Source organism: Mesocricetus auratus, unplaced genomic scaffold, assembly GCF_017639785.1.
Source record: "Mesocricetus auratus isolate SY011 unplaced genomic scaffold, BCM_Maur_2.0 Super-Scaffold_100015, whole genome shotgun sequence".
In the NCBI taxonomy this organism is placed as follows: Eukaryota; Metazoa; Chordata; class Mammalia; order Rodentia; family Cricetidae; genus Mesocricetus; species Mesocricetus auratus.
The window spans coordinates 25,905,937-25,978,025 of record NW_024429198.1 but is presented as its reverse complement, the minus strand read 5'-3'; the positions used below and the strand labels follow the sequence as shown (position 1 = coordinate 25,978,025).

Below are 72,089 nucleotides of genomic sequence, written 5' to 3'. Positions count from 1 at the left end.
ATTAGGCTGCTTCCCATCATTGTGGGGAAAAATTGAGAGCACGAATTTAAAAGAAGGAAAAAGTTATTTTAACTTTTGCTCTCAGAGGTCTCAGTCCTTTTGTGTTTCGCTGTATTGTTTCAGTGTCTGTGCAAAGTGTCATTGTGTAGAGTGCATGAAGGAGAGTAAGAGAGAGACATGCAGGAGAGAGGGGGGAGGGGAAGAGGGGGGGAGATGGAGGGAGATATGTTGGGGAAGTCCTGTTATTTGCCTGTGCATTTGTCAATAAAGTACTGTCTGGCCAATAGAAAACCTAGATAGGAGGGACTAGGAGTCGAGGAGGATTCTGGGAAGGGGAAACACAAGAGAGTCGACATGTAACGCCAGGTAGGAGCCCGGAAACTTCTCCGGTAAGAGACATACTTAGATTAACAATTATGAGGTAACTACTTAAGTCAGAGCTAGCCAGTAAGAAATAAGCAAGGCCAACAGCTTCATAATTAATATAGGCTCCTGTGTGTTTATTTGGGACTGATGCGGCTCTAGAACCAGGCTGGCGCAGCAGAGCCCAGGCGACTGGCGGGGGATAAACCAAAGCGGCTAGCAAAGAAAAAGATTCTCTTAACAGAGATAGATATAGAGACAGAGACAGGAGACAGAGAACTTTTAAAGACATGTTCTTGAGGATCTATTTTCTTCAACTACTTCATCTAGTCCTTGCCTCCTATGACTCTACCTTCTCCTAGTAGCCAATTGAGTTAAAACTTCATCAGGAGATTAACCCATTGATGAGGCTGAAGCCTTATGATTAGATCACTGTCTTTGTGAATCCTAATGCATTGGACACCAAGCTTTCAACATGCAAATTTAGGGAATAGTTTTTCAGATCCAACCATAAACTGAACAGTGATTTTTTCTTCTGACAGAGACTATGCTAGAATGTCTGTGTACATGGCAGGCTTTGGAGAAAGCCTGGACTATGGAGTCTGATGAGCCTCAGTGGTAGATGGAGGTCTTCACACATCACCCAGCTCATCACTGGACATATCCTATTAACAGTGTTAACTTGGGACCTTGAAAGCTTGAGCCGTTTCCCTTTGTTGATTTTTCAGATCCTGCTAGTAATTACAACTAGTTCCATGCTGAGCTCTGGGAATTTCCTGAGAGGTAATGAGTTGGGTGTGGTCTAAGAGACCACATACACACTCACCTTGACATTTTGTCCTACTTGTTCCTGCTATTTCTATCTACTATCTTTATTTTACCCCCTACATTGGAACCAAAGCCCCAGAAAGTATCCCCATGATTAGATTTCTAGAGTCAAAACAGCTCTGTGGATTTTTTTCTGATTCTCATGTATAGTTAACTTGTTTCTCCATTATTTCCTTTTCTTTGTCTCAGCTTGTCTTTAATTTTCTCACTGGGATCATTATAGGAATATTTACCTTATTTACCTGCTACCACCTGGCTCTAATCATGTATCCAGTTGGTACTTCACAGTGTTTGCTTTGTAGCTGTTTAATTAATTGTGTTAAAAATTTTGACTAGTATACATGATGTTAGTTTCATTATGGGTCTCCAAACAAAATTTTTGTTTGTTGATTCATAATCTTTTCTAATTTCATCCTTGTAGGATACAAATATGAACAGGGTTTCCACAACATAGAATCAAATATTTCTCTGGATGATGATTCCTGATATGTCACAAGAGGATCTCTCCCTCCAGCCTTATTTCTTACTGACATGGAAGTAATTTTTATGATACACTTAGGATGTCATCTTTATACTTGTATAAACCAGCCATATACAGCTATTAATTATTCCCTCTTTGCACACCCAAAGTTTAGTGTTTCTGTCATTGGGAACCATAGACCCTATTACATGAGTAGATTTGTCATATGGCTGTAATAGACTTTTCAACACTGAACTCAAGGGTTTCATCATCCTCTTTCTTGCTCATTATCCTCAGGGACAATGGACTGTCATTTATGTCTTGTACATCCACCATATGGCACTGAATTCTGCTGTTATAAAGCAAGGGTGTATATGTGTCTTCTGTTTCATGTATTTGTGTGTGGAAATAGTTATCCCTTTCTGAGGATATCATATTCCCCACAAGTTGTGTTCACTGATGGCCTCTCAAGCTTGCCTAGATGCTGATGCCTGACTGGCCATGCATGTTCTGCTCCTTCTACAGATTTATTAGTACCTATGAAAGGGACCAAAGTTATCAATCTCCAGTATAAATTCAAAGTCAAATTAACCTGTGAAATGAAATATGTGCATTGTAGCTTAGACAGTTTTTGTTTTCGTTTCTGTTTGATGCATGCACACACACACACACACACACACACACACACACACACACACACATACACACAGAGTGGGGTAACTGGGGGAGTCAAAGCCTATACTTTTCAGAGGCCAAATAAATAGGAAAGGTAAGTGATTCATATTCTTTTATCTGCTTTTGCTTGGGATAGTTTTTTAATATCACCTTTCATTGTTCAGAACCAGATGTCAAATCTCTGAAATAATACATTTCTGCATTTGAATTGGAAAAACTACACTATATTACTCCTGAGAGCCAAAAAACCAGGGGCCCAAGTAATTCTGACGTTTACAATGTGCATTCTCATACACATTTCATAAAGCAAAATAACATTTTTAAAATTTAAAAAGCATCCAAGTATAATTTTTGGCTAGTGCATAAACTATACAAGAAATGAAAAAAGGGATATTTTAGCTATGCAGATATGAAGAATGGAGTAATAACCGAATTATACAAATTTGAATTTTGTAAAGTAAACTTAATAAAAGGCTGAAACTTGTTCTGCAATCTTTCAGCAAAACAAAACTGGGTGAGTGGATGCTGAAGATTGGATTTAATCTATGTGATTAATACTGTACCAGACCAAAGAACATTCTGCCCATCCCATAGATAGACTAATGTAGCTGTTAAAGCATTAGGATGGAGTGTGAGAATTTTAAGAAGCTTTTGTAATATTATTTTCTGTCTGTACTCAGAGCCAATGTTTTTTGAGGAAAACAATCTATTCAAGAAGTGTTAACAACTTTCTCTACCCCACATCCATAAATGTATGGTGACCACAACAGTGTTTCTGCTGACAGTAATTTTACTCCTGAGTCTGTTCCCTAGTTACTTATACAGGATTTTTAAAATAAAATATGTAATACATGTGAAATGTGTGGTAATAGTGCTATGTGCTTTTTATTTAATAAAATAAAATACTTTCTCAATTAAGAATTTCCATTCAGATCTTATATCTCTGGAAATATCTGAATGTAATTACATCAATTTTCTTTTTTTCCTTAATATATGTTTTTATTTAAATTAGAAACATGAATGCTTCACATGTCAGTCCCAGCTCCCTCTCCCACCCCTCCTCCCTTGTCCCTCCACCAGCCCTCTCAGCCCCCCACCAAATCCCCACATCATTCCCCAGGGAGAGTGAGGCCCTATTTGGGGGGGATCTCCAAAGTCTGTCATTTCATCCAGGGCAGGACCTAGGCCCATCCCCATGTGTCCAGGCTGGGAGAGCATCCCTCTATTTGGAATGGGCTCCTAAAGATCATTCATACACCTTGGTAAACACTGATCTACTACACAAGGCCCCAGTGATTTCTGTTGCCTCCTCACTGGTACTACATTCATGGAGTCTGGATGAGTCTCCTGTTGGCCTCTCAGCCATCAGTCTGGGATTCAAGAGCTCCCCCTTATCCGGTCAGCTGTCATTGTGGTTTTCACCATCATGGTCTTGACCCCTTTGCTCATCACTCCTCCATCTCTGTCACTAGGTTCCAGGAGTTCGGTTCAGTCCCTGGATGAAGGTTCTAGGATGGCATATAGGGTAGTCATCAACCCTATCATCAAGCAGGGCCTATTAATGTAGTCTCTTCACTATTGCTTAGTTTGCCAGTTGGTGTTATCCTTGTAGATCTCTGGAGTTCTCACTAGTGTCAGCTCTCTCCTCAAGCCTATAATGACTCAAAACATATATTTTCAAAAATATGTTCAGTAATGTAAAACAAATATTGCTCAGATTACTATATAATAATGCAGGACTTGGATTTTCCTATTCAAATATGAGTAACAAGAGAAAGAGCATGTAATCGTCGTATATTAGGGATTGTAACAGCAAACGTGAACCCAAAGCAATAAATGGATGCCTGGGCGGAACCAGTCCTCCATTTCCTGTCAGCTCTGTTGCTCAGGGTGTCATAGCTTACAGTGCTTGTCAATGAGCTGTATGAGATTTACTTTGAATACTAATTCCTCAACTGATACACAATTTTGAAATATTTTCTCCTGCCATAGCTCCTCCTTTGTTTCATTTTTTGAATTAGAATATAATTATATAATTTCTCCCTATTTCTTTTCTCCCTCCAGACTTTCAAGTCTCTCCCACTTTGTTTCTTCTCAAACCATGACTTCTCTTTCTACTGTTATTGGTATACATACACATAAGTATATGAATGTGGTTCATTTAGTTCATTTAGATGTTAATTGTATGTGCATGATTTCAGGGATGATCAGTTGCCATTAGGTAACCAATTAGGGGTCTTCTTGCTGGGGAAGACTGTGTTTCAGTATCTCAGCCTTTCTTAGTTGCCTGTAGTTCTTTATCTAGAGGGGAAACTGTGAGATTTCCCCCTTCTGTGTTAGTATGTCTATTTGGGTTTTGCTTTGGCAGTCATATTGTTGAGGTTTTAAGTATGTTGAGTGCAGTTAGGGATTAGATTATGCTGGTTTAGTAAGCTCCTCCAAGATCTCTGATGTCTCCAGCCCTAGGAAGTTGAGTATGTTTCCAGCACCAGGCATGATTTACCACCTGCTGAGCTGGCCATAAGACTAATCAGACAACTGTTGGTTATCTTTAGGACATGAGTGTTACATCTGTAGAGAAACCTTGCAATGCTGGCCAATCATTGTTGGGGATCACAGGCTTCACAGCTGGGTAGTAGTATTGGTTTCTTTCCCCCCTTGGAAGTTTGCACAACACCTTCTGGAATTATGACAGCTATTCCTCAGGAAGGAGGCTTTCAGGTCAGATCTAGCCCAGGCCCTCCACGTCACAGACTCTACTTCCCTTTGCTATTTTCTTTTGGTGAGTTGGCAAAAGCCTTCAGGATGACACAGTCTCACTTGTCTCTTTTATCTCTATGGACTGTGTTTGTTGTAAATAAATTTAAAGTAGTTCCTTTTTGGATACCTTTTCTGCAAACACTTGAAAACAGAGCATATTCTTCATGCTGCCATCTGTTGCACTACGGTAATCTATCACAAGGTGGGTCAATACAGGGTTTAGTTTGATTGACAGTCATCTTATAACAAACCATATAAATGATGGCTCAAACCTAAAAATGGAGCTTATTTTCATTAATTAAGGGGAGCTGTTATGTTTGCCACAAATCACTGCTTTCACATTTGCCTTTCTCTATTACCTCATTGATACTTTCTCTATTTTAGAGAATTGCTTTTATACCAGGAGTGCCAATTCTTTGTATAAATTGTATTTTTCTCAATTTGATTTCTCATGCTTATTTGCTCATAAAATATTTTCCTAATAGCCATGCATAATAATTTTAATTACATTTAAAATTTAAGCCTCAAACAATAAGAAGAATTCTAATTCTTGAGCTTAACATTGTGCCTATGCTTTAAGAGCCTTTACATTTGTGTTCTTGAAAATTGATCAATAACATTACAATATTATTAATCAAGTCATGTTATAATATGGCAAAGGGATTGGTATTTGAAGAAGCCATAGTCAAACTCCCTTCCTAAATAGAAGATTTGGTTTGTCCTTTCCTGAATTAAGTTTGATGAGGGAATCGATATACAGTTTGTGGACAAGGTATAATTTTCTTATACCTTGGCTATTAGTAGTCATTTGGAATTCAGAATAAAACAACTAAAGCCAATATCTAAAATTGTGTTTAATATTTGTTATGACTAGATGTTTCTTGTAGCAAATAGTACACCCACTGATTTCATTATTTTATTCTCTCTCACAATAAGCTGAACACATGAAATAAAAATAGATTCTGTTTTATAAATGTAGTGTCCTGACAATTTTCATGTAAAAAGACACTGATATAAATGAAAGTTAAGACAAACTGTGTGCAATCCTGCTAGTGCTGACGCTGGCGGAGGAATAATACCCTTGCTGTGAGAGCCTGGTCACTGACCACTTGTGTAGCTTCTCATGTCCCCTTTCCATAGGACGCCTCTCTGCCTCCTGCTTGCCCATTGCACCCTCCTTAGACTTCTTATTACTGTGTTGTACTGTAGCTTTTATTTTGCTTTCCTGCTTCAAGCTTTTAAATATTTCATTACAATTAGACCATTTTCACATTCCCAGAATTGAAAATCACAATGTTATTAGCCAACGGCATTGCCACGTTTCTCTTTCATGATAGAGGTCAAGACTCTGCTTTTTTCCATGTTGACCTTGCTTTCTCTGTCCTGGATGTCCAGGCTGAATGTCCACCCGGACTGCAGGCTGGAAAGGAACTGTATTTAATGCATTGTTTTCTAGGGTGCACATTGTTTTATAAATGACCTCTCTTTCTAAAATCTGGGCCTGAGGTGCTTTTCTCCCTTCACTGACTGGAGGGATTTGCTTTGTACAAACTCTCAGAATAAAAAAAAATAACAGGGCATCAAGTGTCAAGCTTGGGCAATGAGTTTAGTTTAATTTCCCTACTTTCAAATGCACAGGAATATACCTGCAGAATCTTAGAGTTGAAGATCAGTTACTAGTCAATCAATTATAAATACAACCTTCTTTCCTGTGAGAAGAATGGGTTTGGACATCTGTCCTTGTGGCATTCAGTCTGTGGGCTTCTATAATAGATCCATACTCTTGTATTTCAGGGTGTGAATTTTGAGGGCCATTTCCTGAAGCATCATAGAAGGAATAATAAGGGTCTGTCTAACACAAGTCTTAAAAAGATTGACCAGCTAATTAGGAATTTCTGTATATTGTACTGGCTAGTGGCATTTTCCTGTCACATGAAACAGGCATTTACTGAATCCATTTAGGTGATAACATGATGGCCTCATTTGTCAGAGTGGGAATTTCAGGAAGTAAACCAAAGGGTTTTTTCACTTTCTTAAAGTGCATCTCTGACAATGCTGTGGCTTGTGACACCTTTTACATTTCATCCACTTTTCTAAATATCAAATAGTTTGCACGGGAAGTAAGTGAGAGTCTCATAATTAGGTTTTTAGTATCTGTGGACACAGTTCTATGAATGAAGGAAAAAATACATTTTTTCTGACATTTGACATTTTCCTATGCCTTGCTTTCCATTAGAGCAAAATATCTTGCTGCATAAAAAGTCATTTGGAGATTATTCAGGAAACAAGTATATGGTTGGCATACATTAATTGCATCTGAAAAATTCTATCATGAATTGAAGCATCTGTTTTCAGTCATAGAAAAACATCTGGACAGAAGTGCCCTGTATGGGGTGACAATGCCGCTCACAGAGTACTTGGGTTATTAAATGAAAATCTCAGTACCAGGAATGGATAGTTGCTGTGAGTTACCCTGTTCGGATACCCCTTGAGGGAGGGAGGGAGAAGATGCAGCACCAATGAGTCAGGTACTGGGAGTCAGTGAGTAGCAGAACATGCTGCAGACTCGTTTATTCAGGAAGCTAGACCTCCCTTTATACTCCCCTCCCAAGGTCCCATTGGCTCAGGCGGCTGACTATGCTGCATTGTCCTTTCCTCATTGGTGTCTCTGGGTCAGGTGTCTCTTTGTCAGAAGTCTCTAGGCAATGAGACAGCCTTAGCATCTTGGCTCAGGGAGGAAGTGCCTACTGCCCATGTGCATGCTGGCTGGCCTGGGTACCATGGCAGGGTGACTGTGGTTTGGGTAGACTAGCCACAGTTTATTCTACAGATAGTTCCCTACAAGTTGTTGGTTCGGGAGACCCCAGAGGCATGGAAAACAACACAGGTATTGACATTGCTCTTGGTTGCCCACCACAATTAGATGCTAAAGACTTGATGCTGAGAATAGCTACTCACGTTGAATGTAGAACACAGAGAAATGATTCATGAACGGACCTGTTTACTTTCCCTGCCGGCTAGCATTCACAGTGCCTGGGAGGGAAAAGCATCAGCAGTGTAACCCACTGCTGGCTCCTGTATGTTCCAATACTGACCTGCTGGCGAGATGTGCAACAGGGGTATGGTGGCTATGGGAGTAGCCAGTCGCTGTCTGTGATTAGTTATGAGGTCTTCACAGAATCCTCCTTTCACGACTGGTGCTTTAAACCTACTCAAAAATCCAAGACTACAGAGATCATAAGCCCCAATGGGGACCCTACTATTGTTCTGCTCAAAAACTACATTCTAAACCTTTATGTTTGTACCCATACGTTTGTGCCGCTCACAACTTTGATCAGAAACGTTTGCTTTTGAAGTGGGTTGTGGATAAATTGAAGACTCACAACTTCTCAAAATGGTTGACCACTTGTGATGCAACACTGGATATTCAGTTGTTGAGTCAAATCTCATATATGCCATTCTCTATCAACACAGTACTCAGGGAACATTGAAGAAGAGGGGTGGGAAGAATGTGTGAGCTGGTGGATGACAAGGAGATCTGTGAAATGCTGGCATGATATGACTGCTGCACACATCAGTTATTGGTAGCTATGTTTATTGGAGCAGGATCAAGCCAGTCAAAAGGCCAACATGGATGGAGCAGGGGTCCCCAAAGTCATCTTATATTTATATTTTTGCTTAATATGTGTTACTTAATTTCCAGATATTTAGGTCATGTTTTAGAGATGTCTTTCTATTACTGTTTTCAAGTTAACCTTTTTGAATGATAAATCTCAGTTTCCATATTGAAATCCTTAAAAATTTTACTGAGACTTAATAAAGAGTTTGTAGCATACCCTATACTGCTAAAGACTTTTATGTTTACTGGGTCCTTGTAACATGTTATTTGTGGACTGTTCTGAAAATGTCAAATAGATCAAAACCCTGATAGATTTGGTTCTTTTAGGATTTCTCTTTCTTTACTAACTTTCTGTCTAGCCTCCTCTATCAATTTTTGGGCAATGACCATTGAGGTCCCTAACTATAGTTGTAGATTTTCCTACCCCCTTATATTAAGACACTGCTTAATTCCACTCTTAGGCATATACCCAAAAAATACACATTCGTAAACAAAGATGTCTGTTCCACTATGTTTTTAGCAGCACTATTTGTAATAGCCAGAACCTGGAAGCAACCTAGATGCCCCTCAACTGAAGAGTGGATAGAGAAAATGTGGTACATTTATACAATGAAGTACTACTCAGCAGAAAAAACAATGGAGTCTTGAAATTTGCAGGCAAATGGATGGCACTAGAAGAAACCATCATGAATGAGGTAACCCAGTCACAAAAAGACAAGCATGGTATGTACTTACTCATATATGGATTTTAGACATGAATCATGGGAGTGCCAGCCTACAATCACACTGTTAGAGAGTCTGGGAAACAGGAAGGACCCTAAGAGAGACATGCATGGTACCCCAGAGAAGGTGGAATTAGGCAAGATCTCCTGAACAGATTGGGAGCATAGGGGTGAGGGGTTAAGAAACCAGGAAAAAGAGAGGGGAAGAAGAGGAGGGGAGAGGAGGACATCGGAGACTAGGAAGGTTGAGTTGGGAGAAGAATAGAGGAGAGCAGGATGAGAGATACCATAATAAAGGGAGTCATTCTGGTTTGAGGGGACATCTGACATTAGTGAGATTTCCAGAGATCTACAAGGATGACACCAACTGGAAACCTAAGCAATAGTGAAGAGACTACTTTAAATGTCCCTTCCTGATAATGATTTTGATGACTATCTTATATACCACCCTCGAACCTCCATCCAGTGACATACAGAAGCAGAGGCAGACACCCATAGCTAAATACTGAACTGGAACCCAGTGACAGAGAGGGAGGAGTGATGAGCAAAGGGGTCAAGACTGGGTTGGTGAAGCCCAGAGAAACAGCTGATCTGAACCAGGGGGAGATCTTGAACCTCAGACTGATGGCTGAGAGGCCAGCATCGGACTGACCCAGACACCCTGAATGTGGGCATCAGTTAGGAGACCTAGGCAATCTATGGGGCTGTCACGTCTGCTGCTCGGCCTGTGTCCGAGAACGTGCGGAGGGTGTCGGGGATTGACAACACAGAGACTCATTCAACAATATAAAGAAAACTTTAAACAGGCTCCAAAAAGGTTCAAGAAAACTTCCTAAGAAAGGCTCCCTCCAGAGAAGCTTCTGCTCTCTCCTCTACCCTGGCTGGTTCTGCTCTCACACCAGAGGTGGATGTGTGTGGGTTTGAAGGTGCGGTTAGTCTTTGGACAAGGTCGAGGTCAGGGCGGTTTCCATGGGAAGGCCTTTTCCAGGAACTTATTGCCCCGGGCATTGTATCGTTTTTTAGTAAACATGTTTTTAGTAAACATTGTCTTACAGCTGCCTACTCCCAGGCAGAAGGGGAAGTGGGTCTCTGCTCAAGGTCTGGTGTTCCCACATGGGGCTTTGGGTAGAAGATCAGCATTTATCTCTGGCACACAAATGGACTTTGGATGCCCATCCCACAATGAGGGATGCTCTCTCAATCTGGACTCTTGCAGGAGGGCCTGGGCCCTCCCTGGAATTTAATGATAGACTCTGCAGATCCCCCATGGAGGGCCTTACTCTCTCTGGGGAATAGAGTGGGGATGGGTTGGGGGTTGGAGGGGCTGGTGGGGGGAGGGGGCATGGAGGGGAGGTAGAGGGAGCTAGAATTGACATGGGAAGCAAGATTGTTTCTAATTTAAATATATAATAAAAAGTGTTTAAAAAATAAAAAAAATAGAAAGAAGAGACAGACAGCTTCTTAGAGCTCATGCTGGCATTCACTGAGCTGCATGGTTCCAGAGCTGTCCATCAGTTCTGGGAGTGGGCAAGTGGAAAGCTGTGGCGATTGTATGGAGCAACCTCAGTGTATCAGAGGAAAGCAAATGACATGGTTAGTTAGCTCTTCTATGGAACCCTTTGGATGCTGAATCCCATGTCCTCTTCAAGCTGCAAATTGGGGGCTTTGGAGTGTGAGCTTCTAATAGTTATAATGAATTTGAAAAGCAGGCCAGACCATCGCAAAGACAGGTTGTTTCAAATGGTACTGATGCAGCCTCACTCGGCTGCATTGCTCCATGTCTCTGAGCATTGATTCATCATCTGGAAGATACAGTAGCGTGTGGTGAGAAGCGAATGACATGATGCACACGTAAAAATGCCCAAAGCTACTGCACGCAGTGATGTGCACGAACATTTCCATGTGTTGTGAGAATAGTTCCTTAATGAAGAGATTTATATCTTTGTCACACTGACTGTGTCATATGCAATGTATTATCACTCTTACTTTAATGATTTACATAAATAAGTTTATGCATCATAAAATATAGTAATAGCAATTCATTGATTTCCGAGCTCACTGAGAGCAAATAAAATACATGAGCATCCAGAAGAGAGCTTTGTGTCACCATTAAATATCAGCTATAGAACCTGGTTTGTAATTCTAAGGGAAAGATGTGGTTTATAACAGTAACTTACACTGTAGCTTAGTTTTAAATGCATTTTATGAACATGAATGTTTTGTATGATGTGTGCCTGTTCATCACTTGTGTTCCTGGTACCAGAGAGGTCCAAAGAGGGTATCAGATCCCCTGAAACTGGAGTTACAGATGGTTGTAAGCTACTATTTGGGTACTAGGAACCAAATATGGGCACTATACAAGAACAATAAGTATTCTAAACCACAAAGCTGTTTCTCCATCCCTGAATAAATGCCTTCTCAGAAAGTATTCATTAAGAAGAAAAGTCAGGAATGCTCAGCCTACTCATAGCCACTAATCACATTAAGATGAATAAATTAGCATCATTCTTAATAAACCTATGAAGAATATTCTAGTTTGTAAGATGGTATCCTCATAATAGATATCAAAAAAGGAAACAGTAAGCTTTTAATAAAATAAAATTCTGCCTTTAATAACAAGTAAAGACCACAATGTTCAATTGTATGGAATTCAGATAGCATTCTGTGCGAGTGAGTAATGGGAAGCAAATTTGTTTGCATAAGTTTTCTTGGAAAGTGCAAAACCCGGTGAGGCCTGATGCATGAAGACCAAATAAACTGAATCAAACTGTAGTACAAAAACAATCCAAAGAACCAGGCCATGCTGGATTCTCTGTCCTTCACCTGGATTTTGGTTTTGGTTCCTGTAGTGCTGAGATGTGAACTGAGGGCATCATCAAAGGGCTGACTATTTTTATCATCAAATGTTGCTTTTTGGAGCAGCTGCCCACTGTTCAAAAGTGTGGGTCTGCCTTGCCAGCAGCAAGCCTGAAAAGGGAAACATGTTCAGCACAAAATAGAAATTGTAGTGAAGCATGGATTTCTGCACAAGAAGAACTTTATTTGGATTTCAAATGTTTCCAAATCTTTGGCTCCATGAGGATGGGGGGCTTCCCTGAATACAGCTTTTCTGTATCTTTGTCACTCTTTGTAGTTTATTTTCTTCTTACCTCTAATAATAATGATGTTGTATGGGAAAAATGTGCCATGGTGTCTCATTGCAGATATAATGTGTATTTCCTAATTACTCATATGTTTTCTTTGGCTCACAGTTATTCCCATATCTATAGTGAAATGTTTTAAGTCTTTTAACCCACTTTTAACACTTTCTTTTTCATTATCGAATCACCACTCTACTTTACATTTGATGGCTATGAGTTCTTTACCAGATATGTGATTAAGAAATGCTTTCTCCAAGTTTGATGAAGTTCAATTAATCAGTACTCTTCATGGACCATTCTTTGCATCACCTTTGAGAAAGCCTTGATAATCCTGAGATGCAGTTGGGGCCCTGAAACCTCTACAAATGCTGTGGTTTTAGGCAGTGATGCCTTTGCAGTGTGATCAGCTGCCTTTCTGCATTTTCCTCTTTTCCAATTATTTATTCAAGAAGCGTCATCACAAATTTTAGGAGACAGTAGGTGCTACCTGACTTTCCAGTCTTTTTTAAAATTGTATCTATGTTTGTGAGAAATTCCTTGATGGTAGCCTCTAAGGATAACATCTCCGGTCGATGGGGTGGGAGGGTCTCTGATTAAGTGAAGCTGCATGGAATTCATGGTGTACTTACAGAGTTCTGAACAAGAAACCAGAAAAGGAAGTGTAAGCAAGAGAAGATACAGTGTACAGAGTGGGTGCAGCTTTGTCGGCCCGAAAGATCCATCCTGTCAGGTGTAGGGGTGAGCTAGCAAAGCAAAAAGCCAAAATGAGAGAAACAGAGCTCCTCAACGTTCCTCTATGAGCAAAGCCAGATTATAAATCAGGAAGATGTCCCCCATTTTCCATTTTCCCTCAAAGTCAGGTACATTACTGCAGAGATGGTAAGGTAGGTGTGTCAGTGCAGACATTAGATTCACTACACACTTGAGAGACACAAACCGAATACTACAGTTTTATAGACCCCCCACCACCAAGTAGAAGAGGTCAAGGAGGGCAAAGGGTCTGAGGTAGAAAAAGTCTCAGCTGACTCAGGAAGTCAGAAGCAGCCTCAGAGTTCTCATAGTCACCTCAGAGGATGACTCAGAAGGCCCAGAAGAGGTGACTTAAGACTACTCTTTCACATCCTCAGACGAGGACACTTAGGAGGACAGTGTTGGCACAGGGGATCCATGCATATGACAGGATGATGACAGCCCTACCTGAAGCTTTGTCTAGAGGAGGCAACTCCTGGGTTGCATATCATCTGGGGTTCCCTGGCAAGGCTTCCAGGTGGAGCGCTTCTAGCTGCCATCCATGGGCAAGACTCAAGAGGTACACATGCGTTCATAGCCAGTCTCCACTCACATCAGAACGGCCATGTTGCTGGAATCCTGTGTTTTCAGTGTTGCATTTAGAACAGCTTCCTCATCCTCATACCCCCTCTCCTGCTAATTGAGTGACAGCGGAAGGAAGGTACCTGCAATCCACACTCTGTTGCACTGCCATGAATACACTATCAGGAAAAAAATGGGGCTCACCAAAATGCAGCTGGGCAGCCACAGCTTGAGGTACTAGACACGTGGAGACTGGTAGTGGCTAATTTAAAAATGAGTGGCTTTCAGACTAGAGGTAGCAAGACCAGTGCCCTGGAAAGAACATTGGCCCATTCACTCTTTCCTTTTGAAGTACAGTTCAGATCTGTCACATTCCACAAGCAACTGCTGCTGTTCTTGCAGCAGAATCGAACTTTCCATCACTTCAGCATTTTGGACCTATCACTATTGCTTTAGAATATGAACAGCTCTCAGCGGGTTTTGGTGAATTTCTTTGACATGATTCTAGGGAGTACTTGGAAGTAAACTGACTCTTATTAACATTATCTGTTTAAGTGTGTTTTAAGACAGAAGACATATGAGTAGACACCTGTCTATGTACATAACTCAAAAGGGTGGGGATATTTTTAGAAATGAAATGGAAAGTTTTAAATTGCCAGTGTCCCTTCTATCCAGAAACTTTGCTTTGTTAAGGTAAAATAAGACAAATATGTTATTTCACCTGGGTAAAGAGAAAATTTAGTGGTATGGAATGCAACAGAGAAAGAAATCTTTAGGGTTATACTAACCACAGGGTAGTATCTTTGGAAAGGCTATCCTCATTTCAGGCATTTAGATGTAGAAAAAGCTAACAAATAAATGTAAGACGTGAACAAGTGATTTGAGTCTGTGTTTACTTGACCTTTCCTTCCACTTGAGAATTAAGACAGCTTCACACTTTTCAAGTGATCAAAAGTGATTTTCCCCAATAATTCCTTGTATTGTGTTGAGAATACAGATAATGAATTACTTTACTTTACTTCTTCAAGTACAATACATGGGAATTACAGTGAAATAAATTGCAGTGGTCATTGAGTAAAATGATAAGTTGCTTAGAACCAATGAGAGATCGAAAACTTAACCATAAAACAATGACTGGGTGAAAGATAGATAAACTGTGCAGAGATATAGGTGAAGAACTTACCTTCTGTGATTATATATAATATGTATATGCATATGTATACATATATATATATACACACATGCATACACTCACACTGTGTGAGACATACAGGGAGAGAGAGAGGGACAGGGAGGGAGAGAGGGTATCCTCAGAGGCCAAAAGAGGGTGTCAGATTTCTTGGATCTAGGCTTACAGGTAGTTGTGAACTGCCTGATATGGGTTCTGGGAACTGAACTGTAGTCTTCTGTAAGAGCAGCCAGTGCTCTTGACCACTGAGCCATCTCTCTAGCTGAGAAGCCACCTTCTATCTGTGATTGCTAATATTGGTTGCTGATTTGACTCTATCTGTAATCAACTAAAATGCAAGGTTCCAGGAATGCCTGCAAGGAATTTTCTTGATTGAATCCTTGAGGTGGAAAAATAAACCCTAAATCTGGGCATACTTTCTACTGGAAGCCCACATAAAAGGAACTGGAAAAAGGTGGCTTTAGCTTTCTGTTCTTTGCTCTCACCCTCACGGGCAAGTGCACCGTGCTGTTGCTGTGGCCAGTATTAAATCTGACTCTTCAGGATTCCAGTGGTAGACTGATGACCAGCAGATCCTCAGGAATCCCTCAGGACTCCAGCGCCAGATAGAGACTGCAGACATGCAGCCAGAGACATTAGTGGACTGCACAACTACTGCATTCTCAGCCTCTGTGTTGTGAGGCAGGCATTCCTGTGAGTCATTCTAGTACATTCCCTTTAATGCCAATTGTATCAGCTTGTTGCTTTGGAGAACCCCAAGTACTGCATATCCCAGAGCATCAAGGGAGTCACAGGTGCTCATGGGAGTCAGTAATGTACACAGGAAGAAATGAGACTCCCTTTGAATTTTAATGTCTCATGCAAAGCTCTTCATTTTATGAGAAACTTAATTTATCCTTATGGGGAGGCCCATATTCCCTGGAAACCCAAATGGAAGATCTACTTTTTAGAAATCATACTATCTTTCGAGGTTTCCACAAATTCATTTTTTGTTTATGGCAAGAAGACATTTCTCATGTTCTTTTCCCTTCAGTACTTACAGAGTTGCCTACTTCTGACTAGAGTTGTGTGATGCAGCACCACCAAACCACCCAACCCCACACACAAACCACCTAAAGTTATTAAGACAAAGGTACAGCAGAAACTTGAAATCTAGAAATCAGGCAATGACCATGGCTTTAATAGGCACAAATGCATGGTTTTATAGTGATTGTTCATTACAATCAGAAATTATTATTCTGTCATTGACTCAAACCACTGCTGCAGATGTGTGGGACAATCCAGAGCTCACTGCTCAAACAGTCTAGTTAAAAGTTTACTGCTCTGCAAAGGGGTCAAGACCAGGTTGGAGAAACCCACAGAAACAGCTGACCTGAACAAGGGGGAGCGGGGGAGCTCATGGCCCCCAGACTGATAGCTAGGAAACCAGCATAGGACTGTTCCAGACCCCCTGAACGTGGGTGTCAGTTAGGAGGCCTGGTCAATCTATGGGGCAGTGGGAGGAAGCAGAGTTGTTTATCAAGTATTTTCTCAGCCTGGTGTAATAGAGCTAGCTAGCCTGGAGCAATCAAGGCTGAAGTCCCCTTGTGTTTGGGCTGATGGCAGTAGAGCAGAGAGGAAAGAGCTGACACAGTATCTCTAGCACCAGGAGGCTCAGTTTTGCAAGACACACTTGGATCTTAGGCTAGAAAGATTAATAGTGAATGTGCACCACCATAGCAAGAGTAAAACCCATTATTTGTTGGTTGCTGTCCCACAACTGGTGGTTCCATAATTTTCGTAGCATCCCTTCTAACTTTGAATGGTGTTTAATGTAACAGCTCAATTATGTGTCAAAACACTTTAAGCTATTTACGTTTTTTACTTTATTTTTTCTTAATAGTTTTTGTTTTAATTAGAATACAATTGCATCATTTCCTTTTTCTTTCCCTAATCTTTTCCTAGTCCTTTCCCTTCAAATCCTCCCATTCCTCCTTACTCCCTCTCAAATTCACGGCCTCTTTTTATTGTTACACACACACACACACACACACACACACACACACACACACCCCCTGCTGAGTCCCTTTTGTATAGTTTGTATATGATTTCAGAGCTGAGCACTTTCTATTTGATAACTGATTAGGCTCATCCCTGGAGACCAACTCTTTTTCTCTCAGTAGTTGTTAATTGCCTATAGTTCTTTCTACGATTTGGATTCTGATGGGAGATTTCCCTCTCCCATGTTACAATGTCTATTAGTGTTGTATGATGTTTATTTTTTTAGGAACATGAAGTTAATAATCATACCACTACACATGTGCTGGTAGCTAATATCAGAGATCTTGAACCAAGTGAGAAGAATTTGTAAACTCATTTTTTTCTTTATATTTTTTCTTGATAACTAGGAATGGAGCTTAGTGGTAGAATGTTTGCTTAGCTTATGTAAGGCCCTAAGTACACATCCCAAACATAGCAAAAAAATGTTATATTTTTTATAAAGTTGATAATGTATAAAAACATTTGGTACATGTAAAGAGAAATATGTTTTACATACCATTGGTGCTGACTTGTTTGGCCTGCTTTATTATTTTAAATATTTATTTTATTTTTAATTATGAATATGTGTACATGAGTACAGGATCCAGCAGTGGCCAGAAGGAGGCTCCAGAAGGTCTGGAGCTGGAATTATGGGCTGTTGTTACAAGTCTAATAATATGAAGGCTGGGAACCAGACTCACTTATCCTACAAATCCACATAGTTTCAGTCACCAATTCTCTCCATCACAAAGTTCTGATTGGAAATTTTCTAGTATATAAATCTTCTTTTTCTCATTGGCAGTCTTTCAGCCCTCATGTCCTATCCATGAGATGTTCTTAGACTTTTGTCCTTACAGTCTTGATTGCTCCTTTTGTAAGCACTAGCATGACCTAGTAAGAAGTTGAGACTCTGAAATTGTTGCCCTCTAGGTCATGTGAACTTATGTATAAACATCATGGAACTACCTCAGTAACAATTTAGTCCCGTGATTCCTCGATATTTCTCACACTCAGCTTAAACATGCCTTACATTAAACACTCTATATCTTTCCTTGAGATACAAAATTTAAAATGGGAATTAACATTTATAATCAATAGTAGTTCCTCAGCTAGAGGAGAAATTCAAGTATGTCTACACTAGGTGTTTTGGTTGTTGTTGTTGGTTTTTTTTTTTGCATCCACTAAAAACTATATAATTACTATTTATAAAGTTATTTATAGAGGTGAGTGACAGCTTAGTAATGATTTGTTTTGCAAGGTACATTTTATGTTACCCATTTTTGTTAGTCATGGTTTTAGTAATGGCATTAATTCATTATATATCAATACTGGGAAACTCTGTATCCCCAGGATACCAACAAGAAGTCCTGTAGGCACAATGACTTTCAGTTCGACTTCGATGATGGGCTAGAAAGGTCCAAATCAGTCAACATTTGGGGAATAGGAGTTTAGAGAGAATTTCATTCCATTTTTTTCTGAGATTCTTCTTCTGCACTTACAATATCAAAAAAAAAGAAATTAGAAAATTATCTTCACATTTTAGCTGTTCATATAAATACCTGCATCAAAATGCAGATGCCTTTTAAGTCCTTTAACAGCATGTGTCAGACTTTGATGATCCCCCATGGGAGACCTCACCCTCCCTGTGGAGTGGATGGGAGTGTGGGGGAATGGTAGGACAGGAGGGAGAGGGAACTGGGATTGGTATGTAAAATAAGATTGTTTTTAATTTAAATATGAAAATTAATTTTAAAAAAGCCATTCGGTGAGTGTGGCTTTGAGCTACTTAGGAATGCATGCCTCAGACCCAAGACACTGGCTGATCAACATCCACAGTTAGGGTCAGGAGCACTGTTGTCTCACCAGTGTATAGCCCTCTGGTTTCCTAGTCTACACATAAGTTCCCATAGCCAGCCAGTCTCCTACACACACTAGATGCAATGATGAAAAGGTAAGGAATGTATCAACATCACATTTGAGAAGAAGGTGAGCTGAGAAAGAAGTTCTCATATGCTATCAGCATTTCAATTTGACTGTTTCCTATGAGAAAAAAGGTTAAACTGTTTACAGATGTTACCTATCTCCAGAAATTCAGTTTTGCTCTGATAGTGAGGAGACTTTATTTGACATTTTATTGTTCACTTTCCTTGCCTCCGTTCTACGAATTTAAACTAAAGCCTGAGTGCCTATGGTGAAAGCCAACAAGAACAAAAGTGCCAGGTCTCCTGGTCATCTGAAGTAAAGGAGCCACGGAGCCACGGAACCATGGAGCAGGCCTATGGTATCTGAAGTAGTTGTTTCCATGTCCTAATTTTATTATAGGATGTATAGGCTCCCTGATGGTGAAAGGGCTGCCCAGGTGTAGGCTCCTGAGTCTATTGGTGTCCTTTTCACCTGCTGTGGTAGATGTGGCCTCTGAGGGTGGACACAGTACAGGATGCTAATGGTCTTCTACTTTCCAATCCTACCACTTCTCTTCATGGAAATTTAGAGAAGTCACAGAGTATGGGACTACAGAAGACACATGGTTTGGGAACATGTGCTTTTTCCCCAAGTCAATTACTCAGTACCCAGGGCCATCCCCTGTGCAAGTGGATTGGAGCACATGGATAATGGGTGTGTCTGCAATAGAGTGAATATGTCCTTGTCCTCGAGGAAGGATGAGAGTTTTCTGCCCACATTTCACTGCAAACTAGACCCTGAGCTGAGGATCTTGCTGAGACTGTGATGATGATGGACAAGCAGCTCTAGAAATACAGTGGCCACAAAGCCAGACTAAAGGCCAGGAAGAACTGTCTCCTGATGAGGGGATCTTTTCTGAATCTTTCTCTGAAAAATCCCCATGTCTGCAAGTCACAGTTCATCTCTGCAGACACAGTGAAATCTTGGGAAGTATGATCTTGGGAGGCAAGAAACAGATTAATGAATTAGTTAGACTTATCATTAAACAAGAACAGTGAGGTTCACATACCCCTTTTTTATTTTGTGCTATCAAATATCTATCAATATAACTGGAAACACACATATTAACTGGAGAGGATCAGACTATGCAGTCTTAGAATGATTATCTATAAAAAACCTAAGGGTTCTGAGTCCAAATCAAACTTGGATTAAAGTCTTTTTCATCCTTTTTGACTTTGCTAAGAAGATTTTTGCTTAAAATGCATTGTTAACTTGGCATTCTAGCCCAAGACAGAGTCATCAGGGGTAAATAAATAAACCACAAATGCAGAATAATGGTCAGAAACACCACTCACTGGTGATTCTGTTTCACAGCTGTCAGAGGAAATTTCTAATACAAAACAAAGTTAATGTGATACTTGCTCCTGGTGATGACGATAAGTCCGCTGAATGAGCCAAGGGACAGGTTCTTAACCCAGTGCATTGCCCCAGCCTTCCCTCATCACTCATCAGTGATTGCTCACCCAGGCACCGTATTCCTCTACTGACTTATCCACATCTTCCTGGGATGACATTGCCCTGTGTGCTGCTAAGTAGGAGTGGAATGCCATACAGTAGGGTAGCACAGTTCAGATAGAAACAAAGTAGGGAGTTGATTAAATTGAAACAAGATGTCCACATTTGTCACAGATTTGGGCCATATTTTGTTCATGGAGGTATAGTGCAAGCCTGTCTCTGTCACTCTGGGCTCCTGTTTTTCTCTTGCCATTATTGCTGTTACCCTGTGCTGTTACCCTGGCTCACCTTGACAATGATAGAGAGCATTGTTGTAAACATGGGCACTTTCCCTACATACTTGGGATCTGACCCAGTCACCAAATGTGTGGCATCAGGACAATGTGGCTACCCAGCTCTATCATTTACACTTCTTCTATTATTTTGCTTGCATGAAATCATAGGCTATCGTTTGATACTTTGGTAGATGTACACCTTTCATAAAGATGAAACCGGAGCAGTAGACATACAGCTGACGCTCCCTTAGCTCTGTGGTGACGGTCTCTGCCTCCATATGCTACTAAGGCGAGGGCAAGTGTGCAATGCATGGACTTCTGTTTCCTCTCCCTGCTCATTACTGAGGTCTTGCCTTCTCTAGTCCCTACTATGCCGCCACCTTCTCTGTGCTCTTTTAACTTCATCCTCACGTTTACACCGTTCCTTCCATTCTATTTTTCTAATTTATTTTTCTTTTCATGTTTGTTTTTAGACTGGGTCTTGCTGTGTTACCCAGGCTAGCTTGGATGCCTGTTCCCCAAGTGCTGGGATGACAGGCATGTGTCAGTGCATTTTTTTTCTAAGACCTTGTCATTTCAGTTCTTACTGTCTCTGGTGTCCTCAAACCTCCGTGAGGCAATGGTTTTTTCCTTTACAAGTTGGCCCTTTACAGAGAAGGATAATCTTTGGGTTTAATGACCTATGGAACAAATATTTTTAAAGAATTGCGTCTGTCCAAACCATGTGTCCACCTTGACTGTGATTGCCACACAGATAATAACCGTCAACAGTATTGACTTTATAATAGATACCACAAGTAATATAAAGGTGTGAGCAGACTGTACCCTAACCTCTTTGGCATAAGGAACTTGAACACCGGGGAACTGAATTATCCCCAGGGAACCCTGGAGTCAACTCTCAGTGCATGACCTAGTCTTCTGGGTGTTGCCCTTTCATGAAGTCACAGGTCTGAGTTCTTTCTGCTCAGAGATGGTTTTGGGAAGCCAAAGTCTGTGATGTATATGTGACAGAATATATACCATTAATGGCTTTCCTGTTCCACAGGATGTCTACAACATAAGTGAGAGCACAGCTAGTATTCTTTCCTCAAGAAAAATGTCTTGACAGGATGAGAAGTTATCTGGGTCTCAAGAGATGAAAGTTGCCTAGAAAATGGGACATGGATTAGTAAAGAATCCATCCAGATAAACTTTGGGAAAGTTTCTGAGAGATTATAAACATGCTGTGATTGGCAGCTCATTAGGCGTGTATGCTTTTGTTGACTTCACTCAATCATATCCAGTTATATGCAGCTATCAATTATGGCACCTGCCACAACAGTTTTTACTCTTTACTAGAATTGTATCTTGTCTTAATTTATTCCTGCAAATTCAGTGGAAATAGACCTTTAGGAATAAACTAAAAATAAAGACATGTTTCCAAGTTTCAAAACTGTCTGCTATTATTTACAAAATGTATGTATCCCAGTAATACTGTCAGAGAGTTGCTAAATTAGCCCACAAAGGAATTAAAGGCATTTGAAAATTCTGAAGTATTTCCAGTTTCTAAAGCAAAATAATTCTTATTAGCCTTTCACACTCTACCGTGTGAACAAAATGTCTCTGTGTTAGAGCATTGACAGGACCTCAAGAATGAAGAACTCTTGACCATCCTTTCTAGGAAGGCAAGGTAGTATGCATCCTAAACTACTGCTCAAGAATGAAGAACTCTGAACCATTCTCTCTAGGAAAGTAATGTAGTGTGCATCCTAAATTGCTGGTGAGGTTGATGGAATAGATTTGACATTATTTTGGGGAATTCCTGGGATTTTTCTAGCACTGAAAATCATCCAAGCATAACTTTGTTTTTCTATATAAGTCTGAATATTATATTGAACAGTGCTTATAAGAACCTGTGTTAGATTGGGAACATCAGGGGAGAGGAGAGGGAACCAGGAAAAAGAGAGGGAGATAAGAGGAAGGTAGAAGAAGACATGGGGGGCAGGAAGGTTGAGTCTAGTTAAGAATAGAGGAGAGCAGCATGAAAGATACCATAATAGATGGAGTCATTATAGCTTTGAGGAGAGAGCTGACACTAGTGAGATTTCCAGAGATCTACAAGGATGACACCAACTGACAAACTAAGTAATAGAGGAGAGACTACATTAATAGCCCCTACTTGACAATAAGGTTGATGACTACCTTATATACCATCCTAGAACCTTCATCCAGTGACTAATGGAAGCAGAGACAGATAGCCACAGCTAAACACTGAACTGAACTCCTGGAACCAGTGACAGAGATGGAGGAGTGATGAGCAAAGGGGTCAAGACCGTGCTGGTGAAACCCACAAAGACAGCTACCAGACAAGGGGGAGCTCTTGAACCCCAGACTGATGCCTGATAGGCCAACAGGGGACTGATCCAGACTCCATGAATGTAGTATCAGTGAGGAGGCCTCAGAAATCTCTGGAGCCTTGGGTAGTAGGTCAGTGTTTACCATGGCGAACGAATGAACTCTGGGAGCCCATTCCACATGGAGGGATGCTCCCTCAGCCTGGACATATGGGGAAGGGCCTAGGTCCTGCCCTGGATGAAATTACAGACTCTGGAGATCCCCCAAGGAGGGCTTACCCTCCCTGGGGAATGATGTGGAGGGCTGGGGAGGTGGTGGTGAAGGGACAAGGGAGGAGGGGTGGGAGAGGGAGCTGGGATTGACATGTGAAGCATGCATGTTTCTAACTTAAATAAAAACATATACTGAGGAAAGAACCTGGGCTAATATTTGAGTGAATTATCCAAATATGACATTTATTACATGAACTTACTATGTAATACGTTGCGGTTTGAGTGTGAAGTGCTCCCTATAGGTTCATCTGTCTGAATGACTGAACACTTAGACTCCACCTGGGGTCAGGCTTTGAGATGGGACCTACCCGACAGAAGTAGATCACGGAGGCCGGTCCCCGACACACTTCCTGTTTTCTCTCTGGTTCCTGACTGTGGGTGGAATGAGTCCAGTCACCTCACACTTCTGTCTCCGTGCTGACCCCACCACGGGAGACTGGGTTCCTTCTGACTATGAGCCAGAATAGACCTTTCTGTCCTGAAGTCCCTGTTTATCCCTGTGTGGTCACAGCCACCCAGGTAGTAACCAGGGTATAGCACAAAAGTAAATGTTAGAAAAGACAAAAAGTATAAACCTTTTTAGTAAACTTTCAAGTAAGTAAGTTTCAGTTTTCAGTTTCCCCTGTTTTGTCCTCATGGTGTTTTACTGGGCATCACTGAAATTAAGTAATAGGACACTTGTGTTTCTCTTTTCAGTAGATGATTAGCATAGATGTGTTGAAAGTTTCTACAGTGTCTTCTCTATCATTAGCTTTAGGCTGACAGTCCGTTAGGATACACTATATTCTTTGAAGGTTGACTGAAGATGCCCGTTTTAAGAAAGCAAATTTCCCTTTAATTTCTGCATCTTTCTTGCATGCACTGTGGACCAGGACCGGCACAAGTGGTTATCTTCATAGCCAGCACTCTGACACTTATACAGGTGACCAAACAGGCTAGGGTACGTGCTTTCTCTGACATTGGGACAGCCATACAGACTGTACTGCAGGAAGGCCTTCTAATCTCCTTTTCCTCTCCCCGAAGCACTATAAGATATGGGGACTAGGACACTTTCAAAGGGAAAGTTTATGAGAGAAAAAGCCTGCTGGAATTGAACCTCTCCACTAAGTTTCTGAAACAAATACTTCTATAGAGCACCCACATGGTGTGGGCAAGGGCCTGGGTTCAAAATGTGATGCCAAAAGAAAAAAAGGACTTTAAGTCTGTAAAGAATCAAGTGATTTGTTCCATAATGCATCACTCAGATAACACTCAGTTGTTATTAGTTCAGGAAATTATAATTGATCAGTTTTAGCAGTCTAATTATAATATTTGGAAGAAAGACAGCATACTATTAAGCCAATGAAGTTTTTAATATAAATGTAAAAAGTTTATGTGGATAAACTTGATAACTAATTACTATTGCAACTTTGAGATTTGAACTTAGAGTTATGCCATCTTACTGTGCTATGCTGTTACTACCTAGAGTTTAAAATCTACAGTTCCCATTTGTCTTCATCTGTGCAGAATTTTGTATGAACTTGAGCCTCTTCCAGATGGTGCACCCAAACCTTGAGTTTCACATTTCTCACTGGTATATGATGTTGGACGTTTGATATGTTTTCCACTTTTCTGGAAAGTTTTTATTAACATCTGCTGTTCTTGTTATTAAGTAATTGCAGTGTATTTCTCCTATTGCTAGAGAATCACCAAAAATGCATTTAAACTTAATAACAGACCACAGGAAATGCTTTGTAGGTTTTAGTTGTAATGATGGTAGATAACAAAAGAGAAAAAACTGCACAGAAACAATAATCAGTAACCTCATCACTACTATAAATCCTGGTGATGCAAAGTCACTCTGACATGCAGACCAACGGACAATGTCTCTGGAGTCCTGGGAAAGGCAGAGGCAAGGTCTGTACCAGGCCCTCTTGCTTGGGATGCACTGTTCAGGGCCCACAAGTCCATCCACAGTTTATATAGGGTTACTCTGAAATCAGTAGATTGTGAATGTTTGTTCCTACCTCCCAGACAACATTCTCCATTTAAAACAGTTTTAAATGCTTTTTTTTTCTAGGAGTGCTCAACTGTGCTTGGTCTAACAAGCTTGCCTAAGACACCTGCCATCTCTGTTAGCCTTATCTGCCTCAAGCACATCTTTCTCTCATCTTAGCGGCCTTGTTGGATTCTGACATTGCAGAAATGAGATCTGAAAGTGTACATTCCTTTCTTTGCATACTTTTACTCTTTAAGGGAGAAAATACTAACACAATAGCATTTTGTTTGCCATATATACAAGTTTATCTCTTTATTTAAATTTAACTGTGCTCTTTAAACAGCTATTGCTACCTTAAAAAGACATGATAGAGACACTCACACACCACATTTACTGCAGTACTCCTCACAATGGCAAGGACAGAATTAGTCTAGACATTCATCAGCAGAGTGGTGGAAAAAGAAAGTGGGGTACATGCATCCCCACTGAGGCTCAGGGAACACTGTAGCAGACAGCAGAAAGAATGGAGGGACAGAGATGAGGACAACTGGAAAAGTCATCTGGGTAAGGTGAGGCCCAGAGACACAGCAGAGGTAGATATAAGTGCTGAGCCTGCATGAGTGTGGGTAAACATCAGTCAGACACTGACAGAGGAAGGTGCCTGGGAGTCCCACCTTTCGCTTCTAGACTCAGGAAGAGAGAGAGAGAAAGAAAGAAAGAAAGGAAGAAAGAGAGAGAGAGAGAGAGAGAGAGAGAGAGAGAGAGAGAGAGAGAGAGAGAGAGAGAGAGAGAGAGAAAGAAAGAAAGGGAGAGAGAGAAAAGGAGAGAGAGTCATATTTACACATGACACCACCAGACTCCAGCAGTTATTTCCACTCCAATGCTCACACAGATGACCCCAGGTAAAGTCGATGGTTTATGGCAAAATAAAAAGTCACAGATCTGTGGGAAAGGATTAGTAGGGACTGGGGTAGTTTATAGGGATGAGATGGAGGTAAGGAAGGGCTGGGGGAGAGAGTAATCAGAAAACATGTTTACGTGTGTGAAATTGTCAAGAAAGAAAGTCATTACAAAAGGAAGAAACAAGATGTGCTATATATGAATACATGTGTATATGTATGAGCAATGAAGTTTTATGTTTATTCACCCATAGAGAATAATGAATTTATGCTATTTGCTCAAAATGGATGTAACCTGTGATCATCATGTTCACTGAAGTAGGCCACACTTGAAGGACAAATATCTGTTCTCCCATCTATGGATCTTAGATTTACAGACAGAGAGACAGACAGACAGACAGACAGACAGACAGACAGACACACACACACACACACACACACACACACACACACACACACAAACAGGAAGACCAGGTAAAGGAAGGAGTCTAACAGTAGGTATAAAGGAAAAAAGGTAGAAATAGGAGGAGGGGTGATCACAGATTGCATTTTTATATTTATTCATATATATTTATATTTTTCATTTTAATTTATTCAAACATATTCATTGTGTATTTGACATATATGTTTGTGTGTGTATGTGTGTAGAAGTCATGGATTTGAAAGTGTGGGAGGAGTTGGAGGAAGGAAAGAGGTGTGGGAAATGATGTGAATTCAGTGTACGTATATGAAAGTTTAAAAATAATGTGGGTTCTGGCTTCAAACTCATGTCCTCACCTCCCCAGGCCCTCTCTTAAGTTTTGAAGTCATTGCTTGATAATGTTTGATTTGGTAGTGAGTTCCTTGGACTCCACATACGGAGACATTTTCTTCGTACTGCCACTGACAGCTCATCAACTCTACTGACCCATTTATTATGAGGTGGCTTCTATTATGTAAGACTTTTTTGATATAAAAGTAGAATATTTTATTACTTAAACTTTTAGTCATCCCTTAGCAGCACATTAGAATTTTGCTCATATTTTATACATAGCTTTAAAAGTTTATTCCCATTTTATAAACTTTTGTTAGTTATTAAATGGAATGTATCATGAGTAAATCAAGTGTCTTTGCACCACCAAGCTTTAAAATACACTACAAAACCACAGTCACCAAAACAGTCTAGTACTGTCAAAAAACCAGGTATGCAGAACAAAGCAACAGAATTCCTTGATTTCTCACTGGGACAGAGAAATCATAGAAATAATGTCACTTGTGTAGGTATAGTCAGCTGGTTTTTGAAAAATAAACTTAGAACACCAGAGAAAGGACAAATTTTGCTCCAACTAATGCTGAAAAAACTGAATTCACACTTCAAACTGTGAAATTAGACCTTCTTTTCCACAACTTACAAAATCAATTTCATTGGAACTACAGAATTAAAAAGTTGGAACTTGAGCTAATTTTCTAGAAGTAAACAGGGAAAACACTTTAACAGATTAGAATGAAAAGAAGGTTTGAACAAGACCCACAAATCACAGGTCAAGACACAGAATCACATCATATCAAAGAGCTTCTAGCCCACAAAGGAGCAATGGCTGCCACGGCCCTGGAGGTCATGACCCTCTTGAAGGTCACATCAGATAGCTGGCATATCAAATATTTACATTATAATTAATAGCAGTAGCAAAATTATAATCATGAAATATCGACAAAAGAATGTTATAGTTTTGGGTTGTTCTCCTCAACATGAGGAGTCATGTTAAAGTGTCACAGCATTAGGAATGTTGAGAACCACTGCTCTGAGAAAACCAAAGGTCCTTCTCTTTTCTAGAGTTCTCTACTTTTTAAAAGTCGCACACCGTATAACAGAATTTCCCTTAAATTAATCTAGATTGCTCAAGATAGATTTTTGCATACAAATTAAGATTTAGCACTCTGTTCTATCTTATTAATATTCAAAAATAAAAATGTTCAGAACATACGCTTCGTAAAAGGCTATGTGTGGTGAGAATTTAAAGTACATGTGCATAAGTTAAAGGCTCCGAGCTTAACATAAATCTTTTGGCATTAATAGACTAAGTTTAAATATATGGCTTACAGAAATGCAAATCACCCAAAGCCTTAAATAGACCGTGGGCACAGGCATCAGGAAAAGGTACTATTAATACTACTAAGATGGGCAGTTTTCACTGGTTACCGATTTTTTCCCTTGGAAGTTACAGAATGTTGTGGTCTCTATTAAGTGGTTGATTCTAACTGTAGCTAAAATTTCAGAAAGCTTTCCTATAGAAGCTTACCTATGCTTTGCCAGGATAAGTCTGTACACAGATCATCTGGGAATAATGTGAAGTCAATGGAGAGCATCCCATATGAGGACTGTGGGGCAGACTATGGGATCCTCCTATATACTGGGATGTAGCCACATGTCCCATTCATCAGCTGGTGGCATGCCTCTTATGCTCACAGGAATCCCAGTTCTCAGAAAACTTGTAAGCCTGTTATCTATGATCTTCAACAACCATGACCATGAGGAAGGGCTTTCTCTGGAGTCCCATGAGAAATCAGAGGGAACTATAGTCTTCTTAGGCGCCATCCAAGACCCAGCTCTGAGGATAACGGCTGAGCATCTTCTGTCATCTTCCTGATCTTTCTTAGGTAAAGTCTAGCATGGAAACAGGCAGGAAAGAGGGTTCTTTCCCTCAATGAGACAGGAGACACTATGAAGTGTGGGGTCAGGGATGGATAGCGACCTCAGCGACATGGTTGGACTTGATGGTGTAAACACTATGAAGAGAGAGAGAGAGAGAGAGAGAGAGAGAGAGAGAGAGAGAGAGAGAGAGAGAGAGAGAGAAGAGAGAGTGTGTGTTGGGGGGGTGGGCAGTGACCTCAGTGAGGTGGCTGGGCTTGATGGTGTGGAATTTTCTGCTGTAGAGATGCAGAGCCAGCAACTCCATCATCCTGTCCTGATGGGGAAGTGGAGGCTGTAAGAATCTGTGCTTCCTCTTCAGTGACAGAAGCCTCAAAAGTAGCTGCTTTATTTTCTTACACCTACCAACAGCAATGTTATGTCATATTAAATTCTGGGAATGAATAAAAGGAATTAGTGTTGTGCCCAAGTCTCGAAGACCCTCAGAGACCTCCAAGGAGACAGAATTCACCAAACTGCAAACACAAGGCTTTATTGTTTAATCCTACTGGTTGGGACTCCATCCAGCGAGCTGACACAGCATCAACCTGGAGGAAGCAAAGTCCCTTGTCTATTGCCAGAATTTAAAGGAAAAAAAATCACAGAATTACATCAATAGGCATGGGTCAGATCCTGATTGGTTGACATTTGGAGAACAATTAGGGGAATTTCCCAGAGTCAGGGCAGCTGGTTTGTTAGGATTTTTGATTGGTTGGCTACAAATGAGAGCATTGGTGGTTTCTATGGCTTTGTCTGTTACTTGCAGGTAGTCTGTTCTCATTGGTTGGTGCTGGGAGGAAGCATTCTGTGGTTCCTATGGTTTTGTCTGTCTCTTGGAGGTTGTTTGTTGCTAAGCACAGTATCCAGGTACTTACTAAGTCTAAGAGGAAGGTTGTCTTGGAGTTTTGTTCACAACACAAGAACTATAGCCTAGGGGAATGGATTTGTTTTGAAGGCTTTTCCATGACCTTTACATTTATATAGTTTCTCTCTAGTATGAATAATAAGAGTTGAATACGAAGTTAAGGCTTTGCCGCATTTATACAATTTCTCCCCACTGTGAGTTATAAAACTGAAGCCGTTTAGTTTCGTTTACCTCTTTCAGTCAGTGTTAAACAGCCTGATCAGCCCTGGATTTCTCACCTGAAGGTGCAAGGTGTGGTGGTTTGAATAAGCATGGCCTTGATGGGTTCATGTATTTAAATGCTTAGGTAGTAACCCTATTTGAAAGGATTAGGAGGTGTGGCCTTGTTGGAGGAAATATGTGCCTAGGGGTGGGGTTTGAGGTTTCAAAAACCCAAGCCAGGCCCAGTGACTCTCTGTTCCTGCTACCTTCCTATCTGGGTGTAGAGGTCTCAGCTCTGTCTCTAGCACCATGTCCACCCGCATGCTGCCATGCAGGACTAAACCTCTGTAGCTGCCAGCCAGCCCCAATTAAATGCTTTCCTTTATAAGAGTTGACACAGTCATGGTGTCTCTTCACAGCAATAGAACACTGACAAAAACACAAGGCTTTCACTGCAATCGTGCACCAACAGATCTTTTTTTTTTTTACACTTCAGCTCTTGCTGCTAAAATCCTAATGAAATTCGCACACTAATACCCACTCACCTACCCTATATTTAGTTTGCAATATTGCATTCATTCCTCATCACAGACTAAAAGAAGCTACAGAGATAAATGAACTGTGTTTCCCCAAAGAAACATTACTGTTTAAACGAAAAAGAAGAGTTTTATTGTTTATCTCCAGGTCATTTATATTATGACCTAAATCGATTTAACCATTAACAGTTGCCTGAATTATGGCTTTGTCAGTGCTTATCTCCATTCTGTTTAAAGTCTGAGGGACATTAAGAGGAATGCTGCCTAGTGCCAGGCAGTAATTTTAGCCCTGACAAGGGTGTTTGGAATCATTTATTTGCAAACAATTCCCTGCTCTGAAACAAGCTTAGCTCAAAAGGTCTCACCTTGTAGATGCATTATCCAGAATTTAGGCGAAGTAGGCTTCAAAGTGAAATAAATGATGAGATAATAAAAATCACAGGCCCACAGAACCTAAGATTTAAAGTGGGGCTATAATTTAATTTTCACAATGCACCTTTTCATACACACGTTTGTTAAGCATGCATAGCTGTAAAACATAACTCACAAGCCAAGTGGAAGACAAATACAGACTTTGCGAATGGTCACATCGGGGGATATATTGTAGTTTATGGGAAGACCAGAAGTACTCTGAGCTTATCCATTTTTGTTATTGTGAAGGAAACCTGAAGGAAAGGCAATAATAGAAATTAAATGATTCCATCTTTTTTCTTTTCTAAAATATTTTTTACTTAAAATTTTTATTTTTCATTTTACATACCAACCCCAGTTCCCCCTTTCCTCCTCTTCCCCTGCCCCCCATCTCTCACCCCTCCTACCCTCCATCCAGTCCTCAGAGAGGGTAAGACCTTTCTTGGGGAGACAACAAAGTCTGGCATACCAAGTTGAGACAGGACCAAACCCCTCCCACCTGTATCAAGGTGATCAAGGGATTCTACCATAGGGAATGGGCTCCAAAAAGTTAGTTCATGCCCCTGGGATAGTTCCTGGTGCCATTTCCAGTCCCCACCTCAACAGATCAAGTCATATAACTGTCACCCACATTCAGAGAGTCTAGTTCAGAAAATGGACCCCCTGTTAAAGAGAATGTGTGAATAGATGTGTTTCTGGTGGTCAGAACTGCCCCAACATTACAGAACAACTTTGGGTGACTATCTAGGTAGCAAGATGTCTCTGTCATATCTAGAGTTTATATGCTATCCTTCTGTGGTCTTTGATGGAGTTGAAGACATAGTTATAGCTATGGATTTCCTTAGTTATTATAAGAGATAAGTTACATGTAAAACTTTAGACTCATAAAGATAGGATAGATAATAGAATGTTTTCTTTAAATCTTACTAAATGTTAGTGAACTAAATATTGTAATTATAATTCTTGGTTAATAACTGTTTTGTTATATATAATTTGACTATGTTACAGTTAAAACCTTTCTTTTTATTTAGACAGAAAAGAGATGATTGGAAATGCTATTCTATAAATATGTTTCTCTTATTGGTTGATGAATAAAACACTATGACCAATAGGACAGCAAGATAGGTGGGTCTAGGAGATGAGGAGGATTCTGGGAAGTGTAGGCAGAAGGCAGTCATGCTGAAGGAAGCGTGAGGAGTGACAGGTCCCTGGACCTTTCTCCAGTAAGATAAGACCACGTGGAAATACTTAGATTAATAGAAATGGCTTAGTAATTAAGACAGAGCTAGCCAATAAGAAGCCCTTGTCATTGACCAACAGTGTTATAATTTATATAAGTCTCTGAGTGTTCATTTGGGGTTGATGTGGTTGTGGTGCCAGGCTGGTGGGAAAGAGTTATTGTAACATGGAACAGACTTTAAAAGTAAGTGTGGCCTACAGCATTACTCACAGGGAGGTGTACTCCATTGTCATGTCAAGGTTTGAATATAAAGTGCCCCCCATCCAAGATTCAGAACTGTAGTCATGGTTACTGAGAATGCTGTGCAACAGGTAATTGGATCATAAGGGCTTTGACCTAATCAAGGAACACAAAGCTATGAGGACTATTGAAACTGTTGGAATTCATGTGAGGTGAGGCCTCACTGGCTAGATCCCTGCCTTTGGCGTTCCCTTGAGAACTCCTGTGTTTGGTTCCTCACTCGCACTTTCCTTCCTGTGCATAGACACAAGAAAACAAAGTGACCATGAGTTGAGACCCTTGAAACCCAGACATGAACACTTTCTTCTTTCAGTTGTCCTCTCAGGTAATTTGTAAAAGTGGCAAGAAGCTGTTATAACAGTTTTCACCATGAACGAAAGCCTCAGAGGCAGCTTGCTGTGAGCTATGCTCTCATTCCTGGCATGGCTGTCCTTGGACCTATGCATCCCTCATGGTTTCTCTGTGGTAGCAGTGGCCATTAGGCAAATTTTCATCTTAAAATGAGTAAGACATGTTAAATAAGAATAAGTATAACTTCCTGGGAACACCGTTACTATTTTAACCTAAAATGCTGCTGGTAGCATTTTTTGTCATTGACACTTTTCTTTGATACTAGGACCAATATAAAGATGGAAAAGAGTAAAATTCTCTGTTTTTGAAATATCTAATTTTCTTCCTAATTAATAGCTCATAAATAAATTATGAAAGACAGACTAATAATTAAGTCTTATAATTTTTAGTCTTTCAAAAGTTTTAATATTTGTGCTTTCATGAATGTGATGTGGAGAATGTACATGTCATTGTGTTGCCCACAGAGGCCAGAAGAAGACGTCAGACGCCTGGAGCTGGACTTTCATGAGGCTGTGAGCTGCCAGACATGGATGCTGGGAACTGAACCTAGGTTCTCTGCCTGAGCTGCATGCTTTCTCCCCTGCTCCTGAGTCCTAGCATGTTTTATAGGTTAAATTTAGAAAGGAAATTGCATACTAATGAAGAAAATAAAACTATGATTGAAAGGAATGTTATAGCATTACCACAACGGCTAATTAAGATTTTAGTTTTAATATTTTACTTCTAAATAATGTAACTTAGCTTTACACAGTTTTGCAAAATTTAGACACTAATACTATCATTATGACTAAGGGAAAATTGATGGTTTTAGAATTCAAATCATTGGCAAATATTTCACTTACACTTGATGCTACTTAAATTATCAGGGTAGGCTCTGCTCTGTCATCATGCTAAAAGGCAGCATGTCAGCTTTCTGCTCATTGACAGGTTTTTGGATTAATGAAATAAGGGCATCGATTGTGGTTTTACACTTCCGATGGTGCATGTGCGATGATATATGCTCTCCTATCTCCCATTCCCGCCCCTGTTCCCCCAACCCCACCCCACATCACCCCCAGGAGTGGAGTTGCTGACTTCACCCAAATCCCTTCCAATGATTGAAAGTCTGCAAATGGCCTAGAGAGATGCACAGTTCCGATATAAGTGAGCTGTGAGACATAGTGTGTTCTGTGGAGTCAGAAGCCATATGGAAAGACCTGAACTACTCAGCACTGGATCCTGGGTTTTCCCACCCCCACTCCAAGCGCTGTGTGTGAACTTTACTGTGTGTGCATTTTCTTTTGTGTGTGTTGTTTTGGGTCAGTTCTTTAGTGTAATTCTGAAGCAATCCATTCTCTGTCATAGACTGAGTCAACAATCGAACTCCCTCAGAACACCCAGAATCTCCCTCCTGGCCTCTGCATACATTTCAGCAAGGTGAACCTAGAGGAGTTGCAGAGACTCAGTGCTGTGAGGCATTTAGTGATGTCCAAGTTCGTCTAAAGGTCCAATTTGCTCAAAATTGAAGAAGTGTCTAGATGGAGAAGGTATAACTTCTTTGCCATTATTTTATTGTATTGGTTTTCAAAGGTTTGCTATTGTACAGTTATTTTATAATATACATTTGGTGATTAACTGTCATACTTTTTGTACCTCAATTTAACATTTTCACTTACCAAGAAGGGACCCACCCTGACTTTTAACTGCTGTCTATTTTAATAGGTGTTTCCCCTTGTAAGATTATTTTTGTCAAAGATATGTATATCTATAAAAAGTAGTTGCGACAAAGATATCTATAATAAAGTTTTGACAAAGACATCTCTATCTATAAAAATTAATTTTGACAAAGACATTTCTATCTATAGAAAGGTGTGTGTGTGTGTCTCTGTGTGTGTGTGTTGGTATATGGAGATATGTATCTGTTTGGGCATGTGTATTTGTGTATGTTTGTGCATGTAGAGGCCAGAGAGGACTATGGCGTCTCCCACTGATCTCTGCCTTGTTCTCTTGATACATGGTTTCTCACAGAAGGTGGAGCTCTCCATTTTGACTGGGATGGTTGACCAGCAAGCTCCAGGGATCTGTCTGCTTCTGTCTCTCAACAGTGGGGTTATAGGCTCCCATCTCCATGCCTGGTTTTTATATGGAAATTCAAAGTCAGACCTCATGCTTGCTCAAGCCACCTCCCCACCCTTGATTATTTTTCTAAATAATTAAAAAAATTTAATTAAAATATACTTACTTCATCTGCCCCATTTAAAAACTTCCTCCATGTCTTCTTGTGCTTTTTCCTTTCAATCCCTTCTATGTCCTATCTTATTGCCTCCTAAGCTCATTACGTTTTTCCTTAGTTATTATTGTTAGACACACACACACACACACACACACACACACACACACACACAATGTGTTAGCTCAATTTTTAAGCAAGGTGACCCTAAAGTTGAAATAAACTACAAGGTAATACAGAGCTCAACTCTATCTAACCAAATAATCATAATAGTGTAATTTAATTTCTGCAAAAAAAAATCCCCTCACCTTCCATGTGTGAGATTCTGAAGCAAACTGTTGCAAATGTGACTTATGAGGCCCAGCAGAAGGAGTGAAAACCACTGCAAACATAACTCCCAGTGTCCAATGAAAGGGGAACAAAGCTATGGGCTTGTCAGTTGCCCTGCCAGGAACAACGGTGAAGATGACTTAGGAAGAAAACACTTGGGAAGCAAGAGGAAGAACATAAGCTAAGGAGAGAAGACAGACGGTGTGAAAGGGAGGTAAGTGTGTGGGGGACTGTGCTTTGGATCTAACAATCTGTGTGATAACCATGGTGGCACGCGCTTTTCGTGATGGGTACCCTACTGAGCACAGCTAATCTTCATGCAGGCCCATCCAGTAATTGTGGTAATGAGTTTGCCGTACTCTGCCTGCTACCTCCCAAACTCTCAGTAGACACAAGCATGTCTTTGTGGTAGGGACACTTTTGGCATTGAATTTCAGCCACATCAGTCCCTTGCTTCTGTCTTCCATAACTTCTACAGAGAAGATGCTTTCAGGATTGTGGCTTTCCCTTGGAGACTGTGTGCCTCTTGTTCTCTACTTGGTACCTTTGCACAATTTTACAACGATGTTCCCATCCATCGTTTTCATGGCATTTGTTGTTGGCGGAGTTTAGGAAGCTTTTGAGTACAAGTTGATAGTTTCCATCATCGTGATACTGATTTCTTGTGACTCATTTACAATTAAATAATATGTAAACACATATTTTAACTGAAGTTTGAACTGCTTTCCAAGTATATCTCATGCATTCTCATTACTTGACAGCTCTGATTACCATAAATTCATTTAACTTCTATATCAGTGATTCCATTTCTATTAGTCTCATTTGTTCTGATGCCCATCCACTGCATTTATAATTTCAGATATTATATTTTTCTGCCTTTTGAAGCATGTTCTTGACTTTGTGAATTCCCATTTCCCAGTGCTTTCAATCTGATGTGCAATCTTGTATTTCCCTGAACACATGATTATGGCTTCATGGTCCACGGCCACTAACAATAGCACCAAGATCCATTGGGAGTGAGGTTCCTTAGACTGGGTCGTTTTCTCTTGTTTTCTAAGCCACAGGATTTTAGATTCTGTGCTTCTGAACATAGAAGTAAAGATGGCAAAAGGTTGATAACTTCAGTCTAGTCAGGACACAGGTCTGGAATGACATTCTGTAATAATGACCATCATGCTGGTGCCCCTTCTTCCTGAAGGTCTCCCCCAGCTAACTGTGAACCTGCTGTCTGAACACATAGAGTACAACCTGAAATTTAGCTCCCCCATCACAGACAAGTTAATCTGATGAACCCATTCATTTTTGTCAATGGCCAGAAAGAGGTCTGAAGTCTGTCTCTCTCTGCTTATTTATTTACAAGTCTCTCTTAATAAGACAGAAAAATGTATTATCACTGATTGAGAACAGGCTAGTATCCAGCATGAACAATGCAACTTTTTATTTTGGTGAATGAACAAATTAGATGATTTCAGAGTTCTAATTTGAAGAGTGGCAACAGGACTTAGATATAGCTGCTGTGTTCTGCATTGAGTTTGGGCTACTTATGAAATATCCAGTGACCATCTCCCACAGACAACTGAGTAGATGGTGATGGAGCTCAAAAAGGTTGTGGGAAGAGAGTGTAAGTTTGAGAGTAATCAGTAAATGAGGATAAAATTACTCATATGGGTATGACTTCACAAACAAGATGCAGAAAGAGAATGAATGTGGGTGGGAACTGTGATCCTGGAAATCACCTGTGTGTAGCAAGAGAGGTGAGAATGAAGGGAAATGCTATGGTGATTCTGTCATGAATGGAAAAATTCATGCAAGGTTTACTAGTCAGATAAAAACCCATTTAAAACTCACAGTTTAATCTGGGTGTGCTGGCACACACTTTTAATACCAACACTCATGCGGGTAGAAGCAGGCAGATCTCTGGGAGTTAGAGGCCAGCCTAGTTTACAGAGAAATGGAGATTGATCCTGTATCTAAAATAGAAACTAAAACTCCCTGATTATATCAGAGAAAAAAGAGAATCCATTCAATAGGGCCATCTACAAATGAATCTTGCTTTGGTTCATATGACTTGCAAGATTCCTACAATGGTGTCACAGTTATCTTTGGTCTATATTTTCAGTCTAGACTCAGATCTCAGGGAAGAGCACTGGCAGCTTGCCAGTACATTTTTTTTTGTTTGTTTTTTGTTTTTTGTTTTTCGAGACAAGGTTTTTCTGTGGCTTTGGAGGCTGTCCTGGAACTCGCTTGGTAGTCCAGGCTGGCCTCGAACTCACAGAGATGCGCCTGCCTCTGCCTCCCGAGTGCTGGGATTAAAGGCGTGCGCCACCAACGCCCGGCACATTTTTTAATTGTAGAGGAAAGGCCTGTTTTCTTAGGAGCTTCAGGATAATCTGGGGTTCATTTTAAGCAGACCATCCTTGAATCCCACACCAAATGCAGAGACTGAAAGAATTTGCCAGTGTGTCTGTATTGATGCCCTCATGCCCTAGAGCTTGAGGCTGACAAAAGCACAGCCTGAGCTGAAGTTGCCTGAAGGAGGAAGAAACCATCATGACAATTAACATGTCAATCAAAATGTAAGGAGCAAAATGTAAGGTACCAGGAACAGTGGTACCACCTTAATCTCAGCACAGGGGAGACTGTTAGGTGAATCTCTGTAGTTTGAGGCCAACCTGATCTACATAGAGAAGTATAGTCTGGCCCAGGGCTACATAGTAAGACCCTGTCTCAAAAATAAAACAAAACAAAGCAACCAAATGAACAAGAAACAGGAAGCAGACACATATACAGGCATGTGGGGATAGATTTCTGCAGACTGCTCTAACAATAGAAATGATAAACCTCTCTGAGGTATCTGGACTGCATTCAAGTCAAAGAAATGGCAAATTCTACAGAGTTGTTAGAAACAGAGCTGATGATTGTTCATGGGTTCATTGTTTTCCTCCATATTGTTTTAGACAGGTGAGAATAGTAATTTCCCTTATAATACCTGTATGAAATCACAAAGTTTCTCAAGAGTCAGTTAGCTTTTTTCCTGCAATGTTTAAATAATGAGCATTCCAATTCAGCGGAATGTACAATTTTTACAAGGAAGTTCAATACTTTTCCCCTTTCAAGATGATTGAATCAGTTTCTTCCAAATGACTCTTACCTAAATGAATTCTTATTACATATTATTTGCCAAATACCTAAAAAGTTAGTTATTTCTAAAAATTTACTTTAAAATTTTAGCAAAGTAAACATATTTACTGGGCCATCATAATGATGTTTAGAATGAATCTCAAATACAATGGTAAGTATAGATTTTTCAATTTGCCTTCTTATGGAAACTATACTGGAGTGTATCTATATGTCTCATGTACATTTTGCATTTTAACTTTTCTTCAATATTTTTAGATTAAATTTATTATAAACTAATTATTTAAATGAGTCCCAAAAAGTACTTTACTTGGGAAACTCAGTCAAGAAGAGCAAAACTAGGCAGCTTGTCTACTACTTAGATGACTAGGTCAGTCTTCAGTTGAATACATTTCTCACATTTTTCTGAGTTTTTCTCTTCCTTTGAATTATGCATTTAAAGTTTTTGTGAGTATTATTTTGAGACAGCTTGTTATAACCAGCTGCACATTATTTAGATAAGTGTATCATTAAGTGACCAAAGCTCAAAACTGGTGAATAGATTTAGTATTTTATTGCTGGTATTTTGTCATGTATCTCTCCACAACAAGAGCAAGATTATGGGCTGTCCTAAGGTACTGATGCCATTTCTCATTTCTTCAAAATGAATAGAAATAATTTATTTCTCTAGGATGTCAAAGAAAATCTACCAACATTTGTTTTCCTTTTGTTTTCAAGGAACAAATTCCAAGACAAGGGAGCTTCTACACTCTCGACTGCCCTTCCGAGCTGGAGAAGCCTTCCAAGAACATCCAGGAGGCTGTGTATTGAGGTAGGAATGTAAACAGCTCAATCAACATCACCTTCCACACTGGGTATTTCTATCAGGAAGCATCCCATGATTCACCACTGGATTACATGTGAGGCTTTTCTGAACAGATAATGTCACAAGGCAATGTACTAAGTAACTGGTGAGGGCCTTGCTCCGCCAGCATGGCTACAACTTCACAGGAAAAGGATTCCCAGGGATTTGTCTTCAAGTCTTTGTCAAACATTGTTGTGAGATATTTTGATCTCACTCTGACACTTCCAAGACTGCCCAAAAACGTTATACCTTGGATCAGGGGCAGAGGCAATGACTAGCTGACCATGATTGGTCATAGAGAAGCCAGGAATTTGAATAGAGGAGATGCAGGAAGGAAAGGGCAGGGACTAGAGTTTGAGTTCACTTGGCTTTGGGATGAGTGAAGAGACAAGCCAGATGTGAAACAAGTTGGACACACAGAGTGGGATGCTTCCTGATAGGCAGTAGAATGTAGATTAATAAAGATATGGGTTAATTTAAGTTATAAAAGCTAGCGGAACAAGCCTAAACTTAGGCCAGGGTTTTATACTTAGTAATAAGTCTCTGTCATTATTTGGAAGCTGACTGGTGGAACAGAGAAAGACTCCCCACCCACATTCCATGTACAACAAGGCAATATTTCAACCTGGTAGTTCCAGTGTCTTACAGTGCTATTATGCTATGAGTTACAGTCTTATGTGATTAGCTTGCAATGATTTTTTTCTTTTGTTTTCAAGTTGAAGGAAAAAAAAACTTTTTCCAATATTATATTTTTGTAATTATTTCATTACCTGGGAAATTATGATATAATTACATCGTTCACCCCTTCCCTTTCCTTCCTCCAGTCCTTCCCATATACCTCTCCTTGCTTTTTAAAACTCATAGCTTCTGTTTTCATTAACTGACATGCTCACACATCTATATCTATCTCTTTCTCTCACTATATATAAATGCATTAGCCTCAGGTGAGATCAAATTCCCTATGAATTTTTGTGCATAGTGTGACCTTTGTCAGTTAAAACCTACCCTTCAGTTCTCTGCAGCAAAACTCTGTAGATGTCTACGTTCATGAGGATTGCTGCTCCTTTAGCAGGGAGGCATGACACCCATACCATAAGGACTGCTATTCCTTTGGCAGGGAGGCATGACATGCACCGCTGAGGCTCTGGCACAGCTCCACAGTTGAGATGCTCTCAGTTTGTAATCTATAAGACTGAAGCAGGATGTCCTTATCAGACCCCTCCTCTTAGGGCTCAAGGATCTATACAGAAGTGGGGATACAGACTGTTAAAATCAGAGGTGGTGGATGACTCCAAGGAAACAATATCTCTCATACACAATAGGACTGACATACAAATGAGCTCACAGAGACTGTGACAGTGTGCAGAAGGCAAACACAGACAAAACCCCAGCACTGAGATGAGAAAGTGGCACAACGTCTCCCCCTTATCCAGAAAGCTATGTGCAGTTGATACCTGTTGGGAAAGGGAACATCTGTTTTCTTCAATGGAAGATCACTAGATATATAAACTGTAACCCAGGGCAGGCTCCATGTCCAGGAGTACAGACAAAACAAAATGTTTTGGGTATTTTTTTTTCTTATTGGGATTTTTGTTTGTTTTTATTTTCCTTTTTTGTTGAGAGAGAGAGAGAGAGAGAGAGAGAGAGAGAGAGAGAGAGAGAGAGAGAGAGAGAGAGAGAGAGAGAGAGAGAGAGAACAGTAAGTTGAGTGGGTGGGTAGGACCTGGGAGGGGTTGGGAGGCGAAAGAGTATGAATAAAAGACATTGCATGAAGCACATTAATAAAAATAAATGCAAAGAAGGCTGTAGTGTACTGGCACGTTTGTACTGCTATTGTCTTTACCATGAAGCATCTACCACAAGAACAGGAAATAGATGTGGATGTCAACTAATAGGCAACCTTGTATCCACAGCATCAACCTTACTTGCAGAAAGGGTTCTGACATCAATCAGATCCTTCATGGACCAGAAAGATGGCTCAGTGGGTAAAGGCACTTTCCACCAAGCCTGATGACCTGAATTCCATCCCTGTGACCTATACGGTGGAAGGAGAGAAGCAATTTATTCAAATTGTGTCCTGACCTCCATAGGTATGCTGCAGCATGCCCCTTGTGTGTGCTTATGCACACACAAAATAGATAGATGAATAGATCAATAGTTAGATGAACAAACATGAAGTAGGCATTCCTTTATGGGGCACCGAAATTAATGAGATGAAGATCGCCTTATCAAATGGAAATGAATGTAGTGTTAAAACACATACTTTGTTCACAGGAGTCATTAAGCAGACTAATGAAATTGAAGATATGTAGATAATATTGTTGTATATGGAGACCTTTTCAAACATAAGTTTTGAAAGCCTAAACATATAAAATTATAGTTTAACAACTGTTTCCATTGCATTGGAAAATTTTTCATTTTTTACAATTGTTTGATTTTATCTATCAATATTACCAAAAAAATTAGTAATGAGCTGAACATGGCTGACAGTCAGTTGGTGCCCATGAGTTTTACTTTACCTCTTTATGTTATCAACTTATTGATAATCCAGTGTGGTGTAAGTACTTAATGATGATTTGCAATGTATTTATGACATCAATAATTTAACACAACCCTTGTAAACTGATTTATACCTAAAGTTACATGCTCATTTATAAGATTTGTTAAGATATACATGCTTATTTATATGCAAGGCAGAAAGGTTATAATAATTGAAGCAGTAAGTGGTTATAAATTTTAGCAACCCCGAGATGAATGCTCTCTAATGGCCAATGACTTCTCAGTAAATGACTCATGATGCACTTCACGCTCTTAGTGAAATATGAGCATTCTGGTTGGGGAGGAATAACAGGCTGAGTAACAGCATTGTGGGTTAGTAGTGATTTGCTAGCATGCTTCTCCCCAAGGGCTCCCGTGACAACACACCACTGGTGTGTTAACTGTGTCATTAAACTGGAGTAAGTAAGACACCCAGATGCTGGTTCACCTAAGTTACTTATCACATTTGTACTTTGTGCCAAGGGGGTAAACCTAACGTCAACACTCCGGAACTCACAGAACAAATGTCCACAGTGATTTCCATTGTTTTATGCTAAAATACCATAATATTAAACCTGCACATTAATTAGTAAGTCTCATATATCCTGAAGACTTTGGTGCTCCTATGGCTGCCATAGAATAATTGGTATCTATAGTTCTTTTCAATAAAAAAAATGGATGAATCAATATACGATCTTTTCCTTCTTTTTGAATTTGATATGTTAGTATTTTGATAATCTATCTACCATTAAAATGTTCAGATCAGAAGAATCTCATCCTTCTCTCCTCTATTCTTACTCTGGTCCAACCTTCTTGCTCTCCCATGTCCTCCTCTTCCCTCCTCTTTTCCCTCTCTTTTTCTCCCATCTCCTCTAGTATTTCTTAAATCATACTTAAACATATCATACTTAAACTCATCATACTGGCTATAGCAAAAAAATAAAAATGAAGCTTGAATCAACCAAATGCAAATATTACCACTGGAGTTAAGAAAGCACAGAACATGGCTGCAGATTTGAAAATTATTATAAGGGCATATAAAATAGATGGTCCTTCCTAGTTCCCAGTATTCTTGGGTCATCACATAACTTGGTAGCACAAGAACAACAAACTCCTCCTGTCTCTGCTGTTCATATAACATGTATGTCTAGTCACCCAAACCCAGCACACCTCAGGGCAAGGAAAACCACTCCCATGCAAAGGAAGAAAATGAGAATAAAAATCCCTGCAGACTTAGTGCTGGGCGGTTGCTGTTACTCCCTTTTTTCTCACATTTGTTTTTGGCACTTGTCACCCTGGATGAAAAGATTTGATAGTAATTGCACTTGTTGTGACCTTGGGCTGCTGCTATTGGAATACTCAAACACTCCAGAGAATAAATCTTCCTGGAAAAAAAATCCATGAGATCACCTGTCTCTGGTGCTGTCAGTTTAGCTCTGGGTTCCTTTGGGAAGTTGTTGAGATTCACACCTAATCATCTTGTAATGAGACTGCTGAGAAGTTTCCCATTTCACAGGTGATGGAAGAAGCAGATTCGTGCATATTTCATTTAATGGTCCCTCCCATGGAAACTTACCTGTGACCTGGCTATTGTGGCGCCTTTAACATTCCTACAATGGACATTTGCTACTGTGAGGAGTTTGGTATCAATTGCCCAGCCAAGGCTGCTGGTAATTTTAAAGACCATTGCACATACATGCATGTACACACACACACACACACACACACACGTACACACACATGCACTCATGCACATGTAAGGGACTTTTTTGTATTCATGATACAGTTGTTGTTCAGTAAGACCTCCTGTCTTTCCATGCAGGCTTCAAAGTGTTTCTTCACATTAACAGGTGTGTTAATGATAACTTCTAGAATTATATTGCATGATTTTCATGGGCTTGCTCATTTAGTTTTACGGGTTTAAGAGTCACGTTTCTATTCATAAATGGTTGTGTAGGTTTCTTTCCTATGCTATATTTCAGATATGGATCTTGGCTTACATTATTCTGGATAATGTAAAATATCCAGTGAAATAAATGAACCTTTTCAATCTTGTTCCTCCCCACTGCAAAAAAAAAAAAAAACCAAAAACCAACAACAATGAGAAGTGAAAATCAAAATGGAACAAAAAGTAAAACTCCAATAAGATGAAATAGGCTTTGCCCATCTGCCTTAAAATGTCTATTGTTGCTGTCTGTGTTGAGCTCACATTTAGACAGCCACGTAGGTGAGACTTTATGGGGATAACTTCTGACTGTCCCAGGAGACATAGTCTCAGCAAACTCCCCAATGCTCTGGCGCTTACAGTTTTCTTCCCTATCTTCCACAAGGATCCCGTAGGTGCAAGAGCTGTTTTGTAGATGTATCTGTTGGGACTGCACTCCTCAACTCTGCGTTTTGATTGGCTGCAGTTTTCAGTAGTGGTCTCCATCTACTGTGAAGAGAAATTGCCTTGAAGGAGATTGCATTTATCTGTGGTTAAAGACAAATGTCTAGAGAATACTTGAGGATTACCCTGGTTTAGTAAAGTGGCCATTGTGGGTTCCTCTCCAAGGAGAGTGTTGGGCTAGGTTTCCAGTATCAGGCAGGGTTTCCCTCTTATTGGTTGGGCCTTAAGTCTAATTAGAAAGCTGTTGGTCACTGCCAAGGAGTGCTTGCCATTACTGCACTCTTAGGGCTCTTGAGCTATGTTGTTTTTTACTGTGGTTCACAGGCACCTGTAGTACCATGAAAGCTTGTCCTCAGGGAGGACTCTTTCAGGTTAGTTTCAGTTTAGGGCCTCTGGGCATGGTGTCATCAGCAATAGGGACTGACCTTCCACCTCTGGGTTAATCAAGGACAACAGAAATAACCTGTAATGTTCTGGGAGCTCTTGGACAACCCTGACCACCAACCCAAAGACAGGTTCTCATGCCTGGATTTGGGGTTTTGTTAGTCTTTGTTTCTTGGATGAGGCATTGTCAGCCTAGATGGGAAGTTTCATTTGTTTGCATGTATATTTAGGTATAACTATGTATGTATGCATATGCACAGACTTGCATGTACTATAGAGTTTTTCTAGACTGATAACTAATAGTGCTATTCCTTTTGCCCCTTTTCAGACATCCTCACTGTTATTTTACCTTCCTTTCTCCTCCTGTATTTATCACCCTCAGTTTTCCTCGTTAGAGCCTCCCCACCCTATTTTCCCCATCAGATCACCTGTTTAATTCTATTCATTTATACACATCCATCAAGAGATTGACCATGATTTTTTCCTTTTGTTGCTGTGTCATTACCCAGTTTTTGGTAGTAAGATTATAATGGATTTGTTAAAAGCGCATTGTGGGGCCAGTGAGGAGGCTCAGTGGGTAAAGGTGTTAACTGCCAATTATGACGAACTCTGTTCCTTCCCCAGGACTCACGTGGTAGAAAGGAACTGGCTGCTACAAGCTGTGCTTTGTCCAACCTCCACAAACATGGTTCCTCCCCTGCAAAAAAGGATGGGTAAATAAATAGACAATTTGTTTTTGAAAGATTATTTTCATACATATTACCTTTATATCTATGGAATAATTTAAGAAGCATTAGGGTTGGCCTTTTTTTAAAGGCCTAGTTTAATTCAGCTGTAAACTCATCACATCTTGAGCTTTTTCAGTTGGGAAACTTTATTATTGCCTCAATGTCATTGCTAATTATAAATCACTTTAAGTTGTTTTAATTTTCTTGGGTAAAATTCACAGTTTATATGTGATCAGAAATTTGACCATTTATTTCAGATTTCCCAATTAATTTTAGTTATAGTTTTCAAAGTAAGCTCTTATCATTCTCAAAATTTCATTGGTATATGCAGCATATTTTGTCCTTTTGATCTCTAATACTATTAATTTGAGTATTCTGTATTTTGGTTTTGGTTAAGTGTCTCTCAACCTTGCTTACTTGTTCATATTCCACTCTTTGCTCCACTGCATTTTTATATTGCTTTTTTGTTTCTATTTTTTAACTTCTGCCCATCCTTTATTATTTCATTCAATTTACCATTTTGGATTTTTTTTTTCTTCTTGGTTTCCTAAGACCTTGACGTACATCATTAATTTATTTACTGAAGATATCTGATGTTTTTATTGTAAGAATTTATAGCTATAAACTATGTCTTATAACCATCCATTTTCATAAACTCTCAGGACACTGGTGTTGTAATTTAACAAAAGCAGCAGGCGAGGAGATGCCATGTGACAGGGTTCAAGCAGAGGTTTTTTTTTTTCTAAAGATTTTTTTTTAAATTTAGATTAGCAACAATCTTATTTTACACATCAATCCCAGTTCCCTGTCTCTCCCATCCTTCCATGTCCCTTACTGGACCACCATCCCATTGCCTTCCTGCTCCCCAGGGAGGGTGAGGCCTTCAATGGGGGGATCATCAAAGTCTATCACATCATTTGGGGCAGGGCCTAGGCCCTCCTCCATGTATCTGGGCTTAGAGAGTATCCCTCTATGAGGAATGGGCTCCCAAAGTCGATTCCCACACTAGGCATAAATGCTGTTCCATTACCAGAGGCCCCAATATACTGCCCAGGCCTCCTAACTGACACCCACGTTCAGGGGGCCTGGTTCGGGCCTATGCTGGTTTCACAGCTGTCAGGTCAGCTGCTTCTGTGGGTTTCCTCAGCCTGGTCTTGATCCCTTTGCTCATCAGTCCTCCTTCTCTGCAGCTGGATTCCACGAGTTCAGCTTAGTGTTTAGCTGTGGGTGTCTGCTGCTTCCATCAGCTACTGAATGAAGGCTCTAGGATGGCATATGAGGTAGTCACCAGTCTCATTATAGGGGAAGGGCATTTAAAGTAGCCTCTTCACTATTGCTTAGCTTGTTAGTTGGGGCTATCCTTGTAGCATTTCCCTAGTGCCAAATTTCCTTTAAGCCTATAATGGCTCCCTCTATTATGGTATCTCTTTTCTTGCTCTCCTCTATTCTCCCTCCACCCTGACTCAATCTTCCTGTTCCCTCATGTACTCCTCATCCCCCTCCTCCCCTTCTCTTTCTCCTAACTTCCTCCCCCATGCTCCTAATTTGCTCAGGAGATCTTGTCCCTTTCCCCTTCTCTGAGGGACCATGATATATCTCTCTTAGGATCCTCCTTGAATTTTTTTATTAAGAATAGGGGAAGGGGAAGGGGAAGGGCAAGGGGAGGGGAAACTGGCCTCCAGGGACAGGAGCAGCAGGGGTGGGAGAGAGGGAGGTGTGAGAGAGAGGGGGGGGAGGGAGGGAGGGAGAGAGGGAGGGAGGAAGAGGGAGAGAGAGAGAGAGGAACAAACAGAAAGAGGGAGAGAAAGAGAGAGGAGGATGGGAGGTGGGCAGGGCCCTTTTAAGAAGTAACATAGTGAATGTGCACAGGTGGTACTCTTAGTGGCTGCAGCTGAAGGCTTATCCTGTCAGAACTCCAAGGACAGGCCAGTACAGATTCCTGAATACTAACAACTAGTAAGTTGTGTTCTCATAGTCACTCATTCCTAGGACTTTTAGATTTTTCCTCTTGAGTTTCTCAATGAGCAATTTACCCTCAGGAGTGTGTTCTTTGGTTTGTGTATTTTGTGTGCTTGTCATGGTTTTGGTATGGGGGTTTGCTGCACATAGAATATATAGAATTTATAAGTCTCCTATTTGTGAAGATTTGCTTTGTGCTCCAAAGCGGAGTTTTAGGGAAAGCTCTGTTGGCTCTTGAGGAGAATGCAAGCTCTGTAGTGTTTGAGGGAAGTGCCCCTTCTTTGCTCTGCATACTTGGTGCTGAGCTGTAATACAGTATGTTCTTTTCAGGGCTTGGCTGTTCCCCATTCTAAATGCTTTCTGTATCTGGTTGCCCATCTCTTTCCCTGGATCCAGGGAATTTCTGCAGGATCCCAAGATTCCTATCTAGTTAGGCTGAAAATTTCCTCTGTGATGTGTTCAATGTTGTGTTTTATAGTCTGTTTTTCCTTGTTAGGCTTTCAGCCTTCCTTTTCTTGACACACTGACAGCTGCCTCACAAACTTTGTCTGTCATACCTCTCAATTAAAAGTTGTATGCTGAATATATACTGTTGCCTTTTGTAAAGCCCTTTCATTACTGAAACAGAAATGAAACTAGAATACCTTAGTAGCTTAGCAGCAGATTTATTTTTCTATTGATTTTTGTTTCATTCTAATGTAAATTTCTCTTTATTATCAGTTTAGTCTTCAACAATTTGATCCTGGTATATAACACTTTCTGATCACACTGATCTCTCTTCCCTTTCTCATCATCACCCTAACCTCACCAACACATCCTCTCCTTGTATAAAGTCCCCATTCCACCTAAAGGCTTCTTTTTCATGTTTTTTTTTTCTTTATGGCCTATCGGGTTGAACTAGGACCACTTGTGTGAGGATAGATATGGTGTTATCTACAGAGACGAGGTAACTCATCAGTGGTTGTATGGCAGAAGACAGTGACTTCTCCAGTAGTCCTGAGTGTCATTAGCTCACCTGGGTAGCATACAATAAGACTCTTTTTCCTGTGACAGAATGTTTACTGGGTTCATGATCGTTCAGGTTCAGCCACATCTGCTGTGAGTTCATGAGTGCCATGGCCATCTCACACCACTATGAAAATGTTCCATTGATTTATTCCCTATTGTTTGGGCATACATTCTTCTCATTCCCTCTTCCTTGATGTTCCATCCAGGACTTGATATGGGTGTCCCATTCAAGACTAAGAACTAATAGACCCTTGTTTCCAACACCTTGACTAGCAATTAATTAACGGCTACTCCATGTAAACAGGATCTTCTTTGAGCAAGGTTGGGATAACATTAGATCATGAATATAAACATATAGGTTTTGGGGGGGCAGTTTGATAACATGTCCATTTAGCAAAGCAAGAGTAGTATGTTCTTGTTGCCTATAACCTCCCAGTCATAGCCTTTGACAAAGTATTGGGCATAAATTTCCTTCTGTGGTGTAGGCCTCAGAGCCAATTGGAGTCAGTTGGTTACGCTCCAAACAGTTTTACCATTATTGCTCCAGTAAGCTTTTCTAGTATGGCAGGTTAGTATTGCAGTATACAAGGCCCAAAGTTGAGCAAAATACCGCTACAACACTAATTTTCTTTTAGTTCATCTATTTGGTTGTTAAATTTATTTTTTATTTGTTCTATTCTTCATTATTTTATATTCACATTTTAGGATTTTTATTTATTATACAATTCTAAGTTGAACATATTTTTCAACTATTTAACATCATTTCCTGTCATCTGACTTTCATGGACAATATCAGCTGTCCATGTCATTCCTGTTAATTTATGTGCCATTTATAGTATATTGATTGAGAGCTGTTCCAGTTTGGTGACTTTATGTGTGTGCTTCTAACTTTTGGTAAGTTTCTTGAGTTTATGAGTAGATTTACTTATTGGTCTTTTGAAACTGTGAAATTTCTTTCCTGTCTTTTTTGTTATAAAATTTCTAGTATATGTAAGCCAGAACTTTGGCAATGATTTTGTCATGAAGTTCTTGATATTGTCTTATTTCAGGGAAAGCTTACCATGTCATATGGTAGACAGTTGTAGTGGTATACATTTGTGTATTCTGGTTTGATTTGAAATAATCTAGTTTGAGTTGAAACTTTGAAATATCTCTGAACTCCTTTATCCCACATAGTCTCTACATGAATTTCTAAATGCCACACTTAGTGCTCATGATCTCATCAGGCTGCAATGGCATTCAGGCACTCAGCTCTGATTTCTGCACCTCCACAGGGGAAGGTCACCAAAAACACATCTCTGATATTCAGCTCTTGTCCAGGCCTCATGAGTTTGACCTGTTCAGTTTTAAAAGTAGAAGATTCTTAGAGGAGGCATGCAGCAAAGCAGGTGTGTACCTTCCCTGACTTCTTTTTCCTGGAGCCTTCATCCAGTGACTGATAGAAGCAGAGGCAAACACCCACAGTTAAACACTGAACAGAACCCAAGGAACCCAGCAACAGAGACAGAGGAGATGAGCAAATTGGCAAAGAATGGGCTGGCAAAACCAGCAGAGACAGCTGATCCGAACAGGGGAGAGCTCTTGGACCCCAGACCGACAGCTGGGAGGCCAGCATGGGACCGATCCAGACCCCCTGAATGTGAGAGTCAATGAGGAGGCCTGGGCTACCAATGGGGTCCTGAGCAGTGGATCAGTGTTTATCCCTGGAATACTAACATTCATTGTGGGTCCATAACACAAAGAGGGTTGCTCTCTCTGCCTGAACTCTTAGGGAAGTGCCTGGACTCTACCCTGAATGAAATGATAGACTCTAGATATCCCCTATGCAGAAGGAATTGGCAATAGGGTGGGAGGATGGGGGGGATGGTGGGGGAGTGCGGGAGGAAGGGAGGGAGAGGGAACTGGGATTGACATGTAAAACAAGCTATTTAAAATTAAAATAAAAAATAAAATAAAAAAGGAAGAAGTTATCAGTTTTGTTCTAATTATACCTTTCACACAAAAATCTCGCAAGAGTAATCTTCAGGCAAACAGTCTTAACATTAATAAATCTTTTTGTAAATACCCTTAAATTATCCTTTACAAAGATTTAATAAATTTCCTTCTTACCAAACTATATGGAAGAATGAAAATATACTACTGAAGGGATTGCCTGTTGCATCAGCACGAGCAATAAATAAAGATGAACAAAATTGCAGGAGTGACTGTACCTACAATAAAGTTCTCCTGTAAATAACAGGGAAAGTGTACTGTCAGAGAATCCCTTTTAACTTAATAAGACAAGATGAAGTAATGGTTTCTCATTGACGAGTTCTAAGCATTGTGTTGCGATCACTATAAATTCACCATTATAGAATCTCTGGGAGAATAATGTTACAGAGAGCTTGCAGCTTCACTCAAATTGTTTGGCTGTAAGAAGAGATAAGCCCGTGTGCTGTGTGCTTTTTCAGAATTCCTGAATAGTGCTTTGTGAGCTTTAATAGAGTGGAAATAACTTGAGTTGGGGCTCCACTTACTCTTCTCCCCTTGCGCTGCTGTTCCCAGTGTACTGTGAGGTCTTAATAATGGTTGACTGATGGGAAGCTGTGAAGTTAGCATGTCTATATGGTCTTAAAAGACCCCCCAGAGTGGGGAGACCCTCACTCAAGTCTCAGGATAAGTTGATGCCCCAATAATTCAAGAGAGACCATTCTTGATGCAAGCACACGAGGTTTATTCGGGGAACCAGTGCACTGGGGCTGAGCTCATAACCATCGCAGGGGCAGAGGAGTTCAACCCCTAGTAGCTGCAGTTGGGGGGGGGGTTTAAAGGGCATAAACCAAATGGGGGAGTTAGGCAAACATCATAAACATAAATGATGAGGAAGTTAAATGATAGTTTATGTCTTAACAGGAAGGTTATCTCAAGCAAGCATTCTTTGGGCATTGTACAGTTAAACATTGAGCAGGAATGTGGTGAGCTAGTTCCTGGATCAGGGAGTGTTATCTTTTAAGTTTATCTTGAGGTCTCTGGTTTCTCAGGAGAGGGCAAAAGTACAAGTTGCTCTGTGATGGGCTACTCGCTAAGGGTCTAAAAATGTTGAGTTGGAATCTCTCAGTCTTCAATCTAAAGCATCTAACAGAATAGCCTTTCTCTCAGATTCCTTTGCTCAGTGGCAAATAGACATTTGTAGCAGATTCATTTTCTGTTGGCTAGAAGATAATACTGGTTAGTACAGGACATAGAAAGGTCTTCACTGGATGATAGCTAAACTCTTACAGTGAGTCAGGTAACTTGGTATATCAATTTCCCTGTTAAATATTCTTTCTTCTATTTCATAATTTCATAATCGTTCCCCATAGCCTAGCAATATGCAAATCCAAAGAAATTTATGACTTTTGTAATATTAAAATAGAGGCATAAAAGGGAATTTGGCTTCATGGTTCTTAGTATTTGTGAGGAATAGAATCACCTGAGGCTTAGTAAAACTTGTGGTTTTCGAATACTAAAGGATTCTCAGATGGCTCTCACTCTGCAATTCAATGGAGAAGCCTAAGGAGTCACTTACAATGACTTTACACTCATCTGCTGCAAAGATCTCCTATCATGATTGAGGCCTCAGGGTTGCATAGGCTCTGCTGGGTTAAATACATCTACAGGGCTTCAGGAACATTCTCTCAACTTCTCTCTCCAAGCAGACATTCTACAGGACAATGGAGCACAAAATATTGATGAAGCTATTCATCAAAGTGTCATTCCTTCAAACTTTTAAATTGCAACATTTAATATTCTTCTGACAGTCATAATTTTAGCTTCAATTTCAATGTTTCTATAATATTAAAAATACTCCCCACCAATTCTCAGAAACTTAATGTCTGGAGTGATAATTTCCCCCTAAATCTTGGTATTAAGCTCAATAAAATTAAAACAAGGTCAGGCAAAATCTGTGGCAAATAACTGCAATGGTAGGCGTTTGTTTCTGCCTCAATCATTCCCTCTTTACATAATTCTTTGTCAACCCAGGTATATGTAGCTATATTGTATATAACCAGGTACATGTATAGTTATATTGGAATTTTTTAACAAGTAAAAAAAATAAGATCACACAAAGCTAGCAAAAGTATCATTTGAATCCATTAGAAATAAAGCCCCAACTTGGGAAGTTAATATCAAATAAAGAGAAGTGAAAAGACTATAAAAAAAAGTGTTCCGGGGTTATCATCTTGTTTTCTGAGAAACTGTGGGCACCTACTTAAATGAATGAGACCTGTTGAGTTTTATTTGGATGGGCACGTTTCTAGCTTGTTCAATATGTTTATGTACCATTTCTACAAAATACACTCATTAAAAATTTTAGTGAGAAATCTTCATCAATATTGACGAATAGCTGAAGTACTGTTGAGTAGTCATGAAAAATATTCTATTAAAAATTTCCCATCACACAACAAGCAAATATTATAAAGTGGAAGAGAAATAGATCCTATACTTTGGGAGAGACGATGAAGTTTGCTATATGAAGCACATGGAAACAGAGAAGTGAAAAACTACAATTATCAACCCAACAGAGGGTTCTCTGAGAAAGTGTGTAGTGTAAAAACAAAATCAAGCAAAAAAACAAGAAGGAAATTCTGTATATTAATGTCCACTGGTTCTCATAAAAATGGTGTGAAGAAACGCATACAAATTACGTTATTCTCAAATGTGTGGGCTCTTTCTTTGTTTCTGCTTTGTATTATCAATTGTGTAACACAGGTACCAACAGAAGCTCATGATAGTGGAGTATTTTGAAAGATAAACACCCAAGAAAAGACAGAGTTTCAACTCTGATATCATCTGTATGAAACTGTTCAAAATAAATGACCATTATTTTAGGCACTCTTGTGTTTAAATCCAAAAGGCCTAATTGTGACAACTGCATGGGTGCTGGGAGAGAGAGAACTAGAATTTGAGCATTTACATTAGCCTCATTGTGTGAAAACTTGTCTGGCATTGGTTTTAGATGGCTTTCTGTAATGTTGGTTTTATTTTAGGAATATTTTTGCAACACCAGCATACCCAAAGGCTCTTAAAGAAATTCCTTAATGTTTTGAGTAAAATCTATTTTAACAATGTGAAAACTAATCAGGCGTTTTTCTTCATTTTTACCATATGCTTGGTGTTCAAAGCAATCCACATAGTCTCAGCTTGAGTCCAAATTAAACCTTGGTAACAGTTGTTCTCTTTTTCTAGATTAACTCCATCCTGAAATTTTCCACTTAAAATCTATCAAAGCCAAGTTAAAGAATAGCAGCTTCAATGTCAGGCATTACCACAAGCTCTTTTGAAACAGCACAATCCAGTAGCTGCAGCCTGAATCAACCCACAAGCCATATCATTAGACAGTCATCACACTTCATCTGTCTTGCCTGAGCCAACCCAGAAACCCCTATCACTAGACAGTCATCACACCTTACCTGTTCTGGAGAAGCAGCTGTCTTTGTAGAGAGGGTTGTCTTCACTGGGAGATGACCCTGCCTTCCCAGCCCATCACCAGTGTTTATTTATCAAAGGTCCCCTTTCTTAATCATCTTGTTCATGGAGTGGACTGAGACATCTCACAGTGACTCACATCATAATGGTGTATTGCTTTTATTTGTTGGTTTGTTTCCATTTTGTTGATGAGTTCTCTGGCAATTCTAGAAGAAAGGAGAGGACAGGTGTTTCCTACTTGGAATAATACTCTTTATTCACATGTGAGTGGAAATTGTGGCGATTCTCAAGGACAAAGAGATTCTAAACTGAGAAAGACTAGAGAATTGCTGTAGGTTAACAGAGACAGGGGAATGAATGTTACTAGAGAACAACCAAACAATAGCCATGGGGGGAAAGTCATGCAAGATAGGAATTGTGAGTTGAAATGCAAGACCACAGCCACTGCCCCAAGTTGGCATAGCTGGGATGAAATTAAGGTGACAGGCTAGGAGGAACACTGCACATCACGCATTTCCATGACATTGGACGGAGTTGGAGTTGGTGTTAGTCAGGGGGACTGGAGGATATCATGGAGAGTCTCCGCAATACAACATTAGCCAAAGGCCCAGTGCAATCTGTATTTGGGACCTCGGCATTGTAATATAAACATGGAGTTCAAACAGTGAGTGTACCTGGGATGTGGTGGAGGAAGGGGAAGAACCTAGTAAGTAAGGCTGCAACGCAAAGTCTTTGGGAAAGACTTAGGAAGTCCATCCCCACAGAATGCAGCACAGTGCAACCATACAATTTGAAACAGATGTGTGTTCTGCAATGTAAGCTACTGTAGGAGAGGTTTTTTGTACTTTTGAGCTTAATTGTTGGTGCCAGAATAAGGAGCTATCTTAGGAGGGACCCTACCATATTGCTCTACTGCCAAGCGGATCAGAAGTCATTATTTTTGTATCTTTAAGTCCCCAAAGCCATTATCTTCACTGGCTCACCTGGCTGTTCATCCTGAGAACAAATATGAGTTCAAATAAAATTGTAACTTCGGCAAAACTTGAATATACATGTTGACATGGATTGGCGTGCATTCATGGTTATGGAGAAAATGGAAGAAGCACTTCTATCCAGCAGCAGCCATTCAACATCTGTGATGTGATGTTATTATTCTCATTTTATATGCTTCTTATTGATAAAGAAGTGAGTAGTTAGAGGTACCGAGGAGTGTGCTCCCAAGCAATGCACATGAAATAACGAACAAATGTAGCTTATCTCAACCACACTGTGTTAGTCTGCTCAAGATGGTATACCAAAATCCATAAGCCGAGTGTCTGGAGAAAGCTGGCTTCCTGGTACATCAGGCATTCTGTTAGATCCTATGCAGTAGAAGAGGGCAAAGGATTTATATTAGATATTTTTTTTGAAGAGGCCAAGATCATTCATGGTCTCATTTTTTTAACCATTCCCTGTCATCCCACTGCCTAGTAAGTATTCCTGGAAGTCAGAATTTTAACACATGAAGTTTAGGAAAACACAGGCATTCAGACCAAAGCAATTGTGTCCCCTGTGCAAAACTACCTACACTCAAAATCATGTCAAACTCAAAACTTCATTTTGCTGTATTTATACCTTCCAAGTATATATTTATGGGTATTTAAGAAACCAGCATGTAATGGTTTAACTCTGAACACCTTGATGATGTGGGGACCAATTGGCTAAGCAGGGTAAAGCCTCATAAAGATATAACTCTGGCTATTTTTAGTAAGACTGAACAGGTAAACACTGTGGCTGCTATTCTTGTTCAGTTCATAGAAGTGAATTTTTAACTAGTGTTGGTATGTTTTATCCTTTAAAAGTTGTCATTGTTTCTAATTTAGCACCCTAAAGAAATAGCTTTTGCAGTCAAGTATGTCATTTCACCACCAAAAGACAATTGGGTTTGTCCTGTTAATATAAACAGAAGTAGATTAAATTAATTTTAACAACAATTCTCATAATTGTCTGACTTTAAAAAATGACTTCAAATAAGAAGAGGGAGGGACAAGGGACAATGACACCAAGGTTGTTGGATAAAGCTTAAAAGAATAATATTTTATATTTAGATAAATTATACATTGTGTGTGTGTGTGTTCATTAAAGGAAATTAAACCACTTAGGCTGCCATTGCTCCCTAATAGAACCAAAAAACTAACAAAAATCTCAGTACCAGGCTCAAGAATCCTCCTTTAGCATGATTCATCAGGTGTCAAATGTCAGGTGACTGTAGGAGCTTACATACTAGTTCTCAGTTTTATCACATTGATCAATGAGTCTGCTTTTATACTAGTACCATGATGTTTTAATGCTAAAATTTAGTAGTAACACTTAGGATTTGGGATGGTGATCTCTATAGTAGTGTGTTGTTGTTATTTATATTGTTGTTGTGTGGGACTGTCTTAGCTTACTGGGTCTTTTATAATTGAAATTGAAGACTACTCTTTACAAATTCTATGAGAATTATGTTAAATTTTGATTGGGTTTTCAATGAATATGTAGGTTGCTTTGGTAGAGGGTCATCTTCACTGTATTAATCCTGTCAGTCTGTGAGCATGGTGATCTTTACATCTCCTGCTATCTTCTACAATTTTTGTTTTCAGTGTCTAAAAGTTTTTGTTGTACAGGTCTTTCATTTCCTTGGTTAGATTCACTCCAGTATTTGTTTGAGTCTATTGTAAATGACATAGTTCTTCCCTTCTGTTTAAATCTAAGCCTGGTGTCATTACATCAGAAGTGGACCTGGCGAAATGGGTACTAGATCACTGTTTGCTCTTCTTATGTCCACATTGATTAATTATTCTTGTGGACATTTCTTTTTACTATGCTTGTCTTTAATTGGCTTAGAACAGTGGTTCTCAACCTTCCTAATGCTTCAACCCTTTAATACAGTTCCTCAGGTCGTGGTGACCCCAACCATAAAATTATTTTGTTGCTACTTCGTAACTATAATTTTGCTACTATTATTAATTGTAATGTAAATATCTGATATGTGTGGTTTCTGATATGCAGACCCCAAGGCGTTGTGACCCACAGTTTGAGAACCACTGGCTTCGAGGAAGAACTTTCTGTACTAGGGTTTCAGGAACCCAGATTTTACTCTTGAAACACAATACAGTTGAGCAATATCTTTGCTAAACGGACTATATACTTAAGTCTCACCATCCCCATCTCTCCATCTTTCAATCTCTCTTCATGTCTGTCACCTGCCTCTGACTTTCCATTATCCTCCCCACACTGTGGCTCTGGGAATTACATAACCCTGGGTTACTCCTCAGGAAATACATCTTTCTACCCCAGTGGACAGGAACTATAAAAGAAAGGGTGCTCTGAAACAGAGTAGAGAGAGAATGAGTTCTTAATTAATAAAGGGAAAAGAAAGAGCGCCTGCTCTCAGCCTGGACATGCCGCTAGCTGATACTTTCTGTAGAATGGTGCAGGAGCAGAACCCCCAAGGAGCACCTGGCTTTTCCTCAGCTCACAAGACCTTAAAGACAAAGGACTCCTCACTAACCTTGGGGGGCGGTGCAAAATAGATGGAACAGAGCCAAAGAAATGCACCATTTGGTGAGGCACAAGGAGAGGTAAAAGCAGTTACTTTCCTGATACAAACATCTTTATTCACGCCTTCTTCCAACTATTACCATTAGTGATTTTATTAGTCTAATTCTTAATATGTTTAGTATTAGGAGCATGTGGAATACATATAGAAAGTTAGCAAGTTACAGGGCATGAGTCATGGTTTGAATATATTTTAAAATTTATTGGAAGAAAACTTTAAAAGTTTTAAATTTTGGGGAAATGTATGTTCACAACATTTTATACACAATAAAAGGCATGTGGTAAACCCTGGTGTAAGTACACCTGCCTACACACAGACATTAAACTCTAATCTCAGCTCCACTCTGGTTTAAGAAGCATCTCATGTGGCAAGTCTCCATTTTGCTCTTTGCTCTATGTTTAGCTCACAGAGGGGATATCAGAACTTTTAGAGACACCCCAAGTTCTCCTCTTGCCTGGTGTCACTAACAGTTAATGTAGTAATAGAGTTGTACATTGAGGTCTAGCATGACCAGGCAAGTGGATTTGTGTTCACAGTTTCATCCAAAAAACAACCTCCATTTAGAATGTCACAAACTTCAGATATTTTTCTATGATCTAACATTTTAACATTATACTTATAGCGTATACCAAGGTTAATAGAGAGGAAACTATCTGCTCAAAAGTAATTTTTTTCTTTAAAAACGTCTAGTAGATATTTAGAAGAAAACAAAAGTTTTCCTTTTCTAGTACATGATCCCATGCATATATAGATAGTAACAAGAATCAGTTTTCATCTGAGGGAAGTGAAGGCTCTAGAATGAGAAGACAGACATACAATATTTAGCAGCTCCATGATGAAAAGTCTCGGGAGTGAATGACCTGTGATCCATTCTGAGCAATCTGTGCTACTCCGTTTGGGTTTCTTTGGCTCCTGCTCCTCAGTAATATTGCCTCCTTTGGAGCAAAGTCAGTATTTTATGGTGCCTGTGCTGACTGGTTAAAAATAGGACTAAACCAAAGGTACAGGAGGAAAGTAAGAAAGAGTTCATCTATAAGACTAGGACGTGGAGCTGAGTGCATCTGCAGCCAGGAAAAAACTATCCTCAAAGCATACCAGCAAACAGCAGCAACGACAGAAAGTCAAACAGGCAGAGTGGCCAACAGGAGCCAATAATGATATAATCACCAAAATCGATCATCTGTGTGCTGGTGAGTTTATGTCAACTTGACACAAACTAAAATCATCTGGGAGGAAAGAACCTCAATTAAGAAAATGCCTCTATAAGACTGGTCTGTAGTCAAGCCTGTAATTAATTAGTGATCAATGTGGGAGGGTCCAGCCCATGGTGAGTGGTGAGGAAGCCATGAGGAACAAGCTAGTAAATGGCACCTCTCCATGGCCTCTGCATCAGCTCCTGCCTCCAGGCTCCTGTCCTGACTTCCTTCAATAACAAACAGTGTTATGGAAGTATAAGCTGAATAAACCCTTTCCTCCATAATTTGCTTTTGTTTGTGGTGTTTTGCCATAGCAACAGAAACCCTAACTAGGACATTGGGCTATCAACAAAAATATAAATAAATATCCATGAATATACAGTGATATCAAGAAATTATTAAATAAACCCAGACCTGGAAGTCACTCAGGCAGAAAATGATCAAACAGTTGATCCTGTCCCCCAGGAAGTGGAGCATGGAGTGAAAACTACTTCAGTATCTTGGGTATGGGCCTTGCATGGTGACTAGATTTCAAAACATTGAAAGAGACAAACACCATCTCCACCAGCTTCCTAAGAACAGCAACAGTGCTGAGTCATGTGATACCTTTTACCCTAGTTAAAATATGCTGACAAAGTCATTTAACCACTATAGTCTTAACCCCCAAAGTTCATAACTCCCATCTAACCTTGAAGTAAACGTCAGTCAGGCCAAGCTGAACAATGTTTTACAAATGACCAAATCAGCACTTCACAAAACCATCAAGGTCATAAGGAACATGGAAGTACTGAGAAAGTACCCCAGGCTGTCAGAGCATGGGGACAGTGATGGATGATCCTGGGACAGAAAATGACCTTATATAGAAACTAAGAAAAAATTTAAAAATTAGAGCAGTTGCATGGACTAGCTTGAGTTGGGAATTTCTATTCATTCATTGGTAGTAAAAATGCATCCTAATTACCTAAGTTGATATTGTAGTTGATCTTTGCCCACTGTGCCATGCTGAGTTACTTCATAGAGGGCAGTATGGGAATTTTCAGAATGTAACTTGCTTTAAGAGACTGTTTTTTCAAGCAGCATTCAGCTTCACTTTGAGGACTGAAGATGATTTGTCCCCTTGCTAGACAGGTGATTGGCAGCATCTGTCTACCTGTGACTTATTCCTGGGAGCAGAAAGAGGACTATAGATTTATCATGGTAAATTGGGACCTCAGAAGCACATATGCATATTGTACTTATGAAACCAGGCCCAAGAACATATCTTCATAACCAGACAAAGGAGAGGACGCAGCTCCCTCACGTAGGTGACATAGAATGGATGACACTGAGTACCACAATGGTGATTTTTCTCTGGTCATCTGACTGCAAAGTATAAACATCAAGGACTGAGGGTCAGAGAACTCGCAGTGGTCGCAGACTGTATGCTAAAGGGAGAAGCTATCTCACAGTGGGCCGGCACAGTCAATAAGGTGAGGGTCTTGACAACCGATGGTGAAAATGGAATTGGTATAGCTGACTGTTTAAGTCTTTGGAGGAACCCTGCATCTCAAGCTGTCTGAAAGGGAAACTCCATGGTGGATATTCAAGTATTATTCACACAACTGTTAGACGTTGCTAATGGTCTATGGAGAAAGAAAACAGTTTAAAAGTAACTGAAAAAAATCAGCAAGGCAGAGAAGGAAAATTTTAGGATGAGACTAAAGCAGAGCTCACAGACATAGAATTCATGCTGTGGAGACCTTCATTTTTATAATTTTAATCAAAAATAAATATGTGTCTGTGAGGCATAATGTGATCTTTTGATAGTTGTTTTTACGATGTGAGATTACGAAGTTGAGTTGTTAAGAAATCTGCCACTTGAAGTACTTATCAATTGCAAATCCAGGAGCTTTTGATTCACTCTCATATCCATTAGTGTATGATCTTGATCTTGAATCAAAGCTCTGAGAATATATCAAATATTAAAAGCCATCTTCAGACTACAGAACTGTGAACTCTTTATTCATTAATAATTCAGATGACTAGGGAACTTGTACAAGTTTAAGTAAGTGGCCCGAAAGAGGGTCACAGTGAGTATAGAAGCAGGCCCTGCAAGACAGCTTGCCTCCTGCCCAGAAACAGAACATCTCTGAGGCTCTACTACAGACCTTATACCATGGAGAGCTCTCTCTCTCTCTCTCTCTCTCTCTCTCTCTCTCTCTCTCTCTCTGTGTGTGTGTGTGTGTGTGTGTAAGTCCTGCGTGTATATTAATGAACCGAGAAACTAGAAGAAAAAAAAGGAGAGGAAGAAGGAAAGGGAAAATGGAGAAGCAAAAAGAGGAAGACAAGGAGAGAGAGAGGTGCTAAGGTATGCCACATGCTGAAACAAACCTAATATATTCTTCTGGAAAGCAGTATATAGTATGGAGGTTCTTTTAAAAACTAAACAATAGGTCTGCATGGTCTAGCTGCCTCACATCTGGATACCAGTCAAAGAAAATGCAATCCGCTCAGATATACTGCACATCCATGTTTACTACAACAACACCCACAATCAGAGAAACAGTCTAAGTGTCCATCAGAAGACAGTTGGATAACACATACCTGGAAGGTATTCATAGTAGAATATTCAGTTATCAGGAAGAATGGACTCCTGACAATTGTGCATAAGTGGAAGGAACCAGAAGACATTACACTAAGTGAAGTAAATCATGCACAGGAAGGCAAGTGCTGGATGTTCACTCTCATGTGTGGGAGCTAAAAATATTAATGTGTCTCTAAGGCAGTGGATACTAGAGTTTGTAAAGAAGACAGAGATTGTTATTGTTGCACATTTCATACATGTGTTAAATATGTATGAGCCCTATGCACAATTATTACCAATCAATAAAAAGAATAGAAAAATTTCCTATGTTGTAGTTACTCTTCCGCTGCTGTAAAGAGACGCAGTAACCAAGACAACTTACAAAGGAAGTCTTTAATTGGGGATTGCTTACAGTTTCAGAAGGTGAATCCATGACCACCATGGTGGCGTGCACAGTGGCAGGAAGGCAGGTATTGCACTAGGGTGGGAGCTGAGAGCTCACATTGGAACTTTAAGTTATTGACAGATAGACACTGGTTCTGGAATGAGCTTTTGAAGTCCCATACCCCACCCCTACTGACTACATCCTTCAACAAGACCACACCTACTCCAAGACCAAACCTTCCCATCTTCCTTCAAAGTATTTCACTAACTGGGAACCAAGCATTGAACTATGAGTCTTTGTGGACCATTTTCATTCAAACTACCACACTGTACTTCAGCTATTGGATGTCTTCCTGAAGAACCCAGAATAATCCACCAACAGATGTATAGGAGGTTATCTAAATATAAACTTCCCTTTGTTTTCACTCCATACTATCCTCACTAGGTGGCCTACAGATTCTTAAATCCTGACATAAAAGACTATTAATTGACTACCTCTGAGAGCTTCTTTGAATATTCATCAAATTGTTGCCATAACAGAAGTAGTAATAAGTCATGGCTCTACAGTTGAGAACTTGAAAACTCTAAGGACATCAAGTAGCTTATCTATTTCTTTATATTGTAGATGGAAGTTTTTGTCCTGCCTCGTTCTTCCCAAATAAGCACACGATATAACCTGTTTGGCCTATGGCTCAGGCTTCTTATTGGCTAGCTCTCTTATTAACCCATTTCTATTAAACTCTGTAACTCTAAATGGTCTTGACTTACCAGTGATGCCCAGATCTCTTGCTCCTCTGCAGTTACATGGTGTCTCCCCAGCAACCCACTCTCTGTCCCTCTCCCAGAAGTCTCCTAGTCTGGTAGCCCCACCTATACTTGCTGCCTAGCTATGTCCTGCCTGTCCGTTAGCTGAAACAACTTTATTCATCAACCAATAAGAGAAACATATATTCACTTCATAGAGAAGGACATCCCTCAACATTACATGCTATGTAAAAAGAGTTGAGAAAACAATGTATAGAAAATGTTATTACTCTCAAGGTAGAATGCATTAGTTAAGGTCATTTTATTTTTTACTATTTCAGTTAGCATACAGAATGATTCTCATTGTGGTTTTTATACACAATATACATGTCACACACACACACACTGTACAGGTACCATTGTGCTTTCTTCATATGCACAGCCTACTCTTGCCTTCCTTGTGCACTATTCTCCCTTACTGATCCCATGCCCAAGGGCTTACAGGTCAATAGAATAAGTTCACTGTTAAGGTGAAACCTTCCATTGTAAGGGTTCTTTACATTGTAAGGAATTCTGAAGTTTGATCTGATTTGGTGGTTTTAAACATAGATCATTTTAGGGGGCAACCTTTTCTAGTGTGTCACGAAGGTGACTGCTCATTCCACTTGGTGTTAGGTGATATTTGCTTCCAAAAAGCCAGTGGAATTATAGCATTGAGGCAGCTCCTTGATCTGAAGAAGACATGAGACCACTGGACTCTTTTAGTCCCCAAAGGTGGCCATGCTTCTATGGATCTGTCAACTCAGGTTTGACATGTGTCTGCTGTAGAGTTTTAATATGGCCTGGAAATTAGGTTATGTTTTCTACCCATCTGAGGCACACCGATGTTTGTCCTGAAGAACTTAAAGGTGGGATTCATGTCAGAGGACAATATGTTATGGCTGTTTGAGGTAGAAGTTCTATGTTCTAAAGTGTTGGAAAGAAACATCCCCTGAGTACATGCAACCACTCCTGAGAACCCCTGGCTTCTGCAGTCAGGTGGGAAGCTCAGGACTCTTAGAGAGGCTCTGCTTCAGGACACATGGACGCCTACTCTGGAGGTGCGGAACTTGGCATCTTTCATTTGCAATGTGTGAAAAACAGCACCATAGTCTCTGCCAACTGATGCCGTGAAGCAAAAATTAAGGAAATGAAGTGAAGATATCTGATAACAAAACAGGAACTCATGATTTGCATATGTGTGAGTTATTTGCTACAGCTTTGAAATTCTAAGGGTTTTAATCATCCACCAGTGATTAAATGATCTGTGATCTTGGCACTAGCAAGGCCTGGGTAGAGAGAGCTGAAATTAGTAGCCCTGCAGTTAGTGCCTCCCACCTCTTAAAATGAAATTTCCTTTAAAAGGCCAAATCATGTTTGGACATGTACAAATATAAGTGGTAACTCTGGAGTGCCACCTGATGTAGCCTCAGATAGTGATGGGATTTTCCAGCTTCCTTTTATCAGACTTCACTCCAAACTGCTAATATTCGCTAAATGTTTCACACACTCATTTTGATATGGGCAGATGACTTCATATTGTATCACAAACCTTATGAATTTCTTCCTAGACCTTCCAAAGCATGGAGTGTGCTTCTGGGTTGCAAGGCATCATCTCCGATGTACAAATTCTACATACACATATGCTGTGTTTTGATCTCACTGAGGGTATTAATTCATTTTTGTGTATGAAGAAAAATCTTTCCTTTTAAATGCATAGTGTTTGACAAAAATATATTTACATAGACTAAGCTTTAGATTGGTAAATTATTCTCTTGGAAATTGGGGTTTCCTCCCCTTGATACTTTAAGTTTAAAACGCACCATTGCTCAAGTTTGGGGGCCTTTGCACAGCACATGTCTATGATACTTTGGTCTCCAAATCTGGTGGCATAACCCAGTAAAACTAAGCTGTTTTGTACTTGGGGGTGGGGACTATCATAATGGGTTTTGGTTTGTAAATTCTTTTTAGTTTCTCAGGTTAATATTAAAATTTAAGAATGAAATTCTCCTAGATATTTGTTGTGAACAGAAGATGGACAGCATACCACAAAATGAAGCTGCCAGGGTGCTGTTAACATAATTGATCTGTTGCTTAGTGGAAAAGCGTTTCGGTATTACAATTGAACCACTCACAGATGACAAAACTGTGTGCTTTCTGAATTTTCTACACGTCTTTGGGACAGAAAGAAATATTGAGTTTTTTCTTCATGACATACTTAGAAATGTTCAAATCACACATAGCTTTAAATGAAGGTGCTAGACTGTGGCTCTGTCCCCATCACAAATAGGTGGTGTTCTCCTCCAAGCATGCTTCCTGAGGATTCCAAAGGCCCGGGTTCCTCAGTTCAGAGTTCTCTTCTTTGTCTGCTCTGCAGCGCCTGCAGACATCACCACCTGGCTTTTCTCACATCTCCTTATGGCAAGTGAACAACACACCGGGGATGTTTAATATGAAACAGTTAAATGAACTGGAAACATAGATCAGAGTTTTTTGCTTTTGCTCTTTTGTATTTGTCTGTTTAAACTGCTAAGTGCAGCTAAGAAAATATAAATGCAAACAAATTCTTATTTCAAAGACAGGCCTGAAGCAGTTGAACAGGTCTGCAGGGAGACAAACTTTCACTGTCTTGGGACATATTCACTGCCCTGCATTGGTCAATTCTGAATTAAAATTAATCTTCTTGCATTGGACAAATGGTCTGCAAAGGACCTCCTCATATTCCGTTATTCTGAACATGAATTTTTTAAAACTATATTTCTATGTTAACAACACAGAATACATGTTAAAAAACAGTGTGATGGAATGATTGGATGTGGTTTTAAATAAAACAAAGAGAGGTATAGGTCAGGTAACAAAACTACCTTCTTCAGGACAAACTTAACAATCACTTTTCCTAAGTGGATTAATGTAGCAAAAGCAGTCAGTGGGATATATTCATTTCGTTAGTTCATTGTTGATTGCCAGTTTTGTTTACTTAGTATTTTATTTTCATACTTCTTTGTAAATTCTAGATGTTAGTTCCCTGCTCATAACTCATAACACGTTTCTCCCATTCTGTGAAGCATTGGCTTGCTCTGCTAATAGATGAGGCACAGTTTGGAATCTGGGGCATCCAAATTGCTTTGTTCACTTCATGGGAAACTATGGCAATAACCAGAAGTGCCATGGGGTCTCTCTAAATACAGCTGTCTTCCTACAATACCACCTTTCCTAAAACCATCACAAACAAGTTTGTTTTCCCTGGGGAAAAAAGAAGTAAACCATTCATGTTGAGAGAAGAGGAATCAAGAAAACATAAATATACACTCATTTCAGAATTGCTTTGGGGGAAGATATGAGGATAAATTTTAGTGGTGTTTTTACAACTCTAGGCAACCATCAAAACCCATATATATCTACAAAGGTGATAAAACCACTTGTAATAGTCTTTAAAGAAAAACTTAGAAATTCTCACCAGTATGTTCACAAAGCTTCTCCAAGAGCTTCCTTTTGGGGTACCCTAATGGCTCTTATTCATACTAATAGGTCTACACTGTGGTCATGATGGAATGAAAGAATTCCAGTCTCCAAGTCGTTATGACACTGTTTTCTTAAAAGGTGGAGTCATTTACTTGTTTGAAATAACCACCCTTGGGTGTTTATGGACCTGCACAGCATTTATTTTGTCCTGGATTAACACCTGGTCTTTATCTTAATTTTTAAAATGTATTAAGTTGTTAACACAAATATTGACAATGACACATCTTGGCACTTACCACTATTATCAAAATACCTCATGTATGTTGGTATGCTTGATCATTGCCACAGTCTTGAGACTCAATGCTGTAATTATTTTTATCTCTTTTATGGGAATTAAGCTAATCTAGTCTGGGCATGAATCCTTAGTTCATCAGCTGACGTTTGAACTCAGGACTGCACTTCTTTAGAGTTCACCATCTTGATGGCCACAACTTGTCACGAAAATCTTGGCATCTGTGAGCTCTGTTTTAACTGATATGATGCCCACTCTGATGCCCTCCTTAAGATGCAGTGTGAGCTCATGTCTTTGCTAAACTCATGAAAGAAAATGGAACTACTGTGTTCTGTTACATAATCAAAATTAAAATCCACCACTGTAGCTGCATAAATGAAGAAAATAATGATTACACTCTTTGGTTTTGTGAATGTTTCTACCTGATGCAAATATTGAGGACCATATCTCTGGGATTCTATTTAGGGAGATGGACACTGGTAAGACACTATGGCTGTGACTAATATAGGCTTAGGGCGGTAGAGTCAATGAAGAGTGAATCTCCATGTCTTCTCTGCTTTTCCCCTGGAAGGCCGACATGAGAATGAGGCAGCAAGAGGTGGACAGTTAGGGTACCTTGGAGGTAGCTAGAGAATGCTTTTGCAGAGTGATCTGGATTGGAACTCTTCTCTCCTTCTGTTGTGTCATATTGAGTTTCTTGGATAAATCTGACTGAAGATGGTATTAATTGATTGTAAATCTTATTTCATGTCTCATCTATAAGAAAATATCTTCACAAAGTGGTTCAATGCATGACTCTTCATTCATCTGTGAGCAACTCAGGATGACAATCTAGTACTGTGATGGTCAAGAAAATTATTGATCTCAAAAATTTTGTCTGTATTACTCATAATAATGCTTTGGAGTGGTTCCAAAATTCCCCCTTTTCATCATTTCTATGGATTCTTTCCTCACAGCTACCTTCTATTTTCCCATAGAAGGGTTATCTTTGCAGCTAGGACTTTTGAAGGAAATACAATTAGATATTCCCATTACCTATCATTGCCACTCTTTTCTGTTATAACAATGTAGATCATGAAGCAGTAGGCATGAAATATGTTCACTTATAAGAAACTGAAGGCATCCCAGTCTCCTCAGTGTCTAGCATGTGATTCAGGAGCAGAGGAGAGCACACAGCATTGTCTCTAAGGTACATCCCTCCTTCACACAGTGATGCGCTCTTGTCTCCTGGCGCATCCCTCCTTCACACAGTGATGAGTTCCTGGACCTTACTCAGGCAATCTGGAGAGAGTGTTGCATCTGTGTGTGAGAGGAGTCTCCTTTTGTTTAATTTGGAAACACCTCACGCTGCAGTGGTTCTGGGAAAATCATTAAAAGCAGGGTACTGTGAAGTGTGAGTTCCTCTCCCTAATTTATCACTGGTTTTTGCTTCTGTCACTCTCTGACAGGGAGCATCTGTTTTGGAGCCTTGGGTCCCCACCTCCCCCAGAGCATCCCAGTTGGAGAGCAGCAAGACTCTGTAGACATCAAATGAAGTCAGGGGCCTGCATCCTTAGCAGCCTCTTCCTGAGCTCCCACCAGCCAGAGAACTTAGAAATGGAAAGAAACAGACAGTTGAAGATACTATGAAGGGGGAAATGGGGAAACAATAAGGAGGAAAATGTAGGGGAAGATGGAAGGAGAACGTGGGAAGAAGGTTAAATAACACTAAGGATGTTTGAAAAAAGCCATTGGAAATTATTATTTTATACTGGTTAAAATTACATATAAGTTATATAAGTGTGTGTGTGTGTGTGTGTGTGTGTGTGTGTGTGTGTGTGTGTGTGTGTAGTTTAAATGAACTTATACCACTTGGTAGGGATAATTCTTCCCCAAAGACTTAAGACTACTTAACAAAAACCCCAGTAGCAAGCATGTTGGTGTTTTTGAGTTGATGGTCAGGGGAGTCCAAGTAGCTCTCCAAACAATATAGCCTTTAGCTGTTGTCCCCAGTTGCCACCCAGAATTTGAAGGGAGATTCCTATTGCTGAAGACATCTTGAAGGATTTGGAGAAATTGTGCACAAACTGACCAGAAGCCTCCTCCCTGAGGATTAGCTCTCACAGCACCAGGAGCTGCAGTGCAAGCTAATAAGGAAAACAGAAACAGACAAAAAGCAATTAATATTCCAACCAGCTCTTATAGAGACAAGCAACAGTAATGACCATTACAACAAGATATCTCTAGATGTGCAATAATGGGACTCATATCTTGACAGTAACCTAAACTGTCTGATTGGATGTAAGACCCATTCAATAGAATGGAGTTTCTGCCTATTATTGTAAACCTGGTCAACTACCTGTGGCTTTGAGGCCACGAAGCCTGGAGGAACCGTAGTAGTATAATCTCTAACTACATTCTAAATATTTTACTGTGCTCAGCCCTCAGGAAACCACCTTCCTTTTGCAGAAGATAGAGACTGTCACAGAAAGCCATGCCAGTCAGAATGCAGAGAACTACTTATCATGAGGTGCCCAGACCCAGATGCTACACTTACAAGGCAGCTACCTAAGCAAGATCTGCAGATGGCCACATCAGCTGACATGCCAAGGTGGATGAGAGGAATTCCATGAGCTGCAACTCCTAGTTGAAGAACTACAGGCAACTAATGACTGGCCCCTAATTGATGAGCCTGATAATTGGTTAATGATACCAAACAGTTCAACCTAAGCATATATACATGTGAACAGAACTAAGGGGCTCAGCAGGTTATATTTATTTACATTTGAGTAATAATTATAGGCTAAAAGCCCATGAAGTCAAGAGGGAATTGGGGAGAATATAGGAGGGTTTAAAGAGAAGAGAGTGTGGAAATGATGTAAATGCAGTACACAGGGAGAAATGCCTGGTGCCATATTGCTTGCTAGTCTACAGAGGCTTGCATTTTGCAACCTCTGAGCAGTGCATTTATGTGCTGTTAATTGGTTGTTGTGATGGATGCTCAAGTCTAGGAGTTTTCGTTATTATGGGACTCATTCCATGATCTTGCTAATTCACAAAAGTTTAATGCCCAGGGGATTCTACTAAAGTGTGAAAAGTGCATCTCAACTGCTGAAAACCTGTCTGAAACATCTAAAATGTAGTCTGCAAACTGCCACGTCTCCTCACTGGAAACTGTCAAAAGATAACAAGGTACAAGAAGAAAGCAACGAGTAACTCCCTCAAGAGCTGCAGTAGAACTCCACTGTGGAAATCTGAAATCATGAAGAGAACGTTGACATTGTGATTGGTAAAATGTTCTTAGAAATTAAACCCAGGTCCAAACAGTGTGGAGAACAAACTGCCTAGCTTGCATCAGATGAGGGGCCATGGGCCCAGCCTGTCCCAGAAGACAGTAAGGACTCACAAACCTCTTTCTGGGATTGTAACTTCTCTCAAAGCACTTAGTCAGGCCTGCGCTCCTTCTTCAGAGGGCAAGACAATCTAAGGATCATATAGACTGTATGGAACTCACTAATATTGGCACAGAGGGGTTCACAGAGGCTCATACGAATAAGGAAAGCCTGCATCACAGGATCTTCTTGGACATAAGATATCAGCAAGCTGCACCATTTGGGAAGTTTGAGGGAAAAGGAGGAGTTTGCCCCATGAGTAGTGAAGAGCCTCGAAGTAATTCATTTCCACCCCATTTCAAAAGATGGGAGGAAATCTGATCATGGCTCTGCATTTAATACTCACAGCAGTCCTCATGAGTAGATTGTAACATCTTCCCTGAACCATGCAGAGAAAATGGAAATCTTCTGAGATAGCACATCTTGCTCTGTGTCATTGAGCTAAAAAACACATAACAGACGGGGACAAATCCAGACACTCCTGCCCGTAGATTTTAGTTAATCACTGCTAACACCAGTTCTCCCCCTGACAAAACTTGTCCAAGGCCACACTCCTCTTTCGTCCATTTCTGTACTATTAGAGTGGACTTTCTCCACCTGTAGAAGCTCTGCCTTTTAATTGACATTCATCACATATGATGGCCACTTTACTGAGAAAATGCATCAGTGACTATGGAAGGACAAAGCCTACTACATTTACTAAGTACTTAATCAGTCCAAGGTCAGAGCTGTACTTAGCAAGTTAGGCAGCTAGACATTTAATTTGATCCTCATTGCCATCAGTGTTCTCCCTGGTCTGTTAAGGGGGAAGAGCAAAGAACCTCGCTATTTCTTAGAGGAACTAGGGAGCTGGCACTACATCCCTTAGAGTCTGCTAAGACCTAACATCCTTTCCTGTCATCTAAATTTCAGTTTTAGCATCACTCATCACAGAGAGTTTTCTCTGCCCTCCATATACTTTCCTAGTGTCTTTCCATCCTCTCTCCATCACATAAATGGTGTAATTATTGCTATAATTGTGACCATGGATTTGCTGTTAATTTGTTACCTTGTTGTGTTCAAGTAACAAGTGTTCAAGTAGTCCAAGGGTTATGCATGGGAAACAAGGCTGAGGAAAGAATTTGAGGCCATCTGCTCTGTGCCAAGAAAGCAAATAGGACCAAAGTTTACTTGCTCTGTTTATTGTGACATGACATGGAGATGTCACAAGGAAAGAGACTTTGTACCTGTCATTAAGGAAGACCTATTGCATTTGAGTTGTTCTATGTCTGCTGAGGCAAGCGTCATTGAGCATATCTTGGGACATTTTGTTGGAAGATATGTAACCTGCAAAAATCTTTAAGACTGGATGGAGCTTGGCAGGACTTAAGACAGAAAGGAAACCCATGAAGCCAGAAGGTGATGATAAGTAGGGGGGTGGACTCAGGTGCCCAGAAGGAAGACAGAAACAAAACCCACCTGGGCCACTTTGGATGTGAGGAAGTTTGGCATCTATGCAGCTTACACTTGTGTGTTTAATCAAGATCAGGGCTATCCTTGATTTCATTTCCACTCACTCCTTGTCTCTTCAGTTCACGCATGATGAAATGTAGTTGATGTTTTCCCATCATACATCCAGATTCCTCTACTTTCTACTTCTCCTTCTGAATATTCACCTTATCCTCTGAATTTTACATTCCCATGTTTTCTGGAGAATTTGAGACTTTTAAAAATGTGAAACTGATCCTAGCATGTCACAATTTAAAATCCTCCAATGGATACATACCAGATTAGAATAAATGACAAAGATGAGCTTTACAAGGTCTTGGCCTGCTGCTTCCATTTTCTGATCATCCCTGTCTGTGTGGAAGCTGCCATGTGGGTCCCTTCTTACCCCCTAAGCTTAAGCCCAGCCTTAGCACCCTAGGGACAACTGCTTTCCCAAGCTATCTACATAGAGCTGGCCCTTCCTCCTACTCAAATCTCAATTTCAGTGTCACTCTTCAAAGGACATTTCCACTGTTCTCTACTTTGTCTCTCTCCAACACATGACTGTTGAAATTCCCTGTCCCTGTCACCACTAGAATTTGTTGACTGGGATTGTTGTTAGCTTTCTCTCATACAAAATGGTCTTCCCCAGAAAAATTAAGACACATGAAAAAGGGCCCTGTTCTCTTTGTTTAAGTTGGATCATACCAGACACTGGGGGTGGGGGTGGGGGAGCTGTGAGGGGAGATACCAGATTCATCTGAGAAATTGATTATTTCCTAATACCTCACAGTGTGTTCTGCCTAAAGCAGAATTAAAGCTTAGAGTCATTTTGAAGATGTGATTTGTTTGATTTTAATAGATGAATACAGTAAGAGAGATCTCCAGTGTCAAAGACATCTCAAGTGCCTCATTTGAATAGGCACTATTAAGTAATTTTTCTAATTTTTGAACCAAACTCCACTGTGATACATGTCTGCTAAATGCTGTTCTGCCTAATACTTTTCTTCTGTTTTGAGGTAAGAAAAATCTGACCTGCCATGTATTCTTAAAAGTAGCTGTAACAAGCATATTGTCTCTCTTGAGTCAAGACAGTGTCTATCGTTCTCAAGTGGAGGTTAGTGTGCCTGCAACCATCAAAAGCTTGGATTTCTCCCATTCAGCAGTGGGAAGCACCAGTTTTCAGTCTTAAGTTGTCTTCTAGTTCATGTTGAGCTGCAAGAAAGATCTTCAGAATACAGTG

The 72,089-nt window shown here is 40.0% G+C and overlaps 1 long non-coding RNA gene across 2 annotated transcripts; it reads left to right on the top strand.

Moving 5' to 3' along the window:
- Positions 1–32,580: 32,580 nt before the first annotated feature.
- Positions 32,581–45,327, top strand: LOC110343759. Of its 2 annotated transcripts, XR_005881756.1 has the most exons (6): positions 32,581–32,747; positions 33,238–33,323; positions 34,118–34,299; positions 39,168–39,261; positions 41,208–41,384; positions 45,230–45,327. It is a non-coding gene; the product is annotated as an uncharacterized LOC110343759 (long non-coding RNA). The 2 variants fall into 2 exon arrangements; XR_005881757.1 differs by lacking the exons at positions 33,238–33,323; positions 41,208–41,384.
- Positions 45,328–72,089: the final 26,762 nt, after the last annotated feature.